General features: G+C 36.1%; 1 protein-coding gene across 1 annotated transcript; it reads left to right on the top strand.

The window, feature by feature from the left end:
• Positions 1 to 32,585: 32,585 nt before the first annotated feature.
• Positions 32,586 to 52,551, top strand: LOC140136234 (uncharacterized). The gene is made up of 12 exons (XM_072157957.1): positions 32,586 to 32,700; positions 36,096 to 36,153; positions 36,907 to 37,115; positions 38,094 to 38,201; positions 38,978 to 39,104; positions 39,615 to 39,823; positions 43,517 to 43,626; positions 44,433 to 44,710; positions 45,265 to 45,541; positions 46,069 to 46,146; positions 46,294 to 46,380; positions 48,000 to 52,551. The coding sequence occupies exons 2-12, from the start codon at positions 36,127 to 36,129 to the stop codon at positions 52,442 to 52,444; spliced, it is 5,955 nt and encodes a 1,984-aa protein (XP_072014058.1). The 5' UTR covers positions 32,586 to 32,700; positions 36,096 to 36,126; the 3' UTR covers positions 52,445 to 52,551.
• The last annotated feature ends 8,397 nt before the right edge of the window (positions 52,552 to 60,948 follow it).

Below are 60,948 nucleotides of genomic sequence, written 5' to 3' on the forward strand. Positions count from 1 at the left end.
ACAAGTACCTGGGTCTTAGGTGAATGGGCTAAATGTGTTCCTTTATATAATTGTAATTCTCAAAATTAAATATATCACAATTTTAACTTATGATTTATAAATCGTTATGCCAAAAATGCAGTAAAAATGTATCCAGAGCAAACAGCAATGGCCGCTAATTAGTGTATTTAATTTCAAGTTAGTGTATTAAAAACAAAACCTGGGTTTTACCTGAAAACAAATCAAATTTCCTTGTAATAGCAACACCATATGGGATACTAGAGCATGCGCAAATCGTAATAACGTGTAGAATAGAACTTGGTGGTATCTCATATGATAGTCGTACTATGCTTAGCCTGAGTCTCTCGGCCTATCTCGAACAAAATCGCCACGCGTAACTATTGAAAAACGAGAGGATTCGCTGTACTATCACGACAATTTTTGACACGAAGATATAGGGATGATGACGCTGTGCAAGGCTCACATAATTTCACATTAAGCACGCGACACACGTCAGTTACACATTATGCGGCACGCAACTAGCATAGGTCCTGCACAGAACCGAGTGCATGCAATTTTATATCAAGACATAATGTTATGAGCTTCATTAATTTTTTTGCTAATATAAGCTAATCAACAAATTGACCCCACATCACATTTTCCTTCCTCTGGAATTAATGTATACATAATGTAACATGGGATATGGATATGTGGTCTTTCTCTGAAAAGCCCTTTGTCATTTCATTAAAAAAATTAGAATTTCCATGACTATACCATTTTTACCCTGATGTGGCAGTGATGTCAGCGCATTGAGGCAGTTGTTTCGATCATGCATCTATGCAGCGTTAAATGCATCAATGTGTATATGCCAGCCCTTTGAGCAAACACTAGCAATTTAAAACTGCAACCACATCAGGGTGACAAATGGTATAAAAGTTAAATTCCCTGACCCTTTAGGTAACTCTGTTGTATAAATATTTCCTTGTTTTCTTCAGAAGATGACCTGGAGCCAGAATGGGAAGAATATGAAGAGACAGGTGATGAATCTAACCAGCGTAGGCTGCCTCAGAAACTCAATCCAAAATGTGAAAAACTTAAAGAAGATCCAATCCACCATAACAAATATACAACCATTCAAGAGCTGATGAGTATTTCTGAAGGTAACATGGATCATGAATATGCTGATCCCATTAGAAATATAGGAACAGATACGTGGAGAAAAGCTGTTGATTCTGTTGTCTTAGTGCGTGTATTTAAGGAATCAAAGAAAATGCAACAGCCACCACAAAAAAAGGTTCCCTTCAATGGTACAGGATTTGTTATATTTGAGCTGCAAAATCAAATTGAACCAAGTGGATACTGTTCAGTAATGACAGCAAACCATACTGTTCTGAGTAATGATAAATCTGGTCAATTATTTGTAAACCCTGATGATATTTCTGTAGTGTTTTTTCATGATGATACTGAAAAGAAGTATGTAACATGTAATGTTAAAGAGATCACTCCAATGCAATCTCCACCTATGAGTAAAAAAAATACATTGGATTATGTAATTCTCCATGTGATGGTGGATGAACAAATTCAAGAGTTGCAGAGAAAGGTTTCTGATGTTAAGGAAAAACAGGAAGAGAAAATCATTCAAGACCAGATTTGTTCACTCAAAGATTTACACAAGTTTGTTCCTGATGGTAGCATCCGGCTTCAAATCACACAAATGAGCTGTGCCGAGTCATATACCAGTAGTTTGGTTATAGTATGTATTGGTCACCCCCATGGAGCCCCAAAGCAAGTTTCATTTGGTTCAATTGACAATGTTGAATCAGGTGTTACACAACTTTCTAATCCATTGCATCCCAACACAAACCGTCCTTACATTTGTCATACATGTGCTACATGTAATTCATCTTCAGGTAGTCCTATGTTTACTTTCCTGAACTCAAGTAAACAGAGTCTTTTTCAAAATTACTGTGGGCAATATCAGTTTGAAGTATTTTTTGTCCATATAAGGAATAAATGGGCAGTATCTTTTCAAAGTATAATTCCAGATATGGTCAATAAAGTACCAGGTACGAGCCACAACAACCGTATCAACAATATCTCTCAACTCAGAAATGTATTAAGAAATGTTAAAGCAATTCTTGAAATTCTGACTTTCCATGAGCACTATGTTCCTCGGACCATTTGGTTGTCAATTCAGAAATCTATATTGAAATTAGAAGAGTTGTACAAGTCAGTGGTTGATCAGCTTCAACTATTAACTCCGTATATAGCTATCTTCATGGAGTGTTTAATCAAGCTTGCTCGTAACACATCAGTGCCAAAGAATCAGAGCCATGTCACAGTTCCAATAATACAATCTGAAGAAATACCCAAAATCTTAGAAAAGCTTCAAACCTTTGTCAATCTAAAAAAAAATCATGCTGATCAAGAAGATGAATCAATAACAGTATACCTAGAAATTTTACAAAATACACTTCCATGGGACAGTCAGGCATACATGCAAAAATGTGGTATTCCAGTTCTGATGGAAATGCTTTCATTAAGTTACAGGAAAGATGTCATGCAATGTGCCCTAAGACTGCTATATTCTGTAATATCATCATTTGAACATACTAATGATATCCAGAAGATACTGCCTGACATTTCTAGTCTTATGAGACAGTTTCTCACATCACCCCCCACACCATTGAGTTTCTGCTGGGCATTCTCAATTTTGAGCAAATTGTACACGAAGGACAGGGACAACAAGTTTGAAAAATTTGTGTACAACCTTGAGAAGATACTGAGTCCAACTGTTACTCGGTTAGCAATTCAATCTCTCCTGTATGGTAATAGAGAAATGTATATGCCATGTTTGCCAGCTCTATTCATGATATCTCTCTGTCGCCACCTTTTTATCAGAGTGATTGCCCCAAAAGATGGTGCAAGGTTAGTGTATATATTAAAAATACTTAAATCTAGAGATTCCTTTGAGCAAATGTGTACCTTGAACATTTTGAGAGTACTCTGCTTTTTGTCCCCTGAAGCCAGACAAGCAAGTCGTGATGCTAATGCACTTCCAGTTCTTGCAACTCTGTTGGCAGACACAAAGGGTGATATGCAACTACAGAAAATGTGCATGCCTGCTCTGCTTCTGCTCATTGGCCTCTTAACAAGTTCTGAAGTTGAGCATGCAAGTAAGATTTCAGAGGCAGGGGTGTTGGAACAACTAGTTGACCTTCTCGGTAATGGTGATACCATACCTTTATGGGAAACTCGTCCCATATCATTTGAAGCCATCGGCATTTCTGGGTCATTTCCTATTCCCATGTTCAGAGATTGTGTCATTATGCAAACTATCATCAAAGTAATGAAAGCTGCTGAAATACTGGGTAAACTCGACCAAGCGTGTCAAGTATTACTTATTGCTGGGGCTAAAGACAAAATTACAGCAATACTTAAGAATGGGGATCCTGTACATAGGTTCACTGCATCGAAATTGAACATATATATTATACAGGCATGTGACCAGGGGGAGGCTTTGGGGACTCAAGCCCCCCAGGACTCCAAAGAGAGAAGAAAGAAAAAAGAGAAGAAAAAAGAGAGAGAAGAAAAAGAAAGGACAGAAAACGCAAAGAAAAAAAAGTAAAAAAAGAAAATATTGGTAAACAAAAACAAAAGTAGGGGTATAATAGGCCTGCATAGATCCGTAGTTACAACAAAGTCAATAATTTATCGGTCTTTTAGACTTGATAATTGCTGCATCCATCCTAATTTTGGTCCCACTAAGTATAAATTCTGCGACTGATTCTTTCTAAATTCATCTCTATTTATGGAACAGAACTGGAATTGCAAAAATAATTTTAAGCCCTTGCTCAGGGAAAGGGGCTCGAAATATCAAGACAAAATCGATCAAAATTTGTGATGCATGTGCACCTTCCTTTTGGCCTGCTTTGAAACTAAATGAACCTCAATTTAGCATTAAAATTGGGAAATTGTGTGTGCTTTGTGCGCATTTGTCCCCATAAATATAGTAAATCAGGTGCGGGTCAGTGATAAGGCTTTGCAATTTTCCCCAATGGATATTTCTGCTGGTAACATTATTTACATATTTATAACCATTAAATTTCAATCAGAATGACAGACCGCTCGAATACTCTCTCCAATATAGCTACATGTACATTGGAAAAAATGAAAAGGTGAAAATTTAAATGTAGAAGGAAACATGAATACTTTGAGCCACCACCTAGCTGTTATTATTACTGTTTTTTTCTGCATAGATGGATACTTTTTCACAAGAAATCCTTAATCTATGTTCTGAAGAAAAAATCTTTAGACATGAGTCTCCTTTAAAAAAGATTGTATAACTTGAGGCTGGGGTAACGTAAAAAAAAAAAAAAACTAGAGCTACCCAGCAAACACAAAACGTTTTCGACATCATTCGCAAAAGGTTAAAAAAGGTTGTCAGAAAACGTTTAAATGTCGGGGTATATAAAGGGTATAAAACGTTTCCATAACATTCAAAAACATTTCATAACAACTTACTGCAAATATTCTAACATAATGTTATTTCAGTGTTGACAAAATATTTGGCAAAAAATGTTTGCAAAAAATATTTTATAATAACATTTTATAAACATTTTACAAATAATTTTGTATATTTTGCTAGTGTGTTTTCATACAAAATGTTTTATAACGTTTTCATGACCTTTATATAACCCGACATTTTAATGTTATTAAAACGTTTTCACCCAAACCAAAAACCCAAAATATAATCTGTATAAAACGTTTTTTAAACGTTTTGTGTTTGCTGGGTAATTAGCCGTTGCCATTAGCCTATAGCTAAAGCCCTTACTCATCCATGATCATTAATAAAAATTATTGACCCTTATGATCTCACACCACCAAATCAGAGTCCCATAGAGATATGTGCTAAATTTGCCTTAAGAAAACATCATTTTTTCTTCACAGGAGCGACTCAGTTTTAAGTGACAGCTATGATGGTTGAAATCAGCCCTTGCCTGATCCCTCTGGCTGGGAAAAAATATAGGTTGACCGTCATTATTTTTTACGACTGGCCCTCGAAGTCTACGATGTCGGGGAATTGCCTATTTTACAGGCAAAACCATGCCAGTGTTTCTGTAAAGAAAAGGCTGCTTAAAATCATCAAAAGTTATTTAATCTCTCCCATCTGTGGTACACTTGCAGGAATTAATATTACTAATCATGACCACTCCAAATTTGGCTAAAATTTTGCAAATTTCTGCTCATTTTAATGCTTAAATTGAGAATGCATGGATTTTTCTGAGAAGTAAAATTAAGGGCCCACAACCATATAATTATATTTGGTGGTGTGAAATCTTATACATCCATAAACTGTTTAGACAGCAAGGGTTTTTCCCAAAAGGTTTGATAAAAGGGGTGATCTCTTTAACATACTTCTTTAGAGTTAAAACAATGTATTATAGACCAAAATTATGTTGTATATTGTACTACATATGACTGGGGCTAAACACAAAATCAAAACAATGCTAAAAAATGGGGATCATGTACATAGCTGATTTAATATTAAAACTGGAATTATGAAACTGATTCACTGGACTCACTTTTTAGAGAGGCTACAGTATCGCACCTTATCCTAGGTGCATCTTCAGGCCGTCTGATGATCTGTCGAGTTAAAGGGCCTTTTCGTTTGTGCGCCCCAAATGGAATGTGTGTCTGGTTTATGTAGTTTAAATGACACATGTATCACAAAAGTTCTTTATATATACCAGTCAATTAGTTGACCACATTTTCTGTCACCACCATGAATACAAGCAGTATTTACTTGATATTTTCCAGATTTTTACCTGGCGCTTTAAAGCATGTTGTATATTGTGCTACTATTTCATAGAACTTGAAAAGGTAGCATCTTCGATAGTATTGTAATTGTAATAGTATCAGGCCATTGAGCCTAAGCGAGGAAGATTTTAGCAGCTTGTGATATTTTTACACCATAGTAATAAAAATTATTCTTTAAGAATCTTTACATCTTTATGTTTGCAGAAATACAATTTGTATCTAAAGTATCCCATATTTGAATGAAACAAACCATGAATTCTTTTATATTGCTAAGGGACCGTTCACAAACACTTGTAAGGGGGCCCTGATGCAAAAAGGGGGCCCTGAAAATTTTTGACCCTCCTAAGGGGGGGCCTGAAAAAATGACCACAAATTTTCCTGGAAAAATTAAGTTTATATGCTTTTCTATGGGGTTGACCCATAATTTTCATGTCAAAAAGGGGGCCCTGAAATTTTTGAGGTCTGTCAAGCGGGGGCCCCCGAAAAATTTTCGCAATGAAATTTTTTTGCATCAGGCCCCCCCCTTACAAGTGTTTGTGAACGGTCCCTAAATGGTATGGGTTAGAGCCCGGGCTTGTTCTAAGAACTTTTTTTAATTTCTACTACACACCCAGAGTGCAACTACTGATTAGTAGTGACAAAGATGTAATGAAAAAAGCAAGCCAGGTAGCTACATTGTAAATATCCTTTTCTGGAGAAAAAACTTACTGTATTTGACCTAATTAGCTATAAAGTATCATATGTGCCCCCCGGGATGTGCCCCTACATAATTTTTTGAGTCACAGTTCTAAGCACCTCCTTTGCAATGCACCAGTACAAATAAATTCCATCAAATGTCTGAATAAAATTACATCCAAATCTTCCAAGTTTGGATTATGATGATTTTTACTTCCGATACACTGTATTTTGGATGTTTATCCATGTAAATTCCAAATTATAACTTTTATTTCATAATTTTAAGCACTCCCATGACTGATTTAAGTACCTGGGGGAACTAATTATTTAATAAGTCAATACGGTACAGCATAGGGTTTTCCCAATTTCCTTCTATAATCCGAGACTGAATTAAAAAGACTACTTTGCGTCTGACGTCACTGTCAATCAAACTCCCCACCCTTGATTGGTTAGTAGGGCGTAAAAGGAAGGTTGAATCACAGTATCAAGGTCAGTGAGGTATCAATTTATGATACTTTTACAAGGCAAAAAAGCAACTTTTCTAGGCATTTTTGACATGGTGCCTTCAGGAAATATGCCTGCTAAAGACTTAACTTTTGAGACAGTTTGTGTGTGTAAAGGTGCAAAATGAACCATAAGACACACTGTTTTACTGCATTCAGAAAGAGAATCATAATAACAACTTGTAAACAAGCCATTTCTGAGTTTGATTGAGAGGTGACGTCAGATGCAAACTAGTATTTTTATCTCCGGCTCTGATTTAATAGATCTGAGCATTGTTTCAAAAGCCTGAGGCTTAGGGTGCTGATGTTTATTTTCATTCAATATTATCCAAAATGTATCTTGAACTAAGAATCTTATAACTTCCATAGAATGAAAACTGCAGCTTCAAAACAGTAAATCAAGAAAATTTGTATGAAATTAATCTCTAAATTTTGGCATTGTTTGTTACAGTCAAGAAACATCATAATACAAGCATGTTGCAATTTATTTTGTAATGGAAGATGCCACTAGAATTCACAATCAATTATGTACATCATTTGCTCTGCCAAGTATAAATACAATATTTTTCTGGAATGGAGAGTGGTCATGGTTTATTCCATGTTGATCAATCTACATATACTGCGCCAAGAAAGTATCCTTACACTTGGAAAAATAATCACAATTTCAAAACTGAACCATATTGGGGTAAATTTGTTTTTGTAATAGATGTACTATCTAATCCTGCTTTTAAAAGTTTTAAAAGTGACAAATTGGCCTATACAAGGCGCAAAAAGATTCCAACAAGCGCAACAAAGAGACTACACAGTTTCTTCAATGAAGCCTTATTTAAAGCAGTATTTATTTCAGTTTATACTTCTCTGTACTTTTCATAACTTGCATTTTATTTGTCAGCTCTTTTGTTTCAGTTTTCTTTTGTTGCTTTTGTTTTAAATTAAAGGCACAACCAAATTAGCCATTTACCACTCTCAAACCAGATGTCTGGTCCATGGAGTTTTGAATAGACCAGTGTGTCACTTTTAAAACTGGACGTTAAGTCTAATCAAATGCTTGTAACTTTGCTTCTCAAGTCACATTGGATTCAATAGGGTGTCAAAATGTGCCGGATTAGATAGTGCATCTATTAAAAAAGCAAAGTTACCCCAATATGGTTCAGTATTGAAATTGTGATTATTTTTCCAAGTGTAAGGATACTTTCTTGGAGCAGTATATATAGTTATAGTATGATGCATTCAGAAGTTGCCCTCAACTTTGTTTGCAGGATTTCTTGTTTTCATGATGATTAAAAACAAGGACTTGATATGTCATAAAGTTTGTAACTAGTTGTATAAGTTAATATTTTGTTGGGATGAAAAGTTAAACGTCCATATTGAGCATTTGTTTGTCTTTAATAATTTTTTGTACAGAAGTGTTAATGTAGTAATAAAATAATTTAGTTGGAGAAAAATGATAAATAGCATGTGGATTGTGTCATCAGGCTAAAAAAAAAAAATTGTTTGTTTGTCCTCGACCGCCCGCACCTATTTTTACGCCCGCGCCTACAACTTTTTTTTATATATATTTTTTTTTTTTAACATTTTCCCCAAAACTGTAAGTTAAAAACATCGATTTTGTTGGATTTTCTACCTTTCTACGACTTTTACGTCTTGATTTAGGCATTTTACGCAGACCATATCATACGTGTGGCGCATGTCCAAACTCACTATACAAATCTATATTTCGTTGTGAACTTTGTACTCGGCGATCGTACTATTAAAAGAAATGAATTTATATCGTATAGCTAGCGTCGTTTGTGGACAAAAAAGCAGGGTGAAAATGTGTAAATATACCGATTTTTCTCACAAGTTACAAAAATGTACTAAATACATTGTATTAAAATATTTTTCATACATTTGAAATACATATTTGAATGATATATGTAATAGTTTTTGATTTTTAAATATTTTCACGTGGTGATTTATATTGTCTGCATAACAACGTTCAAGTGATGCAGTCCAAACATGGCGACCTCGCAGTTTCTTGCGTATGTGTTTTTTCTTGTGAAAGGAAAGTGATTGTAGATCGCCTTGTAAGTGCCCCTATATCCCTAAATTTACGGGAATTATTTAATAATGTAATGTCAGATGTTCCGGCTACTGCTGATGATCAATTTACCGGCCCTGGAGATAGCGGTGGGGGAGAAAAGAAATGGACCGTGGAGTACTGTTTCTCCTACTGAAACAGTGGCTACCATTGCCGATTTGCAGTTCAGATATGTGCATTTCAAAATGTTTAAACATAAAACTTTAAATATCAACTCACAAAATAGGAAAAAAAAAAAAAAAAAAAAAAAAAAAAAATCCGCCCGCCCGCACCAATTTTCAAATGGTTGTGGAGGACAAACAAACAATTTTTTTTTTTTAGCCTCATTGATGCGTTCTGGTTTCTGGTTTTGAAATGGAACTTTATTACAAGCATGAAATAAACTACTAATGAGCCATGGTTTTCTTTTACTATAGACGAATCCAAATACACGCATTCCTACACCTGACTAGCAGCCTTTAGTTGGGTCCGCGTCGGCTACAATGCATCCAAAATGTGAAATGATTCGGCCTTGGCGGAAAATTTAAACTGCATTCCATCACCCGTTTTACACCTTCCGCGAAAACACAGGCAGACAAAAGAATGATTTACATGATTTAATGAAGTTTACAACACAATACAGTTCCAACAGTTGTGCAAATAAAAGCCACCTTACACCTAGAGAAGGTCGAGGAGGGTTAATAGAATAATACAATAGAGATAATTCCGCAGGTAATCCTGTCGCATCTATTCATAGATATACAAATGGATGAACAAAAGGACTATGTATGAATAGATGTGACAGGATTACCTCTATTGTATATATTATTCTATTAACCCTCCTCGTCTTTGCATCTTCTCTAGGTGTTAGGCGGCCTTTATTTGCACAATCAGGCGCTCAAAACACCAGGTTGGTGCTAGCGGAAACCAAAGATGGCCGACCAAATCCTGACCATGACTTGGCTCGTTGAATTCATCTATATATTACCGTATTCATCCTAATTAGCACCCCTACGTACCCTAATAAGTGCCCCTACATAATTTTTGAATGCCCTCTTTTCAATACATGTGTATAAATCAATTCCATCCAATGTCTGAATAAAATTACCTTCTAAACCTTCCCAATTATACTTTGGTTCACTTCAAGTTCGGTAGTGACGTCAATGCTTTTTCGCGATTGTGTTGCAAGCGTGCCGACAAATCGCTCTTGTGCGCGTGAGTGTACACTTTGCTTGATTAACTTGACGTGCACGATTCACTGCTTAGGCCAACGAAATACGCACATACGTCACTACCAAACTTGAGGTGAACCAAATTATAGGATGATGATGATTTTGATTTCAGATACTATGCTTTCCCATTTGCAACTCTCAGAAGAAAATTTACAAGATTCAAAGTGTAAAAGCATGCATGCTGTAACCATATGCATTTTCCTTGGCACACTGCTATCTACTGAAGATAACAGTGTGAGAAATACTAATACATTCCAAGGACCACATGGCTAATCAGAAAAACATGAGCAGAGAATACATTGAAAATGCATACTTGCACTCCGCATACTATATGCCTTTGGAATAGGATTGATTATTTTCCCAAATTGATGCATATAATGTACCAAGTATTCCCAGCTGGCCGTAAATTGCAAAAAGATCTTATTTTGGTCCTTAGTTACATTACTTGTAACTTTTCGGCAACTTTCCCTATAATTTTTTTTTTTTTCGAAACTTTCCCTATAAATTGCAAATAATTGATTACTTTATATGCCACACTAATTTATAGGAAATAATTTGATTCTCTACCTACAAGTGAAATTAATACAATGTACTCATGATTTTTGAGTAGAATCAAATGCATGAATGATCATCAATTCTATTACTGAACCCTGTTCATACATTTCTAATCATTCTGTTATTCCATTTCATCAAAATAACAACAACAAAAAATTGTTAAGATTTAAATTGACATATCACAGGCCTGGAAATCACAACAGCAGCCAATTCTCAACCAAGAGGCTCATCATGGCTAAAAGATACATGCCTAAGATCATATGCCTAACTTTGGACATTGCATCTTGGATGCTGTGATGTTCATATAGTGTTGTGTGCCCTTAATTCATATCTCTGATAAAAGTAACACCTGTTTTATAATTTATGCAGAATGTATTCTAACACGCAACACATTAAAAAATATGGAAATGATGTCATTGCATATTTATTAGTGCATGCGCACATTCAATTGTGTATTAATAGTGCCATGCGCACTTTGACCAATCAGATTGCATTCTAACTTGTGCGATGAAAAATAAACATTTTCAGCACACAATTTGAGATTTTGAATATAAGGGTCAGCAGGGTGAGGAGAACAAGTAAATATTTATTTGGCCTAATGAGACAACACCATGAAAGCCTATACCTTAGTTATCCTCTCCCAGTTCAATGCACTTCTCCCTTGAAAGCAGTACTGCTGTCATGGCAAGGTTGAGGAAGATCCTGATTGGTTGAAGGGTTTGTTTATTTGGCCTAATGAGACAACACCATGAAAGCCTACCTTAGTTATCATCTCCCAGTTCAATGCACTTCTCCCCTGAAAGCAGTACTGCTGTCATGGCAAGGTTGAGGAAGATCCTGATTGGTTGAAGGGTTTGTTTATTTGGCCTAATGAGACAACACCATGCAAGCCTACCTTAGTTATCATCTCCCAGTTCAATGCACTTCTCCCTTGAAAGCAGTACTGCTGTCATGGCAAGGTTGAGGAAGATCCTGATTGGTTGAAGGGTTTGTTTATTTGGCCTAATGAGACAACACCATGAAAGCCTACCTTAGTTATCCTCTCCCAGTTCAATGCACTTCTCCCCTGAAAGCAGTACTGCTGTCATGGCAAGGTTGAGGAAGATCCTGATTGGTTGAAGGGTTTGTTTATTTGGCCTAATGAGACAACACCATGAAAGCCTACCTTAGTTATCATCTCCCAGTTCAATGCACTTCTCCCTGAAAGCAGTACTGCTGTCATGGCAAGGTTGAGGAAGATCCTGATTGGTTGAAGGGTTTGTTTATTTGGCCTAATGAGACAACACCATGAAAGCCTACCTTATAGTTATCATCTCCCAGTTCAATGCACTTCTCCCCTGAAAGCAGTACTGATGTCATGGTAAGGTTGAGGAAGATCCTGATTGGTTGAAGGGTTTGTTTATTTGGCCTAATGAGACAACACCATGCAAGCCTACCTTAGTTATCATCTCCCAGTTCAATGCACTTCTCCCTTGAAAGCAGTCCTGCTGTCATGGTAAGGTTGAGCAAGATCCTGATTGGTTGAAGGGTTTGTTTATTTGGCCTAATGAGACAACACCGTGAAAGCCTACCTTAGCTATCCTCTCCCAGTTCAATGCACTTCTCCCTTGAAAGCAGTCCTGCTGTCAAGGTTGAGGAAGATCCTGATTGGTTGAAGGGTTTGTTTATTTGGCCTAATGAGACAACACTGTGAAAGCCTACCTTGGTTATCCTCTCCCAGTTCAATGCACTTCTCCCCTGAAAGCAGTACTGCTGTCATGGTAAGGTTGAGGAAGATCCTGATTGGTTGAAGGGTTTGTTTATTTTGCCTAATGAGGCAACACCATGCAAGCCTACCTTAGTTATCATTTCCCAGTTCAATGCACTTCTCCCCTGAAAGCAGTACTGCTGTCATGGCAAGGTTGAGGAAGATCCTGATTGGTTGAAGGGTTTGTTTATTTGGCCTAATGAGACAACACCATGCAAGCCTACCTTAGTTATCCTCTCCCAGTTCAATTCACTTCTCCCCTGAAAGCAGTACTGCTGTCATGGTAAGATTGAGGAAGATCCTGATTGGTTGAAGGGTTTGTTTATTTGGCCTAATGAGGCAACACCATGCAAGCCTACCTTAGTTATCCTCTCCCAGTTCAATTCACTTCTCCCCTGAAAGCAGTACTGCTGTCATGGTAAGGTTGAGGAAGATCCTGATTGGTTGAAGGGTTTGTTTATTTGGCCTAATGAGACAACACCATGAAAGCCTACCTTAGTTATCCTCTCCCAGTTCAATGCACTTCTCCCCTGAAAGCAGTACTGCTGTCAGGTTGAGGAAGATCCTGATTGGTTGAAGGGTTTGTTTATTTGGCCTAATGAGACAATGCCTTGCAAGCCTACCTTAGTTATCCTCTCTCAGTTCATGCACTTCTCTCCTGAAAGCAGTACTGCTGTCATGGTAAGGTTGAGGAAGATCCTGATTGGTTGAAGGGTTTGTTTATTTGGCCTAATGAGACAACACCATGCAAGCCTACCTTAGTTATCCTCTCCCAGTTCAATGCACTTCTCTCCTGAAAGCAGTACTGCTGTCATGGTAAGGTTAAGTTAGATCCTGATTGGTTGAAGGGTTTGTTTATTTGGCCTAATGAGACAACACCGTGAAAGCCTACCTTAGTTATCCTCTCCCAGTTCAATGCACTTCTCCCCTGAAAGCAGTACTGCTGTCATGGTAAGATTGAGGAAGATCCTGATTGGTTGAAGGGTTTGTTTATTTGGCCTAATGAGACAATGCCTTGCAAGCCTACCTTAGTTATCCTCTCCCAGTTCAATTCACTTCTCCCCTGAAAGCAGTACTGCTGTCATGGTAAGGTTGAGGAAGATCCTGATTGGTTGAAGGGTTTGTTTATTTGGCCTAATGAGGCAACACCATGCAAGCCTACCTTAGTTATCCTCTCCCAGATCAATGCACTTCTCCCCTGAAAGCAGTACTGCTGTCATGGTAAGGTTGAGGAAGATCCTGATTGGTTGAAGGGTTTATTTGGCCTAATGAGGCAACGCCATGCAAGCCTACCTTAGTTATCCTCTCCCAGTTCAATTCACTTCTCCCCTGAAAGCAGTACTGCTGTCAGGTTGAGGAAGATCCTGATTGGTTGAAGGGTTTGTTTATTTGGGCTAATGAGGCAACACCATGCAAGCCTACCTTAGTTATCCTCTCCCAGTTCAATGCACTTCTCCCCTGAAAGCAGTACTGCTGTCAGGTTGAGGAAGATCCTGATTGGTTGAAGGGTTTGTTTATTTTGCCTAATGAGGCAACACCATGCAAGCCTACCTTAGTTATCCTCTCCCAGTTCAATTCACTTCTCCCCTGAAAGCAGTACTGCTGTCATGGCAAGGTTGAGGAATATCCTGATTGGTTGAAGGATTTGTTTATTTGGGCTAATGAGGCAACACCATGCAAGCCTACCTTAGTTATCCTCTCCCAGCTCAATGCACTTCTCCCCTTAAAGCAGTACTGCTGTTAGGTTGAGGACGATCCTGATTGGTTGAAGGGTTTGTCCCAGTCTGCATGTTATAGCTTTCGTCCTGTACAGCAAGAAACGGTCGACTGGATTGCTGTGAACTGATACAGATCCTGGAAAGGTAAATAGAAAAAAAATGTAATTAAATGCAGCTATAACGAACAAAGATGAAATAGGTAAGATGTGACAAGAACTGGATAAGATGGAACAAAAATATGGGAAGATGTCTTATTTTTCAATGCAAGAGGGAAAATGGAGTACCTGGAGGCAACCTGCAAGGATGGTCATTCATGGATCGAAACCATGCTCACATATACGGCAATGCATGGAATTGAACTCAGGCTGTAGTGGTCAGAGGTGAGTACTATGATTACAACACAAATCCGTCAGGTACAAATATTGCATCATTATAAATTCAAAATAATATTGCACTTTACTTAAATATCACAGAAAGTTGTAGTTGTGTCTTGATGACTAAACTGAATATGGCAGAGTTAGAATTTTGACAGGGATCCACAAATCAATACTTGCAAACAATTTTCATAAACAAAATTGTGTGAAGCAAAGTTGATTCCCAGGAGTTGATTTCTTGTTTGTTTTAAATCCACACAGTAGATAATTTCGAAAAATCAAATTATTCCCTGGTAATTTTTTTTAACAAAACCCCAAGATTAATTATTACTAGCGGTCACCCGTCTTTCGCGGTCAGGGTCTTTCGCGGTTGGTAAATTTTGTACATTTTGTGTACATGTAAATGTTTTATTTAATGTGATTAATGGTATGATAGGAGATGATCATTTAGAACTTAGAAGTATAATATTTAGTATCTTTTCCATATAAATCAATGGCTTGAAATTGCAATTAGATCATGTCTTGCCCCTGTGGGATGCTGGTCGCTCTGATATTTAAGATTTTTATGCATTTGTTTCTACAGTACTTTTTAGCCCATTTTGGACAAATTTGTTGTACCTTTTAGCTCATTTTTATCATTTTCATCCAAGTTTGTCCCCACCTTGAAATGTACCTTGCTGCCCCGCCTCCTGCAAAAGTCCTGGCTACATCACTGAGCAGATGAACACAATTTTATTCACATCCCTCTTGGCCCGCTGTGGCCTGCTGGCTGATCTGATATTTTAGATTTCTATGCATTTGTTGTACTTTTAGCCCATTTGTGACAATCCCCCCCATGAAATTTGCCTCGCCCCCCTCTCTCTCTCTCTGAAAAAGTCCTGGCTACACCACTGTGCAGCTGAAACAATTTTATTCACATTTCCTTACACTCTATTTCATATAAGTTATGATCATACCTGATCATACATTATGCTGATAACATTAAACATAGCACTACCACAAAGCAGAGTAGGCCTATTCATGGTGTGGTTTTGCAACCCTGATTAATTTGTCCTTCAAAAGTTTCACTTTAACTATAGGTTCTCCATAACAACACAGAATACATGCTAATGTTGATCAATTAGTTGAATAAACAATAGATGTTAATTGAGTTTCTACTGTGTCATGTAATAGTTGCTTCTACTGTGTCATGTAATAGTTGAGACTACAGGCATAATATCCTCACACCGATGACAGGATAGAAGGCCTAATTCAGGCCAAAGTGTTCAGGCTATGTCAACATTAGTGTATTGTGTTGGCGTTAGCATGCAGGTGCGCAGCCACTGCCTTTGCCCTGCCTTTGAAACTAATTAACATAATTTGACACCCTTAACGTAAACAAAAACAAAATTGGACGCTTTTATTGGGGTGCGGACAACTTTACTCTACGAAACGCAAAAATCTGTTTTCCGAAATAATGTAAAACGTAGAAGATTTTAGCCTTACAAATTCGAAAAACTCAGTAATTTATTATAGATAATTGTGCAACAAAATTCTAACCTTGCATATATGATTTTATCCAATGTTTATTTGAAAACTTAGAAGATGTGATGGTTCATGTAGTGAAAAGGTTGTAAAATGATAAGATGCAATTTCATGCAGTTTAAGGAAATTATTGACAATTTCAAATAGTGTCAATACCCAAAATAATAAATTTTGTGGGATAGTAAAAAACAAGCAGGGGTATTGTTTTCTTTTTAATTCTTTTACAGCAGAACATAATAACTGTATATCTGGAAGATGGCTTGATTTTTAACCAACTGTACCTTAAAAGATGCAAAAATTAATTATTTCAGAAAGTCAAAAATTCACCATCCGACTGTTTGTGCTTGTCTTCATTTGATATTTAAAATATATAAATATTACAGGTTCAATAACACTTCACTAATTATCATTATTATTAAATATTATTATTATTATTTATTATTATTATTACTATTATTATTACCGTATTCGTTCCAATAAGCGCCCTTTCCCAATAAGCGCCCACCCAGGAAATTTCCCATTATTATTATTATTACTATTATTATTACCGTATTCGTTCCAATAAGCGCCCTTTCCCAATAAGCACCTACCCAGGAAATTTCCAATTTGCTAAAGGGTACCATCAATGTTGAAGTGACAGATAGACGTCGATACGGTGAAATAGCTGGAGAACTACAAGCCCTGTGTAAACTTGCAATACATTTTCTACATCAGAAAAGCTACTAGAACATCTCAGGACCCTTTTATAACATACGTAAACTTGTCTCTAATCAACACCCCTTACAAAAAATTAGGTAAACCAGGTAAAAAATAAGCGCTCACCCAAAATGACTTTGTTAAGTGCCCTGGGCGCTTATTGGAATGAATACGGTATTATTATTATTATTTCAAAACGTCAAAATCACCATCCAATTGTTTATGCTTATCAGCATCTGATAACATAAAACAAATAAATATGACAAGTTCAAACCCTTCATTAAGTGATAACAGATGATAACATCATATCCAACAGAAACTTTGAACATTTACTAACACAACGTTTTGTTATACACAAAATATTTTGGTCCTTCCACTTCTAAAATAATATCTAAACAAGCAAAATGAAATAAAATGTTCAAATTCACCTACTGATGTTGTATGTATGATTTATTTTGATGCCTTATAATTAAATGCACAAAAAGTACAAGATAATGATGACAATTGGAATAAAAATCCATTTCAAAAACTAAAACAAATAGAAACGCTTTTGTTCACATGCGCAGTAGCATTTGCCGCCAAAACCAAAAACCGTTATCTTTGCAGTTAAACAGTATCATGCAGCAACTCTGGACGTAAATTTTACCACATCTATTGGCAGTTTTGGAGGATTAATCAGCAGTTTATTACATTACCGCAAACACAAAATATTGTAAGGTATGATCAAAAAGTTTTGGACTATGAGCGCATGAAATTTAACTTCATCAAGGCCTTTATGTTGTAATTAGTAACTCAAGTTTATATTAATGTTACTTAACTTTTTGTTTTCTGTTCTATTTCAGGTGTGAGGTCTGTGCCAAAAAGTGCAAGTGCAGGTTGTGCATGTTAGTTACGGGCTACTGGGTTCCAACACTGGCAAATTGAAGAAGTATTTTGCTGTGTATGCATGGTCTCACAGTTCTTGAGCTACTATACTTAGGTAGGCCAACTTATTTTTTTAAAACACAAGCTCATACATCACAAGCATGTTTTTTCAACTGATGTAGGCTAGTAGACAGGGCCAGGGCCAGATTTCACAGTAGATTGCAACCAGGGCCAGATTTACCTTTCCGGGTCCTAGCTGTCTGCACCCCAGCCTATCCCTGTAAACTATTTTTCATCTGAACCAGTGAATGCTTATAAGTGTCCAGAATTAGGCATCAAAGAATGTTTGCATCAGAAATATCTTTGGGCAAACCTATCAAATCTTTCGAAAAACCTAGACTGTTGAGGAAAAGGGGGGATTATGAGAAATGCAGAATATTAATGCCTGGTACAGACCTGAAAATTAACTTAAGTGAAAAAAGCTGAAAATGCTCAAAACATGCTGCAAATCTAAACCCTCAACCAAAATGAATTACTGGTTAAATTTGCAGTGATGAAAATCCTTTTGTCAGCTTTTGTAAAATAATTTGAAAATGGATGCCTGCATCTATGTTTCTTTTATTTTCATAGCACTCTATGATATACTCCACTGACTAATTTGGTCGTATCCTGGCAGACTCTCGAACAGAAGAACTGAGCCAGTTATTATTTTCATTCAAATTTTTTTTTAAATTAGCACTTGCCACTAATCTCTGATTAAAGTATAAGGATCCCGTCAACAACCTCATCCCCACATTTTCACCATAAAAATTTGCGATTTTGATATCAGTAGAAAGCCCGACATTCATCTCATTGACACTGTGAAAGATGTAAAGTTAAGATTTTGTAAACCAAAATATTTTCACAAGTAGGTTAACATAAGGCAGCTATTACATTCTACTGCACTTACGATGGTATTGCACTCTGCCGACGCATATTTTTGACTCGTTTATCAAACTTCATAGACAGGGAGTGAGGTCAATGCCATTCAACTAAAGTGAAAACTTAATGTGATGAGATGGGACCATGCTCCTTTAATAACAGAATAGCAATTAACTGAACTTTTTTTAAAAATTACTTAATTTTCAGCATCACCTTTGCCATCAAAATGGAAGCGAACGGAGAAAGAAATATGCCTTCAACCATACATAGCACTTCTGACGACAATCAAATTGGTAAGCTAAAAATTTACTGTTCTTCATACAGTTTCGGCTCTCCTTTGTCCAATGATTTTAAAATATCTTGAATCCTGAAAGTTTTATTGAAAATAACATTTTATGCAACAAAACATTGCTCAACCATAACTTTTTTTACAATGTTTACCACCAAATAATCAAGTTGATTTGCACTGCTCAGTCAAAATCCTAAAACTTGCCATTTCTATTTCATTTGCTGGATCTTAGAACAATCAAACTTGAATGCTGAAAAACCATGATCCAATACTGAAAATTTTAAAAACAAAATTATGGCTCTATTTGTCCAGAAATCCAGAAATTTCTGAAATGGACCCCCATCATTTTAACCAGTGCAATTTCAATTGACCCTAAAATGACTTTCACATTATTTGCCTCACTAAGGTGGCCGTTCCCACCAAATTTAATGAACCTGCAGCAGCCATGGGCAATGTGCCCCCAGATGACCATGAATGACCCCAAATGACCTTGACATTTTTGCCTTGTTTCAGTGGTCGTCCCCACAAAATTTCATGAACCTGCGACAATCTATGGCAATTTGACCCCGGATGACCCCAAAATGACCTTGACATTTTTTGTCTCGCTTGGGTGGTCGTTCCCACCCAATTTCATTAACCTGCAACAATCTATGGTGATTTGACCTCGGATGACCTCAGATGACCCCAAAATGACCTTGACATTTTTGTCTTCCTACAGTGGTCGTTCCCACCAAATTTTATGAACCTGCAACAATATATGGCGATTTGACCCCGGATGACCCACAATGACCTTGCGATTATGCATACTTTGCACTGAAAATCCTATCAGGTCAAGAACCTCTGGCTGTGCTACTCTCCCCCAAGTTTCATCACTGTAACTCATACAGATCTCCAGATAATCTCTGCACAAGGTTATTTTGCTTGATATGCATAAATTATGCAAATTAGGTACTTAATTACCATATTTTACGACGAAAACCTGAGAACATTTTGAGACCGGCAATTACCACCCCTCCACCAAATTGCATCACTATACGCCTTACCAGTTCCGAGAAATTGCACTCGCAAGCTCGGACGGACAGATGGATGCAGACGGACGGAATGGCGGACAACCAGGAAACATAATACCTCCGGTGGAGGCATAAAAATTCTTTCCTTTCATAGTACAGATATCAATAAGGTCATTGATACCAGAGATTGATACCACTTTACCAATATCAAAATTCCATATAGCCTCTTTGACAACCATATTGCATGTTTGTTTGTTTTCTGTAGGACAAGGAGTAGTGGACCAAACATGGGAAGAATATACAGACATTGAAGAGACTAGTGCAACAGATAACAAAGGTGGGTTGCCTCAGAAACTCAGATCAGATTGTGAAAAACTTAAACATGACCCAACACCATTACAAATACTTAACTATCCAAGATTTGATGGACATCTCTGAAGGTAACATGGATCATGTATATGCTGATCCCATCAGAGAGATTGGAACAGAGAATTGGAGAAAAGCTGTTAATTCTGTTGTCTTACTACGTGTACGTAAGGAAAGGAAAAGGAAGGGACGACCAAAAGAAGAACTGACTTACAATAGTACAGGATTTGTTATTGAAGCAACAAGGAATACTCCAGATGGTTGTGTCCCAGTTTTGACGGCAAACCATAACGTTTTAAATAATGATAAATTTGTCAACCCAGATGATATTTCTGTAGTATTTTTTCATGATAGTACTGACAATAAGCATGTTATATGTAAGGTTAAAGATATAACTCTGATGCACTCACCACCTATGAGAGAGGACAAACCTCATGATTTGAATCATTTAGATTATGCAGTTCTCCATGTCATGATGGATGAAAAAGTTCAGAAATTGAAAAAACAGACTGAGTTTAGGGACACACATCACAAGAATATCATCAAAGAACAGATCTCTTCTCTTAGCGATTTACAGCAGTTTATTCCTGATGGTAGTGTTAGGCTTCAATTGTTGCAGCTGAGCTGTGCTATACCATATATTGATAGTTTGGTTATGGTATGTATTGGCCACCCACATGGTGCCCCAAAACAAGTTTCATTTGGCTTTATAAAATCAAAAACTTCAAAACTTTTCAATCCACTGCATCCAAAAAGAAAACATACTTCTCTCAAACATACCTGTACTACATGCAAAGGATCTTCAGGGAGTCCCATGTTTGCTTTTCCAAACACAAGTAAACAGATGCTTTGCAAAATTTACTCTGGTCGATATCGATTTGAAGTATTTTCTATCCATGTTCAAAATAACTGTGCAGTATCTACTCAAAGTATTGTGCCTGACATATTTGAGAAAAGAACTAATGTGTTCCGCAAAAAGGACCTTGGTAACGTCTTCAAAATTGAATCCAATTGTGGTGCAATTCTGGACATTCTGGATTTCCACCATTGGCATGTTCCTCAACCTATTTGGCTGGAAATACAAAGCTCTGTTCAATCATTAGAAAAACTGCACACCTCATTGCCACCTAATATGATGAGATTTTGTGTCCCACACACAGGTGTCATCATGGAGTCTCTATTTAAACTTGCTCATAACCCACCACTGTCCAAGACTGACCATGTCACCATTCAACTTGTACAATCGGATGATATTCCCAACATTTTATTGCAGATTGATACTTTTGCAAAGATTGCAAAAACCTATAATGGAAGATTGTGCACTCCTATCAATCTTCATATAGAACAAACATCTGAAGAAATAAAAGCAACCATGAAGGTGTTGATAGATGCCATTGTCCGTGACAAACAGATCGCAATAGGCATGCAAAAACATAGTTTTCCAGTTCTCATTTCACTGCTTTCAGCATCTCATGCAAAGGAAGTCACAGAAACTGCCCTGAAACTTCTGCATTATGTGACATCATCATTTAAACATACTGACCGAGGGAATCTTGATGATGTCCAGAAGAATAAATTGGGCATTCCCAATCTCATGCTTAGATTTCTAAAGTCACCTCCCACACCGTTGTGTTTCTGCTGGGCATTACAAACTTTGTTGATCTTGCATTATGGAAATTTGGACAAAATTCTCACCAGCATTGAGGAGATACTAAGCTCAACTGTTGCCCAAAAAGCACTTAGCACTCTCCTCTATGGCAATAGGAACATGTACACAACATGTTTTAAAACCCTCTCAAAACTTCCTCCTGGTGCCAGTGGCCACCTCATTAACAGAGTCATCTCCACTAAAGACGTGGCAAGGCTAGTACAGCTGATAGAAACACGTTTTGGAGACTTACAAGTGCAAACACTTGTCCCAAATATTTTACTTCAGCTTTGCTGGGTTTCTTTTGAAGCTAGACAAGCAAGTCGTGATGCCAATGCTATTGCAGTGCTTTGCGAATTTGTTACAAGATGAGACACATAGAAAGCAAAGTACCCAATCTGAACTAGATAAAGAACGGGTGGCCATGAGACAGCAATAGATTCAGACATACAGGACGATGTTCTTCGCCTGGTTGCTGTCTTAACTACCAGTGAAACAAAACATTCCACAATGCTTTCAGATACAGGACTGCTAGAACCACTGGTGGAAATGCTTGGGGATGGTAATGCTAAAATTATATGGGAAGTCAAGATAATGTGCAATTTTGAGGCTTTCAGCTTTTTGGGGTTACTTCACATTGTTGTGTATAGAGATTGTGTGATTATGCAGACTATCATAAAACTAATGAAAGCTGCTTAGAAACTGGGTGAACTTGACCAAGCGTGTCAAGTACTACTTATGGCTGGGGGTACAGATAAAATCAAAACAATACTTAAGAATGGGGATCCTGTACATAGGTTGATTGCATCAGAGTTGAAACAATATATTACATACTAAAGGCAAATTGTATACCGTAAAAACTTATTATCAAGCACTTTTAAAACATGCAAACATGATGAGCCCTATCCACAAAAGTGTAAAGTGTTTTGAGCAAAATCATCAAACACTGCAAATGTGTGTCTCAACCCCCATTAGCTCAGGTGGTAAAGCACCGGACTTTGGTACAATTCCATGTTTTCAAAAGCGCTCAATAGTAAGCACATATGCTAACTATCAAGTTTTTACTGTATAATGCTAAGAGTAGTGACAAAATACTAAGAAATAAGGATCCTGTACATAGGTTGATTGCAACGGATTTGAAATAATGTATTACAGACAAAAGTCATATACTGCTCCAAGAAAGTATCCTTACACTTGGCAAAATAATCACAATTTCAAAACTGAACCATATTGGGGTAAATTTGTTTTTTTAATAGATGCACTATCTAATCTGGCACATTATGACACCTCATTGAATCCAATGTGACTTCAAGAAGCAAAGTTACAAGCATTTGATTTATACACGAAGGTCCGGTTTTAAAAGTGACAAACTGGCCTATTCAAAACTCCACGGACTAGACATCTGGTTTGAGAGTGGTGAATGGCAAATTTGTGTGTGCCTTTAATTTTGAAACAAAAGGAACAAAAGAAAACTGAAACAAAAGCTGACAAATAAAATGGAAGTTATGAAAAGTACAGAAAGGTAAAAACTGAAATAAATACTGCTTTAAATAAAGCTTCATTGAAGAAACTGTGTAGTCTCTTTGTTGTGCTTTTTGGAATCTTTTTGCGCCTTGTATAGGCCGGTTTGTCACTTTTAAAACTGGACCTTCGACTATTCAATATGCTTGTAACTCTACTTCTTGAGGTCACATTGGATTCAATGTGGTGTCATAATGTGCAGGATTAGATAGTGCATCTATTACAAAAACAAAATTACCCAATATGATTAAGTTTTGAAATTGTGATTATTTTTCCAAGTGTAAGGATACTTTTTTTGGCGCAGTATAGTAGATTGCACTACTTGCATCTGAACTTGACAAGTGTTGACTGCATGTTCCTAAGGTAACTCAAGAGTTTAACATTTTGTGCAGGTGTATATATACAATTATTAACATTCTATGTACAGGGTGTCCCAAAAAAAAGGCCCCTCATTGCGCCCCCTTTTTTTCCTATTTCTGAAAAGTTGATCAAATATATTTTGGTATGTAAAGAAACCTTGAGTCGTTAGCTATAATAAACCAAAACAATTATATCAATCGGCTCACAACTTTTGAAGATATGCTCTTTTAAAGAAATGTACCCGTTTTTCACTCTGTCCACGGAGAGGGTTTGGCTACTTCAAAGATTGAAAAAGGGTACACATACCATGCATGAATATCAAACATTTCTGAATGATAACTTTATAAAATAACTTTGTTTATGGAATGGGCTTTACCGGTGGGTTGGGCAATGGATTTTGTTAATAGTGTCATTAATTTGTGGGTAAAATGGATGCCGAATGGGACTTCTTTTGTTTTACTTGCAATTACTTATTTTTTCTTGGTTATTTATGCCTTTTTGTTTTATTATGTTTCTTACTTTCTTACGTTGTTGTTTCTTGCTTTACAACATAAGTCATTTCTCTTTTTAGGATAAAAGGTAGCCCTAAAAGGCTGTTTGGTTTGTATTTGGTTCTTCTGAAGTGAGTTTACTATGCTGCTCTGCCCTCTACCTGGTTGCCTCCTTGGCGAATACAGGTTTCATGTACCATCCTTGTGCGCCGGATACTTGCGAATGCATTCAGTAATACGTTTATGAAGATCTTGGATTTTGCCACAAAGGAAAAAAATCAAGTGTTAAGGTCTGGTGATCGTGCAGGCCACTCCACAACATGAGCCATCCCAACCACTCTGTTTACTATCCGTGGACAAAGTGAAAAACGGGTACTTTTGTTCAAAAGGACATATCTTCAAAAGTTGTGAGCCGATTGAAATAATTGTTTTGGTTTATTAAAGCTAATGATTAAAGGTTTCTTTACATACCAAAATATATTTAATCAACTTTTCAGAAATAGGAGAAAAAGAGGGCGCAATGAGGGGCCTCTTTTTTTTGGGACACCCTGTATTTATATCACTGATCAGTGTTTATGTCATCATTACAAAATCATTATAAAGCTGAGATACTAGTCTCAGTTATAAAGTAATTATCCTGTTTCCGAGTCATACACTGCAGAGAAATTACGGGATCTCAAGCAATCCTCCATCATTTTTTTTGATGAATTTGGTCTCAAATTGAAGCCTGTCTGTCAGTCCAAGTTTGGCCATAAACATCTGACAATATTATTTTACATATTGAAAATAATTTCTTATTACTATTCAATCATTAACTTAATCATTAATCATTAGTCTTACATTAATAATATATTATATATATCGTCGGTCGCAACACATAGTGGCGTACATGAAGGACAAAATACATTTCCGAGAAAAATTTGTTTTAAGGATATGTTACTAATAACAAAGTTTAAGGTCAAACTATTAAACTGTATCTTTAATAGTTAAAAAGGATTTTTATTAGAGGATATAGCTAGCTCTATAACTATGTGAAATGGAACATTTGGAAAAATCACTCTAACCACTATATGTTGCGACCGACGATATATCACCATAACAATTAATTGTTTCAGTTTCAGTTTCAATTAATTGGTATTCTGAAGGCACAATTCTTTTTTTATTTCACCCTGTATAATTATTTTATGAACCACCCTGTATACTGCACATACCCATAGCTTGAATTACAACAAAGGTATCCTTATTATAAATGCACTCAGAAGATATAGTTTTACTATATTTAGATATATATTTCAGAAGTTATAGTATTTTATTTAAAATGACAACCTCAGATTTTTGAATTTGGCATGTCACAGGGGAAATTGACCAAAGTTGACAACATTTTCCAAAAATGACTAACATTTCACAACATGTTACACAAAGTTGCATGAAGCTGCTTCAAATTGTCTGCCAAGTTTGGTCAACTTCTTGCAACTTTGTGACCAAGACAACCAATGTATGCTAACTTAGTACAATTTCTTGCAGGATAGGCAATGCTCAGCAATTTTTGAGTCAACGTACAATGTTGCAAACCTCTACGCACTTTTGTAACATTCGGAGAAAGGTTTCAGCAACTTTGAATAACTTTATAATATTTTGACAATTTTTGAGAACTTTGGGCACTTTCCCTGTAACATGGGGCCTATTATAGAGATTCTATTATCTAATTATTCTATGTTATAATTTAGATATAAGTTTTGTATCAAAATGGAATAATTCACAAGAATTAGGTTTCACCTTCCTGTGGAGGAATTGTTCACATGAGAAAATGAACAAAGAAGTCACTTGGCACCCCCGGGATTCGAACCTCAGACCCCCGTATGCCAAGCACACGATCACAGCCCAGTAGGTACATGGGTTACGCAGCGATTCTGTGAGCATATAGCACTTAGGGTGATTGCGTCATCGCAGGTCCTGGGATTCACGCATACGCAGTGGTTTTCATCGTGGTATTTTGTGGTATTTTATGGGTGTTAGGGTTAAAATATTATCTAAAATGTACATTGTACATGTATGTAATATGAATCTCATAACTTTCATAAAGTAAAATATGGTTTTGAGACATCTCATTTGCTGGCAGAGAAGAACAGACCTTATTTACCTAATTTTGAGTGCATACATGGCATAAACATCAAGCTGGGGTTCTGATTGGCTAATTCAATTGTCTCATTGTCATAACAACAGACTAGTAATCTGCATTTGGTGCTCATGGAGGATCACAAAAGGAACACAAGCCCCGCATAGGTCACTCATTAACAGGGCATGTACATCGATCTGAGTAAGAGAGGGTCGTTCTTCTCTGGAAGCTAGTGTAAAAACTGACACTGTTTGTTATATCAGAATATGTGATGCGATCAAGCAAAATCAGTCGGAACTCAGAAAATATTGATTTTGAGATATAGCCAAACAAAGGAAATAATTCCTTTTGTTTCCTGTTGTTTTGGAAACACTTGGCCCTCAAGTTTATAGAACCAAATCTTACTTGGTGCGGCAGACATCAGTGTCGTAGCTGGGGGATAGTTGCCCCCTCCCAGAAAATATTAAAATGGTGACGGCAGAGAGTAAAGTGTCATTAAAATGACTGAAAATGGGACAGAAAAAAGGGATGAAAATTTGGCTTTGCCCCTCCACAGTAAAAGACTGGCCAGGCCCCTGGCAGACATGCAGGATTGGTTCACCTTTTTTTTAAATATTAGAAACAAGGACCTTTAACGTAATAATGCTTGTAATAATACATTGTAGGCCTATACAATCAATTCGCATCAAATATATTTTGATTTTGTTTGAATGCTTTCTTGTTTTTATGATTATTTAAAAACAAGGACTGTAATAATGTTTGTAACTAGTTGTAAAGTTTATATTTTGTTGGGATGAAAAGTTAATCATCCATATTTTAATATGGATTCTTTTGTTTTGAATTGATGAAATAAATGTACAGAACCAGTTTCATATCAAACTAAAATAATTAAGTTTGAGAAAAATGACCTATATCACTATTCCGGTTTTCTGATTTCTGGTTTTACAATAAATTTACAACTATGAAAACCATAATTTTGGACAAGATAAATGGGCTATTCAAATTGGAATCCATACACCCCCTATGGAAGACATGATCTTAACCCTAACAAGGAACATGCTTTTTTGCTATCGGAAGGCAGAGAAGGAACGAAAAAGGAGAGAAGATGAAAAAAGATTTCACTTGGCACCAACGGGAAATGACCCTGGGACCCCTCGGGTGCCACGCACACGATCACCGACCTCATGCCACGGAGGAGTCGCTTGCCCGGCCAGCGACTTAGTGCCCATAAATGACTTAGGGTGATTGCGCAATGCCATCATGTGGAATACATGCATGCGCAGTGGTTTTCTTTGTAAGATTTTGTAAGATTTATAGGCGTTAGGGTTATTATATAGGCCTTATAATGGAAAATTCGTCTAATTAATCTAGTAATGTTTGTAGCTGTTTTTAGTAGTTTGTATTTTGCTGGGAATGATTCCGAACAAAAAGTTAACAATCCATATTGAGTATTGAGAAAAATGATCTTTATCTTTATTCTGGTTTCTGATTTCTGGTTTTAAATGAATTTACAAGTGTGAAAACCATAATTTTGGACAATATAATGAGCTATTTCAGTTGAAACACATACACACATGGGTTTTCACCCATTCAGGTAACCCCATTTGAAAATCACACTCCCGTAAAGGAAGATTTTATAATTGAAGACCGAATTAAGGCCAGAGTAATGGAGGACACATTAGTCCACGACCGAATTTGATATACGTTAAAAAAATCAACAGACCATGCACCAGATACAGCTTTTACAAGTGTGAAAGTCTTACCGTTTTAAAATTTAAGGACGTTTTGTGCATAATTTTGACATTTTTTTACTAAAACGTCGATTTCTCAGAGTTCACTTTTGACAATATTGTGCGATTTTTGTGACAAGATAACTCGAAAAATATGCAAGCAAAGGGTAAACTTTTTGCACTATCCTTTAGAGTACATCAAAGTCTAGGGAAGGTTTTTTCATTTTTCAAAATATTTGTTTTAAACAAAAATATACACCATTATGTGCAATTTTTAGCTTAATAGTGTGACAAAATGGCTTTTTTCACATGTTTTTTTTCAATATTTCGAAAAAAAGAGACGAATTTCAAAAAAATTTAAAAAACCTTCCCTAAGTTCATGTCTCTTCTTCATGAAAAGCTAACTGAATTTTTTTTACTCCGAACGGATTTTTTTTCTAAGTTGTCACAAAAAAATTGGGGTAAAAAAGTGAATTTTTGTGATTTTTTCAAAAACTTGAGATTTTTGAACAAATCTGACGTCACCATGAATTTGATATACGTTTAAAAAATCAACAGACCATGCACCAGATACAGCTTTTACAAGTGTGAAAGTCTTACCATTTTAAAATTTAAGGACGTTTTGTGCATAATTTTGACATTTTTTTACTAAAACGTCGATTTCTCAGAGTTCACTTTTGACAATATTGTGCGATTTTTGTGACAAGATAACTTTCGAAAAATATGCAAGCAAAGGGTAAACTTTTGCACTATCCTTTAGAGTACATCAAAGTCTAGGGAAGGTTTTTTCATTTTTCAAAATATTTGTTTTAAACAAAAATATACACCATTATGTGCAATTTTTAGCGTAATAGTGTGACAAAATGGCTTTTTTCACATGTTTTTTTCAATATTTCAAAAAAGAGACGAATTTCAAAAAATAAAAAACCTTCCCTAAGTTCATGTCTCTTCTTCATGAAAAGCTAACTGAATTTTTTTTACTCGAACGGATTTTTTTCTAAGTTGTCACAAAAAAATTGGGGTAAAAAAGTGAATTTTTGTGATTTTTTCAAAAACTTGAGATTTTTGAACAAATCTGACGTCACCATGGGATTCCTTGACTCATTCCCTTTCCAAAAATGTATAGTTTTATATACTTTGGACATACAATTCAGAAATAATGAAGCTCGAAAAGGTCCATGTTCTCTCCCATTACACTGCCCTTAAAAAGACTAGTTTGCATATGATGTCCTGTCAACCAGACTAAAAATGCCGTACTGTGCAGGTCAGCAACCAATCATGGCGTGTCATTGGCCTGACGTCAAACGCAAACTAGTCTTTTTAATTCGGTCGTCAATTGAGGGTATATGGATTTGAACTGGAATACTATGAGCCCATATACAGGGTGTATCACAATGATTGGTACCCATCAATGGTGATGTTAATTGAAAAGCCGGTCTCTTCCAAATACAACATTGGATACTCTTGAAATGCCCAGAATATATAGTTTATGACTTCTTTTACAATTAATCTACAAATTATTTGGATCTTATGTTGAATTTTGATGTGTCAGGCTCATCTGATGAGTACCGATCATTTTGATACAGCTTGTACATGCATACATACCCCCATCAAGTGCAGTTGATGTGGTTTCCACAGATGGCGTGGAACTTTACAAATTAAAAACTTCATGCAAGTCTAACAAAACATGATGCAGTTTCTCCCTCTCTAATCCAACCATCCACTCAACACAAAATACAAGGGTATAAGAGAGACTGGTAAGGGGCTGGCATTTTCTTCGGAAGGGGGGGTCCCAAATATACAGGGGTCATAAATTTCTGGAAAGAAAAATATAAAATGTAGGGAGTCACAAGATGACCACATACAGTGTGTTTATTTTATTCAAAGACTGATTTCAATACAATTTTAACCTGTTTAAGGGGTAAGGTGTATCGGTGATGGGGGGGTCATACATTTTTTGTTGACGAAATAGGGGGGTCGCAATTTTATTTTTGTAAATTTGGGACTCCCCTTTCCGAAGAAAATGCCAGCCCCTCTAAATGCTAAATCTGTGAAATCTGTGAATAGAGATGAAGTACAATATAAACTTTCTCACATTTTTTATTTTTGATGAGTTGCTGCATTTCGCTTAAGGGTAGATGCGGTATTGTTGGTCGAAGCAGCCAAAACAATTGATGTTCATTATCTAAATCAATATTGAAAAATAACACTTTGATGTTTTGCAAAAGTTCATTCTACAAATCATAAACCTTGAAAATTTGCTTGATTTATTGTTGTTAACATGTTATGTACGTTTTACAAAAGTGTTGTTGTTTCAGCCCTCTTTACAACATAACTCAAGAACCACAGGACCTTCAAAAGTATATTTGTGATATTTGAATTCTTCTACACATTCGCTATGAAATGATCAATGCAATTTTTGCCAAAGTTCACGATCAATCGCAAGATGCTGTGAACTACCGAATTGCAACAGTTTAAAATAGCTGCTAACCTTAAGAAATCACCCAACATTGCTTTTCAAAATCATTGAGAATTGAATACTTCAATAGGCTAAATGAATGTATCGGAAATGAATATATTTAAAGTGAAGCAAATGGTGGACTAAGTAAATTTGCAAAATTATTTTGATTTAAGAGCTCACTTTCTTTTACCTGAACTTTGACCTTTCTGAACATATTTATGGTCATTAAAAGGTTACAAGATTTAAAGAATAGAGTATAGTACAGGTTTCTAAGCAAACTACTATCTACTGAAGATAGCAACAGCTACAGCTTTACAAATATGAATACCTTCCTGGAACCACATAGCCATCAGAAAAGATGTTTAAAAAAAAGTGTATTAAATATGTCTAATTGTACTCCACGTAGTACTGAGTCTTTTCGCATTTATATTGCTCATATATTCATGTAAACAACCTTTGAAAATACTTATTTCCAAGCATTCCATGCCCTGACATTTACCAGACAACCTTGAATTTCAAAAATACCTTCTTTGGTCCTCAGTTTAAAAGCTGGCCATTAAATATTACCTACTTTTAATTTTAAAGACACTGATGCCGGCAAAAGCATAAAATTGTTTTAAAATTTTTTTGCAAAAGCATAAAATTGTTACAAAAATGTTTGTATATTTTTATATTTTCTGATTATATTTCTTGATTATGCCAAATAAGAAAAGAGATTTGTTTCAGGAAACCGAATGCGCAGCTTATACAATTCACATCTTAGCACATTACTGGTTTTTTTATCTTCATGTTTTCATGTTGTTGTTTTCTGTTACTTTATCATTCAGAAAAAAATAAGCAAAAAAGTAGCCCAAAGTACAATACAATAGCGCACAGCCTTTTTTTACTGAAATAAACATGCAAACTGCTTTGCTCCATTTGCTCCTGGGAAAAGCCACATTTTTTTGGCCTTACCTACCACTAGGCCTGGCATTTTCGGGTAATTTTGTACCCAGGTACCTGCCGCATTTTTCGGGCGGGTAACCGGGTAGCCGAAATTGTAAAAAAAAAACAATTTTTTTTTTTTCCGGTTTTGTAGTGTCCCTGGACCTAGACCTAAATGCCAGGATCATTCATGGTTGACCTAAAAAAAAAAAAAAAAAAAAAAAAAAATTTCAAGATATTTTGTATTTTTTAATATGAAAATCGATACTTTGTATTCATGTCATACTCTATTAATGATTTCAAAATGCATTCAAATTCAATGCATTTTGAAATCATTAATAGACTATGACATGAATACAAATTATCAATTTTCATATTAAAAATACAAAACATCTTGAAAATTTTTTTTTTTTTTTTTTTTTTTTCTCAGTACCGGGAGGGTATTTCCTACCGGGTAATGTAATCTCGGTGGTACCCGTTTACCCGACCGAAAATGCCAGCCTTACCTACCACCCAGATAAAAGTACACAACTGTTGAAGCCATGCCATTTTTTAAACTTCAGTAATCAATTGTTTTGAGCTTTGCCTATTCTGAGATGGAAAAAGGCTACAATTATAATATAGGAACCAGCTACTTATATCAGAAATTACAATTCAGCACCAATTATACTCAACTTTTCAAGTTCAGGTTTCATTTATTTCATCATGCTTGGTAGTACAAGTGTGGGTGTAAAACTATGTGGTGTCATTTGCTATTTCTGGCTAATTGGTATTGTTAAAATTATTTGGGACTTCCCCATTTTACTGAGTCTATTTGAACTTTGCAAGCAATAACAGTCCAACCAATGAGCCTTCAAAAATTGCCTATGGGTTTAACTATATTGTTATTAAGATATTTCCATTTGACTGATTCTTTTGAACTTGCCAAGTGAACCGATCCCACCAGCCAACTCAACAATCACGCACACCTAGACAGATTTGGTTCACACCTAAGAGGTAGAAGACATGTATGACAAGAGTTGCTGCAGAAATACGTGTACCTTAGAAGACATAATATATTAGTTATCTGGAGGAGGGAATCAAAAGCCCACAGTGACCCTGAACTTGAAGAAGAAAGGTATGTATTACCAGAGATTCTTTTTATATAAAGGAAGCAAGAAACAGACAGACTACAAATTTGCAAAGTGCAATATTAAAATTAACACAGGCCAATCGTACCATTAAGTTGCCAAAAAAAAAATGATATGTTCATTTTGTGTCTGTTAATAAATCATATTTTCTAAAGAGCATTTAAATATTGTTGTGTCTTTCATGCTGGGGCATGCAACATCATTGTAATTTGTTATTATAATTGTCATGCAGTATGATAAAAGAATCACCTCTTATGTTTATAGGCCTATGTTGAGCACAGCAACATAAAATTCATGAATAAAAAGCAAATTTGTAGCCTGTTTCTCAGTGCGCTGCATGCATAGTCTGTGGCATATTCAAGACTTCAGTAATTTACTCTGAAAACCAACAAGTGTTTCAAAGCTGTGAAACTGCCAGGGGGAAAGGAAGCAAGCAATTTATGTCATTTTACCCCCAGCAAATAATTATAACAAATCATCATAATTCCTTTCTTTACAGTCACTGTGAATTGACTAGAAAACTGCTCTACATAAATCAATTCACTTGGAAATTTCAGTTTGTATTGTAAATGAATACATCATTGAATCGACATGAACTTGTGTTTAACAATTGAAACAAGATAACCTGTTATGGTTACACAAGTTTGAAATCAGTAATCAACTTTTCAACATGCAAATTCAGAAATGTTGTATCCAGTAAAGCCTAAAACAAATAAATTGTTTGATTGGCATAAACTTCACCTACCATTAAGGTTAGCATCTATTTTAAACTGTTGCGATTTGGTAGTTCACGGCAACTTGCGAATGGTAGTGAGCTTTGGCAAAAATTGCATTGATCATTTCATAGCGAGCATGTAAAATTCAAATATCACATGATATATATATTTGTAGGTCCTGTGGTTCTTGAGTTATGTTGTAAAGAGGGCTGAAACAACAACACTTTAGTAAACATTATATAACTCATTAAACAACAATAAATCAAGCAAGTTTTCAAAGTATATGATTTGTAGAATGAATTTTTGCAAAACATCAAAGTGTTATTTAGGCAACGAAAATCAATTTCTGCTTCGACCAACAAAAGATTGCGTCACCTTAATATAACACTGCCTATTACACATGTACCTGGAATAGTTTGATTAATTTTGAGGGATGAAATTTTTTTTTTAAATGGTTATTTGAATTTAATAAATAATTGATAATAAATACCTTAAGGGGGTACTACACCCCTGTCCAATTTTGTGCCTATTTTTGCATTTTTCTCAAAAATTATAGCACATGATGACAAGTAAGATCTGTATATTATAGGGGCAAGGACTTAAACTACTGTACTGAAAATTCAGCAACTCAAAGCAAGTAGTTATTGATTTATTGATCAAATATTTTTGTATATTTGTAAAGCACAATGTTCATATTTTTGGTATTGCGCTATATCAAGCGCTGTTGTTATGTTATGTTATGTTATATTGGTTTTCCCTCATTTTTGACTGTAACTCCACAACTGTTGTCTGTGCTGAAATAAAATTTCCAGTGCAGTAGTTGTAGTCCTTGCCCCTATAATATACATATCTTACTTGTACCCAATGCGCTATAATTTTTGAGAAAAATGCAAAAATGGGCACAAAATTGGGCAGGGGTGTAGTACCCCCTTAAAAATGGAACAAAGTAGTTTCTGATCGCTTGCTTAAGAAGTTTTTTTTCCATCTTTAAGGAGTCAGATAGCAACTGTTGTGTGCTTACCAGAGTTACATCGCAATAAGTATAATCGAATATGATTCACGTGCAAGACATGATGACATTATAATCGTCATCATGTTACCAGTCTAACTATTCATCATGAACCAAAGTTGAGTAGGCCTGTATCAGTCGCAGGGTTAGCAAGGAGTGAAGACTTTATTGCAGAAACAAATCATCGCTTCACCCAGTGCAATTGATGCACAGAATCGGATATAAAAATGTTCACTTGATGAATGGTTATCATGGCTTTCTGCACTATGATCAATAATCAATTATTGACTGAATTATCGTCACAACACAACGTTTGCACAGTATTTTTTGTGGGACCTGAGAGTATCAGACATATCAAATGCCCTTCTGATATCAAATAATTTTGATTTTTTTTTTAATTCGCAATATAATACAAATTTTATAGAACCATCAGTGTATGCGGTTCATCTCTCCTCATTTTGTCGCTTATGCAATCAAATTTATTGCCTCATATGAGCACGCTTTGTGTTGAAATGGTATATGGTTATTACACAATCTGTTAAATGCATGATGAAATTTTTAGCATGTGAACCCTTTATTGTTCAAGTTTATTGAAGTGTATGTGGCCTGGTATGCAGTATGCTATACTGCGCCATACTTACAAATTTGGGCTGTACTTTCAAAAGGGACCGTGCTGCGTATAAGAAAATCATGTGCTATGCCAAACATTAGACTACTTTTGCACCACTCTTTTTTGTGTCCCGCTTGAACTTTTTTGTTCAGAAAGACACAATGCAGTCATTATTTCTGTTTGTAGGGGTATGTGTGTGTGGGTCATATAGGCAGGTATTTTTGAAAAAAATGTTACGTAAAAATGATTCCAAAAGTTTCACTACTAGTGAACTCAAACACAAGTTTCACTACTAGTGAACACATTATTGTGTGTGGGGACTTTAAGGGCAGAGTAATGGAAGAGGACACTCTTTCCCTAGATGTTGATGTGCTCTAAACAATAGGGCAAAAAGTTTGCATATTTTTCGAGTTATCTTGTCACAAAAATTGTGCAATGTTGGCAAAAGTGAACTGTGAGAAATCATTGTTTTAGTAAAAAACTGTCAAAATTACTATCATGATTATTGGTGGAGCTTCACACAGCTGGGATGTACAAACAAGATGCAAGACGAATAGCATTCATATGCACATATTTTATATGTCCAGGTGTCAGACGAATAGTGATTTGCACACAGTTTATACATCACTAATTCAATGCTTCAATGATAAACATGTACGCGATGTGTTTAGCCATCACTTAATCGGTAAACTCTGAATAAAACCAGAGATCTCCGGATTTAATATAAAAACTTAAATTTTAAAGCAGTTCAGGCTTAGTGGTATTTTAGTACACCGCTAGGCATTACAATCATGCAAATTGTAGAAATTTGAATGACTTATCCTTCACCTTTAAGCAATTTATAAACAACTTTAATTTTTTGGCACTTTCACTGGGATCACTGAATGGGCCTTTAATGATTCATCAAAATGAGCTATCTTGCTAATCTGTTAGCTAGTCAATGAAGTGTCTGCATAATGAGTAACGGGGGGTCTGTGGTATGGTTTATAAAGGGTGCCGCTCCCATAGTGATTTTCCTGAACCAATATTTGTTTTTCTCTCTTGTAGATTTCGTTGAAACAGAAAGTAGACCTAAATCATGTCTTTCAGTGGAAGTGAGCTTAAGGTTAGTTCTGACATTTCTCTAAACATTTTGCCAGTAGAATGCCATTGGTGATTTTCTAGTCACTGCAACGCCAGCTACTTTGATAGTATTTTAGAACCAGTGTGTATCACAAGTAGTTGTACTTTGCTGAGTTGCTGGTAATAAAACACATCTTCACTTGTTTTGGTTTGCTTTTTAAAAACATTTTTGTCACACTTTTCAAACAACAATTTTGAAACAACAATCAGGAGAAAACAAAATTGACTCAAATTTGAGATGTACATGTACATCATCCTTTAAATTTGTTTGTTTCAACCCCAAATTTATCTTATTTTTTTGGCATTTAAATGGTAGTGCAAATTTCATGGGCTTTGCCAGCATTGGTACCTGTCAAGCAATTTTTGCACAACCATCCGGCTCTGTTGCTTTTATAGTATACTAAACTTTTATACATGTACATCACTCTCTATCTCTCTCTACCTCTCCCTCCCGCTGTCTATTTCTCTACCTCCCCACCCATCTCTCTCCTCCCCTTCTCTAGACTCAAACTGATAAATAATTTACAATACATGTACTTTGTCATACATGTATATATGATTTATTCTTGAGAATGCAACAAAAGAAAGGTCATTATGTACACAAGTTTGACGATCGTTGAATTGTACAATAATCGGAATAAAAAACTTAACTTTTGACTCCATCAAAAATTAATAGGTCATAATGTTTGTACTTTTGCTTTGATGTTAATCCTTTTATGATTCAACTTTTCCACAGGACTGGGGAATCTCTCCAACGTATCCAAGCTTAGATGATGGGAGGCACAATGAAGAAAAAAAGGATAAAATATTCATTGATGCAGCCCGTCGACCTCCACCACAGAGGAAGAAGATTAAAAGGAAAGAAGTAAATGTGCATGAAAGGTCACAAGAACCATCAAAGGAGCCATTTCCCAAAAAGCACAAAAAATCCACCAAGTCGACAATGTAAGTGAAATTATATATAATTTATAAAGTGATGAAAATCATTATGCACATATAAGCAGTCAAATTTAAAACCAAACAGACAGAAAAAAAAACCTGATGTTTTGAGTAGACAAAATGCTCTTTTCAGGTACAACCAACACAATGTTTAAATCAAACAGCAAAACGAGTATTGAAGACATACATGAAGTTTCCCAAAAGCTTTTGGGACTAAAATTGTTAGGTCTTTTGGAGAATTTCAATATGAAAGGTCCTTACTAGCATGAAAGTTCATCTGTGTTGGTAGACTTCATAATTGTAAATTTAAACTTATGATCTCAACACAAAATTAAGGCGTACCTCAAATTTTCGGTCACAACTTTGACCTTCATCTGGAGACTACAAGTTACAAGTTACCCAGAGTGTACGACCGGGTTTTGGGGTCAAGTGTCCAAAAGGTCACTGATCCCAAACTTGGGTTGCCAGTCTCCAGATGAAGGTCAAAGTTGTGACCGAAAATTTGAGGTACGTCTTAATTTTGTGTTGAGATCATAAGTTTAAATTTACAATTATGAAAGGTCCTTATTATCATATGATGGTCGGCTTTTCCTCCCAGATACATACACTTTAAGTACATATCATTAGATTTATATAGTTTACTTTGAGGACTGTTAAATGTCAAAAATGTCAATTTTAATAATTTTGATAAATTTGTATTATGTAGAGATTTTTTTTTTAATCAAAATTATTCGATATCAGACAGACATTCATTGTATTCAGAATGCAATCTGATGTGTCTAATCTACTCTCAGGTTCCACAAAAAATACTGTGCATAGGTGGGGTTACAAGCCCTTAAATACTTAAAAAGTATTTATGAAATTATCAATTTTGAAATAGTGTGTAAAAATAGTATGGATAACCATTTCCTTTTTCCCAATAATGCAGGATTATTTGCTATAAACCAATCATTTTCATTTATATCATGTTTACTTATTTCACAGACGCAGATGCAAAACATGTGACAAAACTTTCTCAAATATTGACGAAGTAAAGATCCATGAAATTGATAAGCATCTGCCAGGCATTGGAGCTCAAGAATCAAAGCATTTGTAAGTATTATACTTTACACTGCATTTACATTGGAACATATTTACATACTACTAAAATAGTTGATAACATACACAAGTTAAAAAACAGCTTTATTTTTAATCTGAAGACAGGTGGCTATACAAAAATAATGGATACTGGTTTTGTTATCTTAAAAATTATTATATTTGGTCCATCTTAAAAGCATGAACTTGGTCATTGTCACTGTGTCAGTGGTGTCTATGTCCTATGTAGATAATTATAATCAAAGAGAATGGGAGACTGCAGTGACCACTTCACCTGTACATTTATATAGAATAAATCCAATTTAGTGCTTTATTATTTCTCAAGTAACACAGACACCATTTTTGGTGTCTTATGCCGCCGCGTTAGTACCTACTAGTACTAGACCATACAAATCCATACAGTATGAAGCAACTACATGATCTAATTGCATAACCCTGCTATATAATACTTCACATATGAATCTCTTCATGCAGGCCTAGTCAACTAACCGTAAAGCTACTACTAGACCATACAAAACCATACAGCACAAAGTGACTGCAAGACCATGCATTCCATGTGATCCCAATTGCATATTCCTGCCAAACTACATATACACCCAAAACTGTTGGCCGGGCAATGGCTTGGTTTGCTACGGTGTCTGTGGGTCAAATTGCAGGCGGGAAAAACAAATTTTCTCTTCATTTTCTTTGTTCCTTCTTTCCTTCCACTTAAGCAAAAAGCAGAGAGGATGTTGGCAACATTTTGATATTGATAAGCATTTTTTTCCAAACAGACATGAATCAGACAAGGACAAGGCCCAGGAGGTCAAAGAAACAGAGGAGGTCAAGAAGGTTGATGAGGCAGAGAAGGTAGAGGAGGCAGAAGCTGAGTCTCATGCTGATGGTAGCAAGAATGATGCTGTAAGTTGTACATTAATCATCATTGTGACCCTTTTCAGGGAAATACGAGTAGAGAGTATTTTTCAAAAAAACGTTAGATATAAATGTATAGATGGGGAGAATAATTATCTTTTAGCGATACCTTGATAGCTCTTGATATGATAAATGAGGGTGTGATTTTGACAATATGATTTGAATTTTGCCAATATTTTTCTCGGTTTTTCTTTATATTTTGCAAGCTTAGTTTGTCTACTCCTCAGGACTTGCCAGGCTGATTAAATTATCCTTGGAATTATGGAGATATTTGAGCCTCATTAATGCTAATGTTAAATTTAAAAGTATAACATTAAAACATATTTAGAATGGTATAGATTTGTTAAAACCTACTGTAACGATTTGTGTAAAAATGCTCAAAAAACCTTAATTTTGAGCAAAAAAAACCAAGTACGGTCCATGAGGATGTGCCGAAAGAAATTGGGAATAGTTTTATTCATGGATTCATTTAAAATGAATTTTCGATGTTACCTACAGGTTCAATCAATCACTGGTAAAACCTACATGTTGAACCAAGATGAAGAACTACCACCTGTTGAAGAGAGTGTCATGAGTGTGAAGTGTTCCTTAGCTGATGCAAGTGATCATGCATCCAGTGGTTTGACCTCTACAAAAGCAGCAGATATAACCAAAGTAGTACATCTTGCTAATAAGATCACAACCAACTCCCAAGAAGCTGCTGAAAGGTAACAAATTAACTTCTAGCTTGGTAGGCTCATAAAATATGATCACCTCTTGTGCTGTTTAGTTTTGTGTCAGGTTATTAGCATATTTATGAATATTAATGAGCTTATTTGCCTATTTTGCCTGACTTTCCATTAATTCACTCTGCAGCCTATAAACACAATAACCAATTAACTTCGCAGTAAGATGAAATATCATTATCTAATTCTGGAAATGAAAAAAATAACAAAATAAAAACACAAACAATTACCGTATTCATTCCAAAGAGCGGTAACAAAGTCATTTTGGGTGGGCGCTTATTTTTTACCTGGTCTACCTAATTTTTTCGTAAGGGGCATTGCTTAGAGGCAAATTTATGTATGTTATATTAGGGTCCCGAGGCGTTCTAGTAGCTTTTCTGATGCAGAAAATGTATTGCAAGGTCACAGGACTTATAGTATTCCAGTGTTTTCAGTGTATCACCGTCTATCTGTCATCAACATTAATGGTACCTCCGGCGGGCCCTTTAGCAATTTGAAAATACCCTGGGTGGGCGCTTATTGGAGCATGGGCGCTTATTGGAATGAATACGGTATATATTTTCCCCCGGATTTCTGGAAATCCATAAAAAGGAAAAACTTACAACCCTGTAAATAAATGTTTAAATTTCACCACTTCAGACAACATCACCTGTGTATCAAAAAGTGGCCATTTTGGACAGAAGGGTAGCAAGTGGGAGGGGGTGGCAGCAGTGGGAAGAGTGCCCCACTCTTCTTCCCCTGCTGCCACCCCCCCACTGGCAAAAAATGAATGAAAAGAAGTACCCCTCTTACAAACAAGAGCACCACTGGTGCTGTAGCTCATTTGTTATGGGTTATGGTCAGGAATACCATGCGTAGCTATGTATAGCCATGCATAGATATGTATAGCCATGCATAGCTATGTATAGCCATGCATAGTTATGTATAGCCATGCATAGCTATGTATAGTCATGCATAGTATAGCCATGCATAGTTATGTATAGCCATGCATAGCTATGTATAGCCATGCATAGCTATGTATAGCCATGCATAGCTATGTATAGCCATGGATAGCTATGTATAGCCATGGATAGCTATGTATGGCCATGTATAGCCATATGTAACCATGTCATGGCCATGTATAGCCACGTATACAGGGCTGACAACTTTGAAAAACACATTTCAGTATTCTCAAAATCACCATAGTGCTGTGATCAAGCACAAATCAGCATTTTGAAAATATACTTATGGTTCTCAAGATATTTATTTATTCAAGGCATTTATTTATTTGTACCTTTTGCTTGTCGAGTATCCTTTGATTTTATTTTGTTTAATACAGTTTTGTTTGTATATTTAATGTCTTGGATGCACCATCGGATAGTTTAGTTCCACTGATGTAAAAGCAATTTCCAAATAAAAACTTGAAACTTAAAAACTACAACACTTTCATGGTAAATGGCATGCATAGCTATGTATAGCCATGCATAGTTATGTATAGTCATGCATAGCTATGTATAGCCATGCATAGCTATGTATAGCCATGCATAACTATGTATAGCCATGCATAGCTATGTATAGCCATGCATAGCTATGTATAGCCATGCATAGCTATGTATAGCCATGGATAGCTATGTATGGCCATGTATAGCCATGCATAGCTATGTATAGCCATATGTAACCATGTCATAGCCATGTATAGCCATGTCTAACTATGTATACAGCGCTACCAACTGTGAAAACACAGAGTTGGGTAAGCTCAAACCTCAAAATCACCATAGTGCTGTGATCAAGCACAAATCAGCATTTTGAAAATATACTTGCAGTTCTCAAGATATTTATTTATTCAAGGCATTTATTTATTTGTACCTTTTGCTTGTCGAGTATAGCCATGCATAGCTATGTATAGCCATGCATAGCTATTTTTAGCCATGCATAGCTATGTATAGCCATGCATAGCTATGTATAGCCATGGGTAGCTATGTATGGCCATGTATAGCCATGCATAGCTATGTATAGCCATATGTAACCATGTCATAGCCATGTATAGCCATATATAGCTATGTATAGCCATGTATAGCCATGTATAACTATGTATACAGGGCTACCAACTTTGAAAAAACACATTTCAGTATTCTCAAACCTCAAAATCACCATAGTGCTGTGATCAAGCACAAATCAGCATTTTGAAAATATACTTGCGGTTCTCAAGATATTTATTTATTCAAGGCATTTATTTGTACCTTTTGCTTGTCGAGTATCCTTTGATTTTATTTTGTTTAATACAGTTTTGTTTGTATATTTAATGTCTTGGATGCACCATCGGATAGATGAGTGCCACTGATGTAAAAGCAATTTCCAAATAAAAACTTGAAACTTAAAAACTACAACACTTTCATGGTAAATGAAATAAATAAATAAATAAAATTTTGCACACACATCTAATTTTCCTGACTTCATATTTCAAACAAGTGCTCCTTCAATCTTCAGAACAGGAAAGGCCACTAGCCTAGTGTTTACCCCCAGCACTTCCCTGTTCAGACCATGGAGGTAGTAGAGAGTTCAGACTTTCTGTTTGTCTGTTTTGTAATGTCAGAGAGGGGTTGTCACGGTCCCATATACTGATATACTAGGCCAGTGCATGGACCTACCTCCATGGCCAGTGCCAGTCAAAAGGACATTTCACCTTGATTAAATGTTTACATAACTAATTGGGTCAAGATGTGTGATATAAAGTGTCAATGAGTGAGATGTTTGTTCATAGACAGGATTGCCAACCAACAATTTGGTAGCCCAATTAGTTCAGATTTGGGAGAATTTGAGACACTATTTGCTCATGGCTCATGCACAGAAGTAAGGGCCTATAGACAGCACAAGCCCAATTGGTGCTAAAAGCAACACTGAAAAGCAGACATTGTAGCCGCACTAAAACAGTAAAGTTCAACAATCTCTTTTACAAATTCGCACGATCAAGGAGTTTGTACAGTGTTTGTAATATGAAAAGCACCACAAACATTCTACATAGGAGACTATTCCATGAAATTAGGTAAAACTTTTTGTAAGAAAATGCTCCAAAAATGATACTTTCCGTCCGAATTTTTTTAGCTAAATAAGTAACAATCATGAACCATCATGCAAAGATCGCCGCCTCAAATTACCAGATCCATAGCTCAAACGATGTAGCAAGAGAAAGAAAAAAACATACAGAAAAATAGACCATGCCTAGAGTTCATTGTGCTAACACAATGAGCTAAAAATGAAAGAGAAATCCGGGAAGCTAAAGGAAAAGAGGAGCTCATGGGCCAACATAGTGTAAAATAAAAATTTATTGTCCCAAAAAGCCCTCTTCACCCCGATCACAGGCCAAAATAGTGTCATTTTAAAAAATTTTGCATAATACACACACACATAAAGGCACTTTTGGAAGCTTGAACTTTGAAGACATCACATATGCATACAATATTAATGATAACACCCAATAATAATACCATGTCAAAATGATGCAAACAGGCTAAATTTTTGTCTTTACCTCAAAATTTTTATTTTGCTCCCCCTGACCGAGAAAGCTGGCTACGCCCATGAGTTTTTAACTCTTTTGGATGAAAAAAAAATTGTGAGTGCAGCCACCTGGGTGTATTGTCTCCTGGATACTTTGTATTTTTACTCAATTTGCGATACTGAATCTTTTATCATTTGCAGTGGAATGGCATCATATAATGAAAGCACCCACTCAGACAAGGATGTGGAGGAGGAGGAAGATTTAACTGGAACAGTGAACCTTTCATCAGAAAAAACAGAGGTGTTTGGGGGTAAGTCAAGGGCATACAATGCTAAACACTTTGGTTGGTACCAAAGGACCAATTTACTGTGAGAGGAGAGGTGATTGGTAGAATTAAATTGTTTTACCCCCCCCCCCCCCTTTATATTTGCTCATTTGTTCTCAAGTTTCTTCAATTTAGTGTCCCCTTTTAACTGCAAAATGTTATCAAGATCACAGAGCTGATGTTTCTACAGGTATCTGAATTGGTAGCTATTGGTGTACTTCCCCCAGGATGGCAACTGTACAGTGCACATCATGTCAGTATTTAGACTGTGAATATATGGCATGAATCCCTTTGTTGTAAACAATGTTTTTGTCTTCGGTATGAAAATATTTCTGTGCTTTTACTTGGCCCTTGCAATTGTTAAGTTATTATTATTATTGTTAGTGTATGTATCTCTGTATTTTAATACTTCAAGATATAAACCAATCAATTAATTTAAACACAGCCATGTGACATACTGGGACAGTCAAAGGTTAACACCCTACACTTTTCTAAACTGGCTGTGAGCACCATGTATGGGTATGGTTCTCCTACATGGGAACTATGGTTTAACATTCCCTCCAAAGGACAGTACTCTCATGGTTCATTTACCTAATTTTAAATGTACCATTGGGAGAGTGGAAGTCTTAATTTAATCTACAGATGTGGCCAATTACATTCAGACTTTTCAAAGCCAAAACCCCAGCAAGTTACCACCACTCGGGATTGAACCTGGAACCTCATGCAGCAAAAGCAACAAAGATGAGCTTTTCTTGCTAATAGGTAACTCGATTGCCTTCCATTTTTTACAGGAATACAGAATGTGGTCCTTCTTCAGTTCAAGGATCTACTAGAAAGATCTCAGAAACGATGGATTGAGCAGCAGGTGTCAGAGAGCCAAGTAGTCAAATGTTTGCAAGCAAATTGTAAGAAACTCAATCTAGCCTTCCATGGCAAGACTCCTGCCGATGGCAACTGCTTTTTCAATGCCGTCTCTGACCAACTGCATCTCTTCAACTTGCCACATCAAAGTCCTTGGAACCTCAGGCAGTCTGTTGTGGAATTCTTAAGAAATAATCCATCTATTCAGGTATGCAGTTACATTCAGTCAAGTCTTAATACAAATTTAACAACAATTTTTTTTCAATGTTATAAATGCATTGTAAACATGTTTTAGTTTTGGTCAAAACGCTTTCATGACATTTATACATGTATAACCCAGCAATTAAATGTTCTTAAAATGTGGTACCTGAAGAAAAAATACAAGAACATTTTTAAAATGTCAAAATGTTATTGTTAAATATTTTGGCAAAAATATTTTTTTCAACACTTAAATAACAAGAATGTTTTGTGGTTAAGTTTTCAAAAATGTTAATAACATGTTTTATACCCTTTATATAACTTTTATATAATCTGACATACAAACATTTTCTGTAAAACGTTTTGGGTTTGCTGAGTACACTTGCAAAATTCAGATCCAGCTAATAGTTCAGAAATGGGCAGATCCTCTCTGGCACTGAGATTAACCCATATTTTAACATGTATTCACTGGAATATTTCTTGTTTCACAGCTGAAATTAATGGCATCATAACCCTATCCAATTAAATTCCTGCATAAATAAGCGATTAACTTTTTTCATGCAGGGCCCAGATGGCACCATTAACTTTGAAGCAATCCATCCTGACTGGGAGACATACTGTACTTCAATGGCAAGAGATGGTGAATGGGCTGACCATATTGTTATCGTTGCCATTGCCCATATTCTACAGAGAGACATACTGATTGTTACTAGTTCTCCACAAGGAGCAGATGGTGCTGATCCTTTTATTAGGATTTCAAGTGGAACAGATGGACCATCAATTCAGCCACTTCTGCTTGGGCATCTGTGGGAATCCCACTACCAGAGTCTTATGAAAATTGGTGTGTTACAATTAATATTCAAGTGTTATCAGGGAGAGAAAAGGGAAGGAAGAGGGAAGGGATAGAAAATCAAAATAAAGGCAAGTTAAGGACAGGAGAAATACTCATCAGACCAGGACACCAAAAGTAAAAACAGGGTAAATGAAACATAACATTCAATGGGGGGGGGGGGGACTAGTAATACAAAAGGTATAAAAACAAAGTAACAACCTAACCTAGCATTTCAAAAAGATAAAATCTTTTTCTTTTTCTAAGGATAAAAGGGAGTGCCAGCTCTCAATTCAGTGGCTTAACGGTACATCAATGTGTTTGCATGGGTGACGATAACTTTGTCAAGATGTGTAAAAGGAGGAGAAGTCACTTTGCCAAGTTCATCCATGAACATGTTAAAACAAAAGAGACAATGCATAATCATGCATAATCCAATAGTTGTTACATTTTCCCCCATGTGGTCATTTGTTTCTCTTTTACATTGATTCCATGTATGTCACCTATATATTACTATAATTATTTTTGTTTTTGTGTAGAAGTCTTTCCTATGACATCTGAAAAAGAGACTCATTCTCCAGACCAAGTGCAACCCCGTAAAGCTTCAAGAAAAGAAGGTAAATTAATGTGTTTGTATAGGAGCATATCAATGGGGATGGGGGATCATGTGTAAATATAATTATCTGAGCAATCATAATTGTTGTTTGCTGTAAGCTATCCATATTCATCAGAAATCTTCTGATTACTTATTTATTTTTTTATAGATTACTCTCCTATGGCATCAGAGAGAGAGACTTATTCTCAAGACCAAGTAGAACCCCTTCAGCATGTTCAGGCTTCAGGAGAAAAAGGTAAATTTTTTTTTAAATATTTGACAAGGAAAGTAGGAGGGATAACAAGAATGATCAATTGCAAAGGGATCAGGGCAATCAATAATTTTGCTGCAAAGCAGTTGGTCACTAACCAGTTTCAATGACATTATGTCTGTAGTATTTTTACTCTTGGCAAGTTGGTTACGTCACGGTGCATTTCATTTCCTATCGATAAATCACCGCAAACTAACACTCCCACATGGCAGACCCAGAAGTAATCAATAATTTTGTCATTGTAAATTTAAACTTATGATCTAAACACAAAATTAAGACGTACCTCAAATTTTCGGTCACAACTTTGACCTTCATCTGGAGACTGGCAACCCAAGTTTGGGATCAGTGACCTTTTGGACACTTGACCCCAAAACCGGTCATACACTCTGGGTAACTTGTATCGGCCCCCGTCATGGTTGAGAGATGGTTGGTTGACTCTGATGTAAATTGACTCCTTCACACCCCTTTCAAAGTATCTAGCGTCCCGGTCGAGGATTTTGACCTCATCCAAATCAACTTGGTGGTCGGGGATTCAATGTGGATGTGCTGGGAGACTTCCGACGAGGTAGTACTCGGACGACGGTGTTCTGAGAATCTGGTTTTCAAAGATCTTTCAGTCTCACCAATGTAAGATTCTGAACACTGGCCCCTCAGGGTTTTCCCCTGACAGGGGATGTAATAAATTGGTCCGGTAATGTCTTTCTTCTCAGTTTTGTCTTTAGGTGAGACAAGTAGCTGCCTCAGAGTTTGAGTGGGTTTAAAACAAACTCTGATACCGTAGGTGCCGAATATTCTTCGTAGGGCTTCGGAAGTTCCTTCCTGAGGTACGTCTTAATTTTGTGTTGAGATCATAAGTTTAAATTTACAATTATGAAGTCTACCAACACAGATGAACTTTCATGCTAATAATTTTGTCCATAGATGGTTAAGCAACACAACTTTTTCATTAAAAATTGCCTCAAATGTACACAACCCCTTTTAATAAATGCAATGCCCAGGGGCCTTTAAATAGACCAAATACGGTATTTTTAAATATATAATGCTATTTAACTAATATCACCTTATGACTACCAGAGACTAGGCTGTACAAAATATTTTGTCTAACTACCAAATGTCAACAAATCAATACAATTTTGTCATAATTTTATCTCATGTCTATTTGATAAAATATTACAAATAACACAATCGGTAAGTGTAATGTGCTACCCCAGCATGTGACTGCTAGCGTATGTAGGTTAACTGTGTTTTCCAAATTTACTCACACAATAATAAAAGTATGGCCATACTTTTATCCTACCTTATAATTTTTGTGGGAGTGGAAGGATAGAACAGACAGTGACCACAAGTCTGAGATCTATTTTCTTATTTTATGTCTGGTATGCCACTCCTTTCATACACCCTCTGACTATTTTGAAACTGGTGCATATTCATGGAATAAAGCGCAGATTGTGGGTGGTGTACCTTATTGTAAAACATAACCTTATGGGGATATTCTCTTAAATTGGCCTTCAATATGTAGTTAAATTAAGGTTGATATGCAAGATTCGTTAAGTTGATTGTGGACATATAGTGTACAAATTGTGATTCTGATTAATATTTTACAGAGTCACCATTTGATCTGGAATGGGAAGATGAGGTGCCAGAAGAAGGCGATGATGATGATGAACCTCAGATAAAATTACGGCAGGAGCTGAGAGATGACTGTGACAAGCTTAAGGAAAACCCAAATCACCATAAACAATACCTGTCACTTGAAGAAATATTAGAGGTATGCCAAGGTACAAGAGATCATGAATATGCTGAACTAATCAGAGACATTGGAGAAGAAAACTTGATAGCAATAGCTTCTTCTGCTGTATTGATCCGAGTTGTTAAAAAGAAAAAAGGTAAACCGCCAACAATATCATATGGTACTGGGTTTGTTACAGGTAAACCTCCACAATCTGCACCAGAAGGTTGTCTACCAATCATGACAGCCAACCATGTTCTGTTAAGCAACAAATTAGCCAAAGCTGATGATGTTTCTGTTATATTTTTTCATGATGGAATGAACCATGTCCTTGTATGCAATGTAGTTGCTATTGATAAACAGCAGTCACCACCTATGAGACAAGATAAACCTCATGATTTCAAAAATCTAGATTATGCTTTGCTCTATATTGATATAGAAGAAATAGTTGACAAAATGACATTGAGATTATTTCAAGAATTATACAGAGAGGAAGTAGAACAATTCCCACAAATGGAAAGAAAAAAGGTTGCACTAAAAGTATTTGAAAAATTAAGGAGTGAAGATAGTTATGTTTCGCAAGTTGCAGTAAAACATTTCACACAATATCAATTCATATTAAAAATATTTCCTGTATTACTTGGTGACACCACAGCTTGGCTTCAGCTTGCTCAGCAAACTACAGACAAAGGTGTGCCTTTACTTTGTGTAGGTCATCCCCATGGTGCCCCTAAACAATTTTCATTTAGTTTGCTGGAAGCAGACACTTCAAAGTTGTTCACAGAAATGAAGTCAAGCAACCAAAGGGTTTCTATTAAACATTCCTGTTGCACATGTGCTGGGTCTTCAGGAAGTCCAATAATTGCCATACATCACAAAACAAAATTTTCAATCAGTAGGTTACAATCATCAGGCATGTTACATGTTCACTTTGTTCATACTAGTGCTAGATCTGCTGTGACTATTCATGGTATCACACATGATGTTACCAAAACAAATGACAAACATACTAAACTAAAAGAGAGTTTTGTAGGTAACACTTATGCAATACTTGATATACTCACACATAATGACTACAGTGTGGATCAAACAACCTACAAAGAAATAAGAGATGTTGTTTCAAATTTGAAGACAAATTTAAACAAAAAACTTGAAAAACATATTAAATTAGACAGCCCCCGTTTACATGATATGTTTCATGAGTTGCTTATCCCAATTAAACAGAACTCACCTGTTCCATTGAGTAACAACTTACTTGCTCTGGGTGTTCCTAATATTGAACAAACTAAACATCATCTCCAAGACTTAACACAGTTGCTTGATCAGAGTTCAATACATATTCCATTAGATAGAAATAGATGTAAACAAAAAGTATTCTACTTAAGGAGAGCTTTAAAATACAATTTTAACAAAGACCTCATTGAATTGATGATACCTGATGGTATAACTATCTTGATGACATTGCTGTCCTCCGTCATTTGTAACAGGGAATCGGAAGTAGATTATCAGGGAGCACTTATATTTATGATTCTGCAGATTATAGTATGGACAGCTGACAAACAACATGGTGCAACTGAGGAAGTATGCAGATCACTAATTAAAGCTGGATTCTTAGGCCAAATGATACATATTCATGAATTTATATTCATAAATAGAAATAGTATAAACGCACAAGAATTAGAAATTCAGGGTGAAAGAATTATTATAAACATTTTAAAACTATTCATATCAACCATTGTTACATGCCATGAGCAGATAAGTAGTTCTGACAAGTCTAAACTTTTGATACTCCTGGTAAAGCAGCTATCAGATGATGTCTTGAAACAACAAGCCACTGTGCTTATTACATTAATGCTGGTAAATGACTCAGAGCTATTACCTGTTGCTATTGAGGCTGGTTGTCATAGAACTGTATATTTATGCCCACTCATGAACAAATTAGAGTCAGTTCAGAATTATCCAACAGAGAAGGAACATGTTATGGTGAGCAGCATGATCTGCATCCTAAGAGTTGTTGAACTACTTATACAAGGCACTGAAAAGTCTGGTCACATTGATGAAACATGCAGATCCCTAGTTGAAGCTGGCTTTATAGCACAACTATTATGTATGTATGAAAACCCCACACTATATCCTACTAAACACATTGATACCAACACAGAAGAAATGCAAGAGAGTGGGAAAGTTGCAGTTGATGAACAACCCCATGTAGACCCTGACGTTGAACAAATACAATCAATGCTCAGTACTATCCTTATAAAAATTCTTCATACATGCTGGAGGCAAGTAAGTAGTTCTGATAAGTCTAAGCTCTTGAAACTACTTGTAAAGCAGCTGTCAGATGGTAATTTGGAAGAAGCAGTGTCTATTACAAGAATGCTGTGGCTGGCAAATGAGAACCTTGACTCAGAGCTATTACCTGTTGCTATTGAGGCTGGTTGCCATAGAACTGTATATTTGTGTCCACTCATGAACAAACTAGAATCAGTTCTTAATGATCCAACAATGCATGGACTAGAGGTTTATATGGTGTACATTATCCTAACAGCTGTCAGACTACTTATAGAGGGAACTAAAAAGTTTGGTTACATTGATGAAGCATGCAGATCCCTAATTGAAGCTGGCTTTATAGCACAACTATTATGTATGTATGAAAGCCCACTGCTATATCCCAATGAACACAATGATATGAACACAAAGGAAATGCAAGAGAGTGGGAAAGTTACACTTGATGAGCAAACTCAAGTAGACCCTAATGTTAAAAAGAAAATACTTTTCATACCCACAAATATCCTAATAGACATTCTTAATACATGTTGTGATCAAGTGAGCATTTCTGACAAGTCCAAGCTGTTGGAATTACTTGTGAGGCATCTATCAGATGATAACTTGAAAGTAGGTGCTACAATTTCTATTACAAACATTTTGATAAAGGAGGATGTTAACTCAGAGTTATTACATGTCGCTATTCAGGCTGGTTGCCACAGATCTCCTTATATCAATACTCTTCTTGATTTAATAGAATCAAGTACTGAAAATCTGTCAGCAGAACACCCAACCTCATACGCAAATTTGTGTGCTTTCCTCAGAGTTGCCAATTTACTACTGAAAACTGCTGGTGCAATTGCAAGTCAATCCTTTATTGATGCTGGCTTTATTGCACAACTACTGTGTATGTACGAAAACCGTCTGTTGTATCCTAAAAAACACAATGATAGGAACACAAAAGAAATTCAAGAGAGTTGTAAAGTTACACTTGATAGCCAAACTCAAATAGAGCATGTTGGAAAAATACAATCAATGGCCACTGATATCCTAATATACATTATCTATACATGCTGTGATCAAGTAAGCATTTCTGACAAGTCTAAGCTATTGGACCTATTTGTAAAGCATCTACCTGATGATAACTTGAAAAATGGTGTTACTTATTCTATTACAAACATATTGATAAAGGAGGATGTTAACTCAGAGTTATTACATGTCGCTATTGAGGCTGGTTGCCACAGGTCTCCTTATATCAATCCTCTTCTTGATTTATTAGTATCAAATACTGAACATCTGTCAGCAGGAGAACCACACTCATACACAAACATATGTTCAATCCTCAGAGTTGTCAATTTATTACTTACTGCCATAGAGCCACACACCACTGCTGGTGGAATTGCAAGTCAATCATTTATTGATGCTGGCTTAGTCAACAAAATTCTTCTGATGTATAAGAACCCTATACTATATCCCAACAAAGATATTATCACAACAGATCAAACCGAAGTATCCTCTGCTATCAACGCTAACTTTACCAAGTTTTCAGAAGTTGAGAAAATACAAACTCTTATCAGCTGCACTGTTGCACTTAGTTTTTGTAAATGTTACACAGGTATTAGTATGCAAGAAATGAAAACTTTACTGGACTCGAGACTCTTGAACCTATTTAGGTACATGCTTACTAAAGGTATGAATGATAAAATCAAACACAATTCTTCTCTTGCCATTGCATACATAATGTTACAAATCACTTTCCAAAGAGATGACTCTGCCTCAGAAATAGCAGCCCTTGCAGTAGAGACTAATTGCATTCAACCCAGATTCTTTTCAACAATTCTTAACCTTTCCAGTACTGAACATTTCACTTTGATAACAAACCTCATTGTAGGAGCTAAGCAAATAGGCTGCCTTAACAAACTCTGCAAAGCATTATGGGAAGCTGATGACAAGGAAAAGTATTTTTTGTTACTTTGCATAACTGTTGTTTTAGTTGCTTCCCAAATATGTAATGAAAAGAGCAGTTCTGAAACTTATAGGTTACGAATATGTTGAAAGTACTTATACACCAGCTGACAGATACATGTAGTTACTTAATCGACAATGCCACTATGTGTATTACTGTAATTTTAGCAAATGAGGTTATTGACTCGGAGCTCTTAGGTGCTGCAATTGAGGTTGGTTGTCACAGGTCTGTGTATTTGAATCCCCTTATGAATATACTAGATTCAATGCTGAAGAATCTTACAGTGGATTCACCAAAAGGAATGTTAGTAACCATCCTGAAAGTTGTCTTTTTACTCATGCAAAGGTGTGACAAATCTGGTAACATTGATGAAATGTGCACATCCCTTATTGAAGCTGGCTTTATTGCACAAGTACTATGTATGTACGAAAACCTTTTGCTGTATCCTAATAAAAACAATGATATGAACACAAAAGACATTCAAGAGAGTTGGAAAGTTACACTTGATAGCCAAACACAAGTAGAGCATGTTGAACAAATACAATCAATGGCCACTGATATCCTAATAGACATTCTCTTTACATGCTGTGATCAAGTGAGCATTTCTGACAAGTCTAAGCTATTGGGCCTACTTGTAAAGCATCTATCAGATGATAACTTGAAAAAAGGTGCTAGTTATTCTATTACAAACATTTTGATAAAGGAGGATGTTAACTCGGAGTTATTACATGTCGCTATTGAGGCTGGTTGCCACAGGTCTCCGTATATCAATGCCCTTCTTGGTTTAATAGAATCAAATATCAAATATCTAACAGTGGATTCACCGAAGAGAATCTTAGTAACCATCCTGACAGTTGTCTTTTTACTCATGCAAAGCTCTGACAAATCTGGTTACATTGATGAAATGTGCACATCCCTTATTGAAGCTGGCTTAATTACACAAATAATATGTATGTATGAAAACCCTCTGCTGTATCCCAATAAACACAATGATATGAACACAAAAGAAATACAAGACAGTGGGGAAGTTGCATTTGATGAGCAAACCCAAGTAGGCCCTGATGTTAAACAAATACAATTAATAGCCACTCATATCCTAATAAACAGTCTTGATAGATGCTGTGATCAAGTGAGCATTTCTGACAAGTCTAAGCTATTGGGCCTACTTGTAAAGCATCTATCAGATGATAACTTGAAACAAGGTGCTGCTATGTCTATTGCAAACATTTTAATAAAGGAGGATATTGATTCAGAGTTATTACATGTAGCTGTTCAGGTTGGTTGTCACGGGTCTGCTTATATCAATACTCTTCTTGGTTTCATAGAATCAAATACCAAAGATCTGTCAGCAGGACACCCATTATTATACAACAATTTGTGTGCTTTACTCAGAGTTGTCAATTTATTTCTGATTGCAGTAGAGCCAGAGACCACCGATGGTGCAGTGGCTTGCAGATCCTTTATTGATGCTGGTTTAATCAACTTAATTCTTCTGATGTATACAAATCCTATACTCTATCCCAATAAAGATGATGGTATCACAGCAAGTCCGACCAAATTATCCTCTGCCATCAATGCTGACTTTACCAAGTTTTCAAAAGAAGTTGAGGAAATACAAACTTGTATCAGCTGCATTGTTGTATTTAGTGTTCGTAAATGCTATAGAGGTGTTAGCATGCAAGAAATGAAAACTTTACTGGATTCAAGACTCTTGAACCTACTAGGGTACATGCTTACTAAAGGTATGAATGATAGAATCAAACACAATGCTTCTTTTACTATTGCACACATAATGCTACAAATAATCACTTTCCAAAGAGATGACTCTGCCTCAGAAATAGCAGCCCTTGCAATGGAGACTAACTGCCTTCAGCCCAGATTCTTTTCAACAATTCTGAGCCTTTCTAGTACTGAATATTTCACTTTGATAACAAATCTCATTGTAGGTGCTAAGCAAATAGGCTGTCTTGACAAACTCTGCAAAGCATTATGGGAAGCTGATGACAAGGAAAAGTATTTTTGTTACTTTGCATAACTGTTGTTTTAGTTGCTTCCCAAATATGTAATGAAAAGAGCAGTTCTGAGACTTATAGGCTACCGAATATGTTGAAAGTACTTATACACCAGCTGACAGATAGTAACTATAATGCCACTATGTATATTACTTTAATTTTAGCCAATGAGGATATTGACTCAGAGCTCTATGGTGCTGCATTTGAGGTTGGTTGTCACAGATCTGTATATTTGAATCCCCTTATGAATATACTAGATTCAATGCTGAAGAATCTTACAGTGGATTCACCAAAAGGATGGTTAGTAACCATCCTGAAAGTTGTCATTTTACTCATGCAAACCTCTGAAAAATCTGGTCACATTGATGAAATGTGCACATCCCTAATTGAAGCTGGCTATATTACACAAATAATATGTATGTATGAAAACCCTCTGCTGTATCCCAATAAACACAATGATATGAATGCAAGAGAAATTCAAGAGAGTGGGAAAGTTGCATTTGATGAGAAAACCCAAGTAGGCCCTGATGTTAACCAAATAATACAATTAATAGCCACTTCTATCCTAATAAAAATTCTTGATACATGCTGTAATCAAGTGAGCATTTCTGACAAGTCTAAGCTATTGGGCCTACTTGTAAAGCATCTATTAGATGATAACTTGAAAGAAGATGCTGCTATTTCTATTACAAACATTTTGGCAAATGAGGATATTGACTCAGAGTTATTACATGTCGCTATCGAGGCTGGTTGCCACAGGTCTGCTTATATCAATACTCTTCTTGGTTTCATAGAATCAACTACTGAAAATCTGTCAGCAGGAGACCCATCCTCATACAAAAATTTGTGTGTTCTCCTCACAGTTGTCAATTTACTACTGACTACAGTAGAGCCACACGCCACTGCCGGTGCAATTGCAATTCAATCCTTTATTGATGCTGGCTTAATCAACAGAATTCTTCTGATGTATGAGAACCCTATACTCTATCCCAACAAAGATGATGGTATCACAGCAGATCAGACCAAAGTATCCTTTGGCATCAATGGTGACTCTACCAAGTTCTCCAAAGAAGAAATACAAACTCTTATTAGCTTTGTTGCCCTCCATTTTTTTAAATGCTTTAGATATATTAGTATGCAAGAAATGAAAACTTTACTGGATTCAAGATTCTTGAACCTACTGAGTCACAGTTGTCACAGTTCTGTATATTTGAATCCCCTTATGAATATGCTAGATTCAATTCTGAAGAATCTAACAGTGGATTCACCAAAAGGAATGTTAATAAACATCCTGCAAGTTGTCATTTTACTCATGCAAAGCTCTAGAAAATCTGGCTACATTGATGACATGCGCACATCCCTAATTGAAGCTGGCTATATTGCACAAATAATATGTATGTATGAAAACCCTCTGCTGTATCCCAATAAACACAATGATATGAACACAAAAGAAATACAAGAGAGTGGGAAAGTTGCATTTGATGAGCAAACGGAAACCCAAGAAGACCCTGATGTTGAACAAATACAAATAGCCACTTATAATGCTAATATCCTCGCACACATTCTTGAAAAATGCTGTGATCAAGTGAGCATTTCTGACAAGTCTAAGCTATTGGGCCTACTTATAAAGCATCTACCTGATGATAAATTGGAAGAATACATGTATGCTACGCTTTCTATTACAAACATTTTGATAAAGGAGGATATTGACTCAGAGTTATTACATGTCGCTATTAAGGCTGGTTGCCACAGGTCTCCTTATATCAATACTCTTCTTGGTTTCATAGAATCAAATACCAAAAAACTGTCAGCAAAAGCCCCAACCTCATACAAAAATGTGTGCGTTATCCTTAGAGTCGTCAATTTACTATTGAGAACAGTTGAGCCACACACCACTGCTGGTGCAATTGCAATTCAATCCTTTATTGATGCTGGCTTAATCAACAGAATTCTTCTGATGTATGAGAACCCTATACTCTATCCCAGCAAAGATGATGGCATCACAGCAGATCAGGCAGTATCCTCTGTTATCAATGGTGACTTGACCAAGTTTTCAGAATATGTTGAGAAAATACAAACTATTATCAGCTGTGTTGTGCTTAGTTTTTTAAAATGCTACAGAGGTATTAGTATGCAAGAAATGAAAACTTTACTGGATTCAAGACTCTTGAACCTACTAGGGTACATGCTTACTAAAGGTATGAATGATAGAATCAAACACAATGCTTCTTTTACTATTGCACACATAATGCTACAAATAATCACTTTCCAAAGAGATGACTCTGTCTCAGAAATAGCAGCCCTTGCAATGGAGACTAACTGCCTTCAGCCCAGATTCTTTTCAACAATTCTGAGCCTGTCTAGTACTGAATATTTTACTTTGATAACAAATCTCATTGTAGGTGCTAAGCAAATAGGCTGTCTTAACAAACTCTGCAAAGCATTATGGGAAGCTGATGACAAGGAAAAGTATTTTTTGTTACTTTGCATAACTGTTGTTTTAGTTGCTTCCCAAATATGTAATGAAAAGAGCAGTTCTGAAACTTATAGGTTACCGAATATGTTGAAAGTACTTATACACCAGCTGACAGATACATGTAGTTACTTAATCGACAATGCCACTATGTGTATTACTGTAATTTTAGCAAATGAGGTTATTGACTCGGAGCTCTTAGGTGCTGCAATTGAGGTTGGTTGTCACAGGTCTGTGTATTTGAATCCCCTTATGAATATGCTAGATTCAATTCTGAAGAATCTAATAGTGGATTCACCAAAGGGAATGTTGGTAACCATCCTGAAAGTTGTCTCTTTACTCATGCAAAGGTGTGATAAATCTGGTAACATTGATGAAATGTGCACATCCCTTATTGAAGCTGGCTTTATTGCACAAGTACTATGTATGTACGAAAACCTTTTGCTGTATCCTAATAAAAACAATGATATGAACACAAAAGACATTCAAGAGAGTTGGAAAGTTACACTTGATAGCCAAACACAAGTAGAGCATGTTGAACAAATACAATCAATGGCCACTGATATCCTAATAGACATTCTCTTTACATGCTGTGATCAAGTGAGCATTTCTGACAAGTCTAAGCTATTGGGCCTACTTGTAAAGCATCTATCAGATGATAACTTGAAAAAAGGTGCTAGTTATGCTATTACAAACATTTTGATAAAGGAGGATGTTAACTCGGAGTTATTACATGTCGCTATTGAGGCTGGTTGCCACAGGTCTCCGTATATCAATGCCCTTCTTGGTTTAATAGAATCAAATATCAAATATCTAACAGTGGATTCACCGAAGAGAATCTTAGTAACCATCCTGACAGTTGTCTTTTTACTCATGCAAAGCTCTGACAAATCTGGTTACATTGATGAAATGTGCACATCCCTTATTGAAGCTGGCTTAATTACACAAATAATATGTATGTATGAAAACCCTCTGCTGTATCCCAATAAACACAATGATATGAACACAAAAGAAATACAAGACAGTGGGGAAGTTGCATTTGATGAGCAAACCCAAGTAGGCCCTGATGTTAAACAAATACAATTAATAGCCACTCATATCCTAATAAACAGTCTTGATAGATGCTGTGATCAAGTGAGCATTTCTGACAAGTCTAAGCTATTGGGCCTACTTGTAAAGCATCTATCAGATGATAACTTGAAACAAGGTGCTGCTATGTCTATTGCAAACATTTTAATAAAGGAGGATATTGACTCAGAGTTATTAAATGTAGCTGTTCAGGTTGGTTGTCACGGGTCTGCTTATATCAATACTCTTCTTGGTTTCATAGAATCAAATACCAAAGATCTGTCAGCAGGACACCCATTATTATACAACAATTTGTGTGCTTTACTCAGAGTTGTCAATTTATTTCTGATTGCAGTAGAGCCAGAGACCACCGATGGTGCAGTGGCTTGCAGATCCTTTATTGATGCTGGTTTAATCAACTTAATTCTTCTGATGTATACAAATCCTATACTCTATCCCAATAAAGATGATGGTATCACAGCAAGTCCGACCAAATTATCCTCTGCCATCAATGCTGACTTTACCAAGTTTTCAAAAGAAGTTGAGGAAATACAAACTTGTATCAGCTTCATTGTTGTATTTAGTGTTCGTAAATGCTATAGAGGTGTTAGCATGCAAGAAATGAAAACTTTACTGGATTCAAGACTCTTGAACCTACTAGGGTACATGCTTACTAAAGGTATGAATGATAGAATCAAACACAATGCTTCTTTTACTATTGCACACATAATGCTACAAATAATCACTTTCCAAAGAGATGACTCTGCCTCAGAAATAGCAGCCCTTGCAATGGAGACTAACTGCCTTCAGCCCAGATTCTTTTCAACAATTCTGAGCCTTTCTAGTACTGAATATTTCACTTTGATAACAAATCTCATTGTAGGTGCTAAGCAAATAGGCTGTCTTGACAAACTCTGCAAAGCATTATGGGAAGCTGATGACAAGGAAAAGTATTTTTTGTTACTTTGCATAACTGTTGTTTTAGTTGCTTCCCAAATATGTAATGAAAAGAGCAGTTCTGAGACTTATAGGCTACCGAATATGTTGAAAGTACTTATACACCAGCTGACAGATAGTAACTATAATGCCACTATGTATATTACTTTAATTTTAGCCAATGAGGATATTGACTCAGAGCTCTATGGTGCTGCATTTGAGGTTGGTTGTCACAGATCTGTATATTTGAATCCCTTATGAATATACTAGATTCAATGCTGAAGAATCTTACAGTGGATTCACCAAAAGGATGGTTAGTAACCATCCTGAAAGTTGTCATTTCACTCATGCAAAGCTCTGACAAATCTGGTAACATTGATGAAATATGCACATCCCTAATTGAAGCTGGCTATATTACACAAATAATATGTATGTATGAAAACCCTCTGCTGTATCCCAATAAACACAATGATATGAACGCAAGAGAAATTCAAGAGAGTGGGAAAGTTGCATTTGATGAGAAAACCCAAGTAGGCCCTGATGTTAACCAAATAATACAATTAATAGCCACTTCTATCCTAATAAAAATTCTTGATACATGCTGTAATCAAGTGAGCATTTCTGACAAGTCTAAGCTATTGGGCCTACTTGTAAAGCATCTATTAGATGATAACTTGAAAGAAGATGCTGCTATTTCTATTACAAACATTTTGATAAAGGAGGATATTGAGTTATTACATGTCGCTATCGAGGCTGGTTGCCACAGGTCTCCTTATATCAATACTCTTCTTGGTTTCATAGAATCAACTACTGAAAATCTGTCAGCAGGAGACCCATCCGCATACAAAAATTTGTGTGTTCTCCTCACAGTTGTCTATTTTTTACTGAGAACAGTTGAGCCACACGCCACTGCCGGTGCAATTGCAATTCAATCCTTTATTGATGCTGGCTTAATCAACAGAATTCTTCTGATGTATGAGAACCCTATACTCTATCCCAGCAAAGATGATGGCATCACAGCAGATCAGACCAAAGTATCCTTTGGCATCAATGGTGACTCTACCAAGTTTTCCAAAGAAGACATACAAACTCTTATTAGCTTTGTTGCCCTCCATTTTTTTAAATGCTTTAGATATATTAGTATGCAAGAAATGAAAACTTTACTGAATTCAAGATTCTTGAACCTACTGAGTCACAGTTGTCACAGTTCTGTATATTTGAATCCCCTTATGAATATGCTAGATTCAATTCTGAAGAATCTAACAGTGGATTCACCAAAAGGAATGTTAGTAAACATCCTGCAAGTTGTCATTTTACTCATGCAAAGGTCTAGAAAATCTGGCTACATTGATGACATGCGCACATCCCTAATTGAAGCTGGCTATATTGCACAAATAATATGTATGTATGAAAACCCTCTGCTGTATCCCAATAAACACAATGATATGAACACAAAAGAAATACAAGAGAGTGGGAAAGTTGCATTTGATGAGCAAACCCAAGAAGACCCTGATGTTGAACAAATACAAATAGCCACTTATAATGCTTATATCCTCGCACACATTCTTGAAAAATGCTGTGATCAAGTGAGCATTTCTGACAAGTCTAAGCTATTGGGCCTACTTATAAAGCATCTAAATGATGATAAATTGAAAGAATACATGTATGCTACGCTTTCTATTACAAACATTTTGATAAAGGAGGATATTGACTCGGAGTTATTACATGTCGCTATTAAGGCTGGTTGCCACAGGTCTCCTTATATCAATACTCTTCTTGGTTTCATAGAATCAACTACTGAAGATCTGTCAGCAGGAGACCCATCCTCATACAAAAATTTGTGTGTTATCCTCAAAGTTGTCTATTTTTTACTGAGAACAGTTGAGCCACAGGCCACTGCCGGTGCAATTGCAATTCAATCCTTTATTGATGCTGGCTTAATCAACATAATTCTTCTGATGTATGAGAACCCTATACTCTATCCCAGCAAAGATGATGGCATCACAGCAGATCAGGCAGTATCCTCTGTTATCAATGGTGACTTGACCAAGTTTTCAGAATATGTTGAGAAAATACAAACTATTATCAGCTGTGTTGTGCTTAG

This window comes from Amphiura filiformis, chromosome 16, assembly GCF_039555335.1.
Source record: "Amphiura filiformis chromosome 16, Afil_fr2py, whole genome shotgun sequence".
Taxonomy (NCBI): domain Eukaryota; kingdom Metazoa; phylum Echinodermata; class Ophiuroidea; order Amphilepidida; family Amphiuridae; genus Amphiura; species Amphiura filiformis.

What these genes read in the sequence shown, in the direction of transcription:
- LOC140136234 (XM_072157957.1), top strand. Translation starts at nt 36,127, where the DNA reads ATGTCTTTCAGTGGAAGTGAGCTTAAG. An exon ending in AAAAACAGAGGTGTTTGGGG is followed by an intron (nt 43,627 to 44,432) that starts GTAAGTCAAGGG and finishes CATTTTTTACAG; the next exon opens with GAATACAGAATGTGGTCCTT. An exon ending in TCAGGCTTCAGGAGAAAAAG is followed by an intron (nt 46,381 to 47,999) that starts GTAAATTTTTTT and finishes AATATTTTACAG; the next exon opens with AGTCACCATTTGATCTGGAA.